At 46.2% G+C, this 71,585-nt stretch overlaps 2 protein-coding genes across 2 annotated transcripts; both read left to right on the top strand.

Moving 5' to 3' along the window:
- Positions 1–15,277: 15,277 nt before the first annotated feature.
- Positions 15,278–64,992, top strand: LOC108157125 (neuronal growth regulator 1). The gene is made up of 11 exons (XM_017289017.2): positions 15,278–15,570; positions 31,836–32,277; positions 56,431–56,583; positions 58,849–59,049; positions 59,109–59,230; positions 60,625–60,775; positions 61,006–61,103; positions 61,443–61,564; positions 62,178–62,358; positions 63,190–63,363; positions 63,516–64,992. Exons 2-11 carry the CDS (start codon positions 32,103–32,105, stop codon positions 63,738–63,740), a joined length of 1,602 nt encoding a protein of 533 aa, XP_017144506.1. The 5' UTR covers positions 15,278–15,570; positions 31,836–32,102; the 3' UTR covers positions 63,741–64,992.
- Positions 38,116–39,236, top strand: LOC108157126 (elongation of very long chain fatty acids protein F). Its single transcript, XM_017289018.2, has 2 exons — positions 38,116–38,598; positions 38,677–39,236. Exons 1-2 carry the CDS (start codon positions 38,200–38,202, stop codon positions 39,109–39,111), a joined length of 834 nt encoding a protein of 277 aa, XP_017144507.1. The 5' UTR covers positions 38,116–38,199; the 3' UTR covers positions 39,112–39,236.
- Positions 64,993–71,585: the final 6,593 nt, after the last annotated feature.

The raw sequence follows: 71,585 nt of genomic DNA, 5'->3' as shown, positions 1-71,585 counted from the left end.
GTCTACCCTAAAGAATGCCAGTCCCAGTCCCAGTCCCCAGTCCTGGCTGCTGGCTGCTGACGTCTAACGACTTGTGAAGCAATCGAGTTGAAAGCTGAGCTCACTCGGCAAATGCCTGGGTCCCCTCGGCCGACATGATTGCGTTGCCATTTCTGTTTATGCAACTCAATAAATCACTGCCCCATCCCCGGCCGCCAAAGTGGTCAAAAGTGTACCCAAAGCAAATGAAACGAAACAAAGACGGGGGGACCCCTCAGGGAGCAAAGAATAGCATTAACAAGGACAGAAAGAAAAAGAAACAGGATACTGAAACGGATTTCACGCCGTGCGAGTATCAATTTCAAATTTGCCAAGCCCACAACAGCCCCAGGAGCAGCAGGACCACGGAATCCCTGCCAGGAATCGGAGAACAAACAAGGTACACAGACACCGCCAGGGGAAAGGGTTGCTGTACTCGCCACGCGTCTAATGAAGTGCCCTGCAGTTGGTCGAGTGCTCTTCAAGAACTTCAGGGACTTCGCCTTGTGTTTGCCATAATTTGTTTGACCTTTCAATCGGATTCATTTAAGTGTTGCACTGTTGCACGGATGCCGGGGAGGAGGCCGCCTGCCTTTGTTATCTTAAGCGGCGTCCGTGGCGGGGTCGCGTGCCACGCACTAGATCCTTAAACCGATACATGCTCATAGCTTTTGGCACTATACCATTTTCATATTTGTGGATGGTCTCATTGTCTGGTTGTCGCCTCTGTCTGTTGGCAGAATAATCAGTTTCTCATAAACTCAAATCAGTTTGTGGCACATACAGACATTTATGCGAGTGCGAGTGCGAGTACGAGTACGCGTGTCTCCATCCCTCTCTATCGCTCTCTATTGTGTGCGAGATTTATGTGTCTGGAACGGAGAAGACTGAAATATGAACACATAATAATTTGGATTTTTACACACGGAGTACAGGGTATACGTATGGTTTTAGTGGAGGGATAGGCCACAGAGGGGTCTTCAAAGAAAATTTGAGCTGAAGCTAAAACACAATACTTTTTAGGCAACAAAGAATAAAATAATAAAATAAAATAAAAATCTTGAAATTTTAGTATTTATATATAGTTTATATATATATATATATATATATAGTTTATATATAGATAGTCGAAATTAAAAAAAAAAAATAATTTTATTTTTATTAAATTTTGATATTGAAATGGTATTATTTTATTTAAATATATTTCATATTTAAATGAACTTTGTTACATACATATTTGAAATAAATTGTATCCTATTTAGATTAAATTAAGTTAAAATTCATATATGTATATTTCATATTTAAATTAAATTTTTAATTAAAATTTAAATATTTCAAATTTAATTGTATTTTAAATCATATTTAAATTAATATTTATTAATATTTTATACTTAAATTCGAATACTTAAATATTCTCATAGTTGACTTAAATTTAAATTTAAATATTTCATATTTAAATTTAATATGTTTAATATTTAAACTAATTTTTCGTCTATTTAAATTAAATTTAAAATACTCTTATGGTTGAATTAAATTAAAGTTAAAATGAAATATTTCATATTAAAATAATTATATACTCGAACTTTTACTTAAAAATTAAATAAACTTCAAAATATGTAGGAATGTTAATTAATATAACTTTTGTTGGTATTCAGTGTAAGTTTTTAATACCTACGACTTTCGCGACGGACAACTGATGAGACGACGACTGACAACCGATCAAATGAGAGTCCTCTCTCGGGCGCTTGACGGCTCTCGCGCTCTCGTGATCTGCTCTCTCGCTTTCGGGATAGGCGACGCGAGCATAGCACCTTCTTACATGAGCTTTTGCCCTGTAAATTACAGGGTGTGCCCTAGTTCGTATGTCATATTTATTGGTTCTTTCTTGCCTTTGCTTCGATTGCACTTTTTGGCCCGTCAATATGGGCGGAGGAGCACCAGGCACTTGTGCAAGAAAGTTGCCAACTCAAAGACAAAGCCCAACCACGCACTTTTCCCCCACTTGAAAAGAGTGCCAGACCAGGACAGGCCAGGACCAGACCAGACCAGACTGTAGACTGGTGGCATCCCATCCCCAGATGCCTCTCACATGCAATCATAATCAGAGCCGAGCCCCCACCCCTTGCCGGTCCCCCCGATTTCTGCCTTACTGGCGTCTCTCCAAATTTAATTACACGGCATCGCTTTGAAGCGCCCAAAACGGGCAGAAAATTGATAAACAATGAAAATTGAATTGTGCGAAACTGAAAGGGAAAAGCCGCGACAAACGAGGGTTGCCCGGCCGATAGGGAAAGTAAAGGTTGCAAAGGGTTGGGCGGGCACACACACACACACACACACGTACAAGTTGTTAATAAAATAAACAAAGTTTTCTACCAGCAACCCCCAGGAACACCCACCCCCCCTCATGCCTGCCCCGTGTGGTGGCAAATACATTTGTCGCCCCTGCAAATCATATAATCGCCGCCGTTGCGCGACTTTCAATAATCAAATTTAAAATATTCCTTCTGCCATCCTTCCCCCCCCACCCCCCCCTCCCCCAGGCCATGCCTTTTGCTGACTGTTTGTTTTGGCCGTGCGGGGTCCTGGCCCGTTTTGTTGTGCGACTTTTATTGAGATTTATTGCAGTTCATTGGGAGGCGCCATGCAACCGACGACCAACCCCCCCGCTGTGTAGCTGTGGACTTTTGCTTATTTTATATGGTATACCAATACCCTTTCCTGCCAGTCCCGACTTTACTCTAATCCCCAAGTTCTGACATTCCAGAGGAGCCGAGCCAACAGTCTTGAAGTGCAGCTAAGACCCCAAGAGGATGTTCAGATGAAATTGCAGCTGCGGCCTCAAAGAGAGTATTTAGACATCAGCCTTGAGCCGTGAGGAATTCCTCTTGTTTTTTTTTTGCAAATACTTTATTCACTTTGTCTATGTTTGCGTATAATCTCTGGTTTATTGAACATGTGCCCGGGCAAAGGGAGATTTATGAACACTCGACACTCGCTCACCTTTAAACAGGCGCTTGTACGCGGCATCATCATCATCGCAAAAGAATCGCAGTCCGGGCTGTTATCGAGCTCTAATTAATTTCATTTGGACTTTAACAAGTCGCACCCGCCTCCCCCCCCCCACGAAAGGGTGGAGCGGACACGCAAAACCCCGACACGGGGTGGTTGTCCCCATATCGAATTCCAGTCGCGACTTGATTTGACTTCCTAACTGCCCTGTCATTAGGCCTTCGTTTTGTATCTGTATCTGAGCGCAGCTCATTTCATTACTGCGTTCATTAATTTGTGTTTCTGTCTGGGTCTGTCACGGGGTTACTTTTCCTTTTCCTTTTTTTTCTTTTTTTTATACACGGTACTCTTGGAATTCAAAGGGTATATGGACTCATGGATAGACAGGGCAGGCCATTAGGCCTCCAATCACATTTTTTATATTTTCAGCAAAAGGTAGTGTTCTTTTTTAGGGTATATCTAACTATTTCTAGTCTTGGTTCTATCTGATTATAAAAAAAAAAAATACAAAAAAACATTTTCTTATTCATTTTTTTTTTGTATTTTTATATTCTATTATATATTTTTGCTTATTATTTTTTAAAAATAATTTAGAGCATTTGGCAGCGTATAAAAAATATTGAAAAAAACAAACCAAAATTCAGCACACAGTTTTCTTTTCATGGATTTTATAAACATAGTTCGAATCGTAATAGTTTTTAATAGTTTTGTAGTATTTTTTAAAAATAATTTGGCAGCCTTAAAAAAAATAAAGAACAAAAAAAAATGCAATCTGGAATTCAGCATCCAGAATTTCTTTTCGTAGTCCTTATAACCATTATTTCGAATCGGAATAATTTTTAGTATTTTGTTACTATTTAAAAAAAAAAATGTTTGTGCATTTGGCAGCTTTAAAAACAAAATAATAAAAAAAAATCCAATCCAGAATTCAGTCTTATTTTTGCAACCCTCACAAGTAGATTATGATTCAGTATAATTTTTTATATTTTTGTATTATGTTAAAAAAATGTTTTAATGCATCAACACAATTTTTTTTTAGTTTAAAAGAAATACAAAAAAATTCCAGCAGGACCCGAAAAAAAGAGGTAATCGCAATGTCTTTTCACTATTTTTATTTGTTTTTTTTTTCAAACACCCCAAAAGTGTGTAGGCTCTCCAATGGAAAGTAACACCGCTTGCGGGGTATCTGGCGAGTCTGCACCATTACTGGCGGTGTGCCCGGCTGGCCGTGACGACAACGCACTTGCGTGTTTAAATGTTGAAATGCGAGTGGGAATCGAGCCGTGGCTGGGCGGCGGTGGGGGTCGAATGCACCATATTGCAGCAGTCGCACTCCTCAAAATGAGAGGGTGGATGTTGGAGGGAGGGGTGTGGGGCAGGGGTGGGGTGCCACCTTCGACTGGGTGGCTACATGCAACGGTAATTTGTTTTCATTTAGCTTAACGCTTGTATTTGGCATTTGGACATGCACCCGGACCCGGGGGTTGCTCCACTTTCACTCCCCTTTCCATCCCCTTTCACGGGGTTTTACTTTTCGCGGGTTCGCTTCATAAATGTCATATGAGTTGTACGTTTCAATTAATATTGTTTGTGGATTGTTTACTTTTTTGGGTTCTCGGGATACGCTGGGTTCTCTGGGTTCTCTGGGTTCTGTTTCCTGGAACTCGCGTGTCTCAAGTGATGAATGTGGCGTAACATTCGGCCTAAGTGATAGACATTTGTCCATAATCCCCTCCCTACCTACCCACCCAGAACTGTGACTCGTTTTTGGAGGTTTTCCTGGAATCCAATCTGGAGTTATGAAATTTTAATTCGCTTAGGGCTTGCGTCTGCGTCTGCGTCTGCGTCTGGGAAGTTTGATTCCCAATTGTCTCAAGTTTATTTTGCAGCAATTATCGGGGGGCACCCAGACAGCCGGGGAGACCGCCGTACTGGGGGGGGGGGGGGGGGGCGCCAATGAATGGCAAAAGTTGTCTGTTTTGGGGCCAGAATATTCTTGGTTCCGTTTTTGTTTTCTTAAGCGGAAGCCGGAAGTTGCTGTTGTAAAATATGGAGAAGAATATGCAGGAAATGCAAAGTTTTTGCATCCAAAAAAAAATATCCCCTCTGGAGCCAAAGTTAAGCCTGGAAGATGGAGCGGGTTTCATTAAAAAAAAGTTCAATGTCACAAAACAACACCAGGATCCTTGGTTCCTTGTTTTTCCTGCAACTTCCTAACGGGTTTTCCTTCTTTTTCGCACATAAAAACGCCAGGACTGCTGTCCGACTGTGTCCTAGTGCTGTGCATAATTTTCAAATTCACTTTTATGTGTGTGGGCCTTGCACCCCAAAGAAAATTGACTTCCTTTCAGGGGCTGAAGTCCGGGCTAATCATAACGAGATCGGCTGGCGAACCTGCCGCATCACCTGCCCCCCCCTCTGCACCTTGGGGGTGGGGGTTTGTGGCGGCAATAACACGTCTCTCTCTCCCTCTGCCAGAGTGCCTGCTGCTTGCCACACATTTGGGTTATGCCCAGTCCCCAGTGCCGTATTACCTTTTTTTTATGTTTATGTGGCACAAAAAAAGACGAGTGCCCCAATCCGATTCGAACCTCGTTGCTGCGCTCTTGGGCGGAAGTTTAAAATGTACACATATCTGACAAATATCCATTATCACGCCACGTACTTCGGAGTGGCTGTCGTGCCTCAATATTCGTAATTTATAGTTGATGATATTGCAGAAAATACATATATATACAGGGCCCCCCAGACCCCTGTTTCAGTGCCAGTCCCTGCACTCAGTCCTTTTGCCAATTCAGCTTTTAATTCGTCGTCAGTGCTGTTTAACAGCCGGCAAAGAAGTGAGGCCCACGTGTCGTCTGCCTTGCCGTGTCCTGCCCGTGTCCTGCCCGTATCCTGGCTGTCCCGGCTGCCATGACTGTCGATAGTACGATACGGGAACTGTAACGGACATTAAACCTGACAATGGCCAAAATGCTGGATAGACGAAGGGACGTCTGGCCCAAATACGGGAGTATTTGGAGGCGCGTACGTGTGGAACATTTGACGATTGGACGGAACGCCGTCCCGTGAGTTGCGTTTTTTGGCCCTGCCTTTAAATCTGGCCTGGGCTTGGATTTAAGCCCGGGTGATGAGCAGGCTAAAAAATGACGCGCAATTAGACCCCGGGCCAAGGCAAAAGGTAGGGCCTAGAATGGTGGGGGTCTCGGCTCTGATTGAGTGGCCTTCACTAAAGTGCGACTATCTTTCAAGGGGAGATGACTTCAACTTTGCCTAGAAATATCTTTGGAAATAGACAAGGTATCGATGGAGAACAACAATTGAGAGAAACTTCAAACAATTCTCTTTGGAAGACATACAATTTAGAGGATATCGACAGCGTTTTTTGAATTTTTAATAAATATTCTAAGCATCTAGGACAAGAAAAATAAGTATTTATGAGAATGAGATAGTTCCACTTTGGTTTGATTTATCTTGGGGATTAGCCAAGGTATCGTTGGAAAAAGAAATGTAAAGAAAGTTAAAACATTTTGGTTTTGAATCCATAAATTTTGTAGGATTTCAACGCAGCTTTCAAATTTTTAAAAAATATTCTAATAATTAATGAATGAGAATGCGATCGTTCCACTTTGGTTTAATTTTTCTTTAAGAATAGCCAAGGTATCTTTGGAGAAAAGAACTTTACGAAAATTCTAATATTTCTCTTTTGAATCCATAATACTAGAATATCTGCGTGGTTTTTAGATTTTTGTAAAAATATTTTAAGATTTATGACCAAAAAAAAAGAATTATTTATGAGAATGTGATAATTCCACTTTGGTTTGATTTTTCTTGGGGAATAGTAAAGGTAACGATGGAGAAAAAAAAATTCAAAGATAGTTTAAACAATTCTCTTTTCAAGGAATATAATTTGTAAAATATCAGCGCGGTTTAAAAATTTTGTAAAAATATTGTAGGCATTTATGCCCTAAGAATCTAAAAGTTTCGATCATTTTGTTTCGATTTTTCTTTAAGAATAGCCGATGATATCGATGGGCAACAAAAATTAAAAGAAATTTCAAACAATTCTGTTGTGAATCCATAACAAATCCATAAAATCCATAAAAAAATATAGAAAAAGAGAAAGTTCCACTTTGGTTTGATTTTTCTTTGCGAATAGCCAAGGTATCGTTGTAGAACAAAAATTTAAAGAAATTTCAAACAATTCTGTTTTGAATACATCACTTTTTTGAAATATTCCCGCAGTTTTAGAATTTTTTAAAAATATTCCAAGCCTCTAAGAACAAAAAAATATATATATTTCTATGAGAATGACAAAGTTCCACTTTGGTTTGATTTTTCTTTAAGAATAGCAAAGGTATAGTTGAAAAAAAAAATGTTTAACAAAGTTCATATAATTATCCTTTGAGTCCATAATATTTCTGAAATATCCACACGGTTTTTGAATTTTTAGAAAATATTTTGCGATGATGTTGCACTTTGTGTAAGCACTTAAGACCAACAAAAAGAAGTATTTATGATGCCTAATCCCCCCTTTGCCGAACATCAAAAAACCAACAAAAAAAGAAAGAAAGATATAACGATTTGCCATTAGATCATCCATCGAGCATCTGGCACTGGTGTGCATTGGAAACCACAAAGCTAATTAGCTCTCAGCGGCAATTTCCGCACGTTTTAATTTTGCAATTTCCTTTGTGATGATTGCTCCTCTGGTGGCTGCTGCTCGGCAGCTCGGCAAAAACTTCATGATTTCCATGCACCAGCACAGACCACCCTCCGTCCCCCAGACCGGGCGCATCTCCACGTTCGATTTGTATTTATCTAAGCACTCTGCAAACGACAGAACCGGTTTGGGGGAGAGGCTTTCACATCAATTAAACTTATCATCCAGACATTTGTGGGGGGGAATGAAGCGGGGGCTGGGGGGCTGCCTTGCCATGCGTAAACTTTTGCATTTCCCACATGGATTGCGTCCCAGCCATTAGGTAGGAGTATATTTATGTTTCATCCGGAACCGAAGAGACAGACAAACAGACAAACAAACAATTAGGCAAAGCATTGCCAGAGATCTCAATTGGAATTATTGCAAACGTTTTTTGGGCTCGTCCATATATAGAGATATTTGTTACAAATGTTTATGCTAATACCGGACCCCTAACGGAAGATCTAAGCATCGATTAAATGCGTTTGGGAAAATTGCTCAAATGAAACGAAAACAAATCGAAGACAGGCCGAAGATGGAGATTGCATCTGAGAGGTTTCTAATTGGATTTCTGTGGGCCCTCCACCCACCCCCATTGGGGGACCTTTGGGTGATGCCTGCACGTCGCCAGGACTCGACATGGCCTAATGTCTGGGACGTGAATTGCATAAAACTGACGGCACGGCGTCCAGACATCAATGTCGCCCTCGTGTCGCCATCGGAAATTGTCCCAAGTGCAGCCGGAAAAGCGTTTAATATTCGGTGGAAAAAGAAAGAAAAAGAGGAAGTCATGTTGAAGGTCCTTTTTATGCGAGTGACCAAATCGTTGTCTGCATAGCAAATTCTCACTGGCATATGGCCGGGGGGAGTCCTTGAGCGGTCGCTTAATTATTTTAAATCCATATTCAATAATCTCTCACGGCAATTGTTCATCTTATCCGCCCGTCGCCTCTGACATGTGTCAGCTGTCGGTGGAGAAACCGCAAAAAGCTTCCTCCTTCCTCCTTTACGGCGGAAAACAAAAAAATCAATGCCAACCCAAGTGAAAGGAAGCCCAGGAGGAGGCATTGGGGAAATCTCTTTTTCGAGATCAAAGTGCCATTGTGCAATACAACGCAGGATGGCAGACCGACAGACAGACAGACAGACAGAAGGAACACTCCGGGCCGGGATAATGGAAAAGCGTAATCGCGTAAAATTTGCCTTGTACATCGTTCGGTGATAAATGATTGTCATAAATAAAAGCGCAAAGGCGGTCAATGGCGGCGTACACGGTGTGCCAGTGGTTCCCAAAAAAAAAAAAGAAAAGTAAAAAAAGACCCGATGGATATTGATGCTTAAGAATTTTTATCGCACGATTTTGTACGGCTCGGCATTTGTTGGAGGACTCGCAAGTCATTAATCACAAATCGGCCCAGCAAAAAGCCAAAAAACGAAGCCATTTGTACAGTTCACTTTGTGGTGGGGCCGGGCCCGGGCCCCCGTCCGGAGGACTCAAGTTTTAATTGTGAAAACTTCAGCCAAGATTTGGCATTTGCCAAACTACAAACTGGCTTTGAGGATAAGGTTTGACGGCTATTAGGTGGGTGGTCAAGAAAACTGCAAAATTACACCCAGAGAAAAGTGCCATCAAGCAAGAAGCATGCGAAATAGAACGGAATAACGAAAATGTGCGTGTGAGCATGTCGCCAGTGCGTGGAATTCAAGCAGAAGGCACACAAGATGCAGGAAATCAGCAGCAACCTTTGGAAGGGAACCAGTGTGAAGGTAAGTGATGTATTTGAGGCTCACAGAGGAAGAGGCAGACAGCGCCAGTAAAGAGGATACCGCTACATTTCTTGGTCTTGCCAGCCAAATACTGAAAATTCCGCTCATCCGAAAGTGATGATTGCGGCTTTAGGCAAGGAATTCTTACATTGTGATGAGCTCAAATTGTAACAAGAGTCGGGAAAAGTGGAACTATCAGGGGTAGAATCTTTAGAATCATTGAATGGCTTGCTCATGGGCATGGATCCAAATGCAAAGCTGTTCTTAGGGTTCCTTCGTTCCTTCGGAGCAACATAAATATTTCTGTGTTACTTTATTCACCATGGCCCTTTTCTCCGAGTGTAGCAGTACGATAATGTAAAATGCTCGAATAGTTAAACTTTCCAGGCTTTTCCAGGAATTCCTTATGTTCCGAGTGTGTTTGACTTTTCCAGGAATTGGTTATGTGCCGAGTGTGTTTGATTCTGTTTTTCCTCAGTAGAGAGCTACCCAAAATGGCCACCACCTTTAAAAATGTCCCATAGGTGGGCTGAGTGCCTGCCTTTTCTTGGACTGTGCGCCTACATATGCACACACAGGCACGTACTCTCGCCGTGTGGGGGCCGGGCCGGGCCGGGACCGGCCATCTTCTTAATCTTAATTGCGGCACATTAGCACAATAAACCAAACGAATGGCCAAACATTATCATAAATAATAAGGCAGCTTTCGTATGGCTCAATGCGCGGCAGGACATCCGCTGGACCACCGCCTGCTGCTGGTCGTTCCCCCCCACTGAAATTGTTGACTAAAATATGAATAGTGTAATATTGGAATAATGTTGGAATGATGTTTGCCACGCCCAGCGGAAACGAGATTCCGGGCATTCGGAGGGGTGGGAGGAGTAAATTGATGGTAATGCATTTTTGCATGTCCTCCGAAGGCGGAAGAAGAAGCCGCTTTCGGAGTGATATTAACTATTGATTCTGCAATTAGTTTTGTTAATAATTCAGGGTGGGGGTGGCAGGCCTTTATTTGATTTTTGATGGGGCGTGGCGGCACATATGTGACTTTATTGGATCTGTATTTGATTGATGAGGCTTGTTATTGTTATTTTTTGGGGGTGAAGAAAACTTTAATTGAACTGCGAAAACCTCAAAACTAATCGCCATAACAGCACAAGAGCAAAGCAAATAAAAGTAGAGGGACCTAGAAGGGTCCTTTTTGCACACAAAACATCTACAAATCACAATTCTAAGCATATAAATTATTGCCTTTTAGCACCTTTTGCACCCCTATGCCCATTCCCTCCCTTGGGTTGGTTTTTTTTTTCTGTGGTGGTGGTTTGCTTTCGCCCCCTCCCCTCCCTGGCCGGGTAAAGAAGTCAGGGGGGTGGTTGCAACATGAAAAACTATTAGCACTTTTAACGTTTAAGCGGATTAAGTGCTGCAGGAGGCAGCAGGCTCAACGAAGGACGTTTAAGAGCACCAGACTGTCACTGTCCTTGTCGATGTTGGTCTTCCGGCTGCTGCTCCCACTGCTCTGCTGCTTCCCCTGCTGCCACTGCTGCCACTGTTGCATGTCGCATGTGGTCGAGGCTTATGCCAGAAAGTGTCAAACAAAAACTTTCACCGGCCTCCCCCCACCCCCGGCCCAAGGCCCAAATTCAACTAATTTGCCAGCAGCAGCAGCAGAGGCTCGAAAAAAAAAATATACTAAAGACAGCAAAAGTAACCAAAGTAAAGCAAATAGACAGAACAACAACAAAACAGCTGTGGGAGTTCTATGACGACTGAAAGGTACCCTGGTATAAAGCCTTTGATATTAAAAAAAAAAAAAAAAATAAATAAAATAAAGCAAATAAAAGAGGTTCTTTTAAGGCAGAAATTTTATCTGTAAAATGATGAACGATAGACAAAAATAAGGCTGTAGGCCTTGAGCAGATATAATACCCATATTAAACCCCGGTCGAGGTCTTGGGATTCTCTAACTATCTTTCAATAATTAAATGTTTAAAGAAATTCCCGATTTACTGGTGCGAAGGTATTAAAACTTGTTTAATTAAACCTGTATTCATTTAAATCATTTTTGAGCAGAGTGTTCATGGATTGGGCCGTCCTTTAGAGATCTTTTCTCTGGCGCTCCATTATGATCTCAGTCTCCATCAAAGTCTATCTCTTAGTTCTCCACTCACTGGCTCTTGGCTTCAATTTGCGTTACTTTTTGGGTGATAACCCCTCGACTTTTGACAGGCCTCGAAACAGGCAAAATATTTGGCCCCTTTGGCGAATTTATAGAATTTTTTCTCCGCCTCTATAGCGCCTAAAATCCCACAAATTTAAAGGCTTGAAAAAAAAGTTTTAGACCTTTTATATGATTTTCCTATACCCGAAGATAGATACATTTATGTACGTATAGATACATAAATATATAACACATCGGTCAATAAGTTCATCAAAATTCGAATTCATTCATCAATATAGTTTCCTTCTAAGGCATTTCCCAACGTTCCATTCCGGTTTTGTAGAACGGCCTCGAAACAGACAAAAAACAGGCAAAATATTTGGCCATTTTGTGACCACCAAAAAATTTAATGGCTTAAAAAAAAAAGTAAGATCTTTTATATGATTTTTAATGGCGTTCATTTAATATCTATATCCGAAGATAGATAGATACTTTTATGTACACAAAGATACAACCATATGTATCTACAGTCCCACAAGTCTGATCCATAAATGTATATGATAAAATATATTATTATTTATATTCCTATATTTTATATATAACATACATACATATGTATATCCTATTTTTACTAAGAATACAAAAAAATATGTATGTACAGTAGTGTGCAAAATACTAAGGATACTTGGCTGTTTCTACCTTGATGACTATTTCCAGTAATTTTGATGTCAATATAGAAACAACCAAGTGTCCTTAATATTTTGCACATCACTGTACGTACATATGGTTGTATCTATACGAGTATATCAAGGAAATGCTTAATGCTTTACACTAGTTTTTAGGTTCGTTTAACTTGTATTTAATACGGTAAGATCCTCTTTTAAGACTGTTTATCCTAAGAGCCTTTAATTCCCCACAAATCAAGCTAGAAATCAAGGAAAGTTTTCAATAAATAACAGAGATGTAAGGCAACCCAATATTAGCCCTTACCGATAACCCGATATTAACCCTGACCGAACCCGATAAGTCTGTACGATCGGCAAGAAAAAGGAACAGACGTAAAAATAAAGAAATTAATAAAAAAAAAACCAAAGCCAAGAACCGCGCCACAAATGTACGAATTTTTACAACCTGTTTTAGCAAATTTGTAATTTTTTTATATTTTTGTATTCAATAAATACCCCTGCACACTCGCCTTGCTGCTGGGCCAGGCCCCGGCCCACTCGCCTCGCTTGCTTGCGCAGATATGAGCAATAGAGAGAAACTCTCATTTGTATAGAAGTTTTACTCTCCATTCCTGGCGGCTTTCTTCTATTGCAGTCGCGTACACCCCATCTACGATTACAGGGTATACAGAACACGAAAAAAATAAAAAAAGGGATGCGAAACGGGAATGGAAAGGGAAAAGAATTGGAAATGTGAAAATATGTGCGAGTGTTTTTGGTCTCCTAGCCGAGGGGGTGGGGGTGTGGGTGGGGGTGGATGCGGGCAGCGGCTGTTTACATTGCAAAAAGCATTGAAGTGCAGTGAAAACAACACACGGAACAACAGCCACACCCACTGTGGCCGTTGCCAAGGGTAACCAGAGGAACATCTCTGAGAGGCACAGATTGGCCGGCTGCACGCATATCCTGGCTAGTGGCTGCTGGCTGCTGGCTGCGCCGAGGCATGCTTAATGCTATCAACACCATTACCGGTCGAGTGAGCGACCCTCCAGCAGCATGAGCACAGGGGGGTGGGGTGGGAGGGGGGGTGTGTACTGGCACCACCAGGCCCCTGGTGGTCTGTTGTTGTCAATTGAATTGAATTCAATTGTTTTGCCTTTTTGCGCTGCAAATGTGTTGCAATCACGACAAGCCGCTTGTTTATTTGTTTGTGCCCCCTCCACCCCCCCCCCCCCCCCCCCCCCCCCCCCCCCCCCCCCCCCCCCCCCCCCCTGTGGCACCCGCATGCTGACTTCCTGGCCAACACAAACGTAATCCGCTTGGCCGCAGGTGGACCCAACTTAATGTCCAACCATCTGAATCGAGGAATGTTGTAATAATTGTGGCAGGCCTTTCACCACGTGCCCCACGAAAGGAAGGTGCATGCGGCTCCTCCTTGGAATCTGTTTAATCAGCTTAGGGCCTATTATATATGCTTAGAATTAGCCAGCGGCTCCTTGGCCTAATGAACAATCAAAAATGGCAGATGGCTAATCAAAACGTTTGTGGAATCCATGTCTGACTTAGGCAATAATTCAATTATTGTTTAATGTTTGCTTTGGTTTTGAATTTATTCTTGGGAAATTATATTTTAAGAAGCCTTTTAGGCCAAAGGCTTTAATTGGGAAAATGTATAAGCTTTCACCCTCAAACCGAAGGCCCAGGCTCCCACCACTCTCCACCCCCTCCCCCCTGTTGAGAGCTGAATGTTCATATTTTCGAAAAAAAAATTTATTTTCAAGCTCGTCCAATAAATTGAGACTGACCTGCGCGCCGTCCATGGCCGCCTGTTGACCCTTGACGCCTAGGTTGTTTCAATTTCCGCCTCTAACGGGAAAATATGACGACCCCCCTCCACCACCCCCCCGCAGTCTGGAGTGCGGAACGGCGGGGATTATGTCTTTATGTGCATATTTTAAAATGTGCCAGGGCTGGACTTGTTTTTCACTTTTGATGCAAAATCTGCCGTTACTTCTAATGAAGTCGAAAGTCCTGCCGAAACAGAAACAAAGACAAAAGACCCCCGCACCCCCCCGCCGCACACCCCCCCTCCAAAACGGGGTCGGAAAAATATTCAAATTAATTTCTGTGTCCTGTTTTGGTCCTGTCGCCGGCTCCTTTGACCAGCGCGCCGTTTTTAATCCTGACTTATGGACTCCAGCGTATTCGGTTTCGTCATCGTCGTAATATCCTCCAATCCGACAGTTGCCTTTTGTTTCCTGGCCAAAAACCCGCTGACTGGCCTTTTTATGGACGAGTCGCATGAGGTTGTTTTTGGGGCCCATGTTGTTTAGTTTTAATTACACGCGAGTCTGCCTTGCCGCCAGGTTACGCATCGTTGGCATCGCGGAGGGGTGGGGGACCAACAAAATGTACCTCTACCATAGGCGTAAACATTTCGAAATGTTGCTGGCGACACTCGAAATGTTGCCAGCATATTTCCAGGCAGTTCTGCTACCCCTGCGTTTCGGAGTGGCTTGAGAGAGAGCCAGCGCGGCGAAGAGAGCAAGAGAGAGAGAGTTGCCGAGAGAGAGGAAGAGGTGAAGTGCAGAGAGATCTCTCAGAAGGATCAGCCTGAGAAATTATATAATACTGACTTTGTTTATAGAATGAAATGTCTGGGCCTTCTGGTGGGCCATAATGTATAAATGTAGAGCTGCCGTCGCAGCCACATTCCCCCCCCTCTCGTTTTATATCTCTACCGACAAGCACGGACTTGATTATTCGCCGTGGCACAGTTCGTCCGGCGGCGAACAGCACCAGGGAGAGCAGCCGACCCGACGAGCAACCACCCACTCGCACGCGCTCTCTCGCGCTTGGGCTCTTCGTGGCCAGAGCCCGAGCCAACAACGAGCACACCCGAAGCCGCCCACGAAGCCACGAGTCCAGAGCGCTGCCAATAACGGTAAAAACGGTTTCAGTTGCTTCGAAACAGTGACACGATTCGCGCGCGACTCGCTTCCTCCCCGCATCGACTGTGAGAACAGAACAGCTGTGTGCCAGAGCATAGGGATTTTCTTGCAGCAAGAGTGCAGAAATTTTCGCAGTGCTGTTCGTGCTAGTGCTCTTCGTATAACTGAATGAAACCAGTGCAAAAAAACTGTATGATACAGTGACAAAAATATAACCAAGAATTTTGTGTGTGGAGTGCTAGAACCCTTAAGGATCCGCCGACCCCCCCCCGCCAGCCCACCTCGAAGGATAAGGTAATATTCTTACATTTTGGTAGCAGTTTTGCAAATATTCAAATTGGCCAAGAGCCAGCCAGCCGCCTAATTCTGTCTGACTGTCGCTTAGAATTTAAGCGTGTACGTGCCACCGAAGACACGGTGCGGCGATACGGCGATACGGCGGGAGGTGCCTGCCAGTGTTTACATTTTGGATTTTATGCGATAATACTCAACACCCATCCGCAGGGAAAGCCGCCAAGAAAGACACGCTGCTGGCTGGTGGCTTCTTTTGCAGCTGCCAAATAAATACAGCAACAATAACAAGGCAGGCATTCAGGCAGGCAATAAAAAGCCACCGCCAAGGGCTTCCACCACACAGCCACAGCCGCAGCCGCAGCCACAGTCGCATCCGCAGAAGGAGTCTTAGCCGAAGAGCCTTCGAGGGCCTTCCGCCTCCTCCTAAGCAAAGCAACAAAACCAATTTTCATTGTTTTGCGGTTCGCGGGGTGGGTGGGGGTTACAAAATTTCCATCAGCCAGGACTGGAAAAAAAAGGAAAATATATATAAAAAAAATAAATTGTGCAAATGCCAACATGAAATGAAGTAGAATGTGGCATGTGGCGTCTTTGGGAGGGGGGGGAGGGCGGTGCAGGCGGAATGTTGCTGAAAATGAGAAATGAAATAAACACATGCGAAGGCGAAGGCGAAGGCGTTGCCGTTGGCCGAAGGAGCAAAAGTTTTGGTGGTGGAAAATCCCCAAGATCCCCCACAGATTTTGAGCAAATTTCGAAGAAGTTTTTGGAAATTTTTAACCCAGTTTTGATCGAGAAAATGCACAAATTTTGGGCGAAAAAATGCTAAAATGTTGGTGCAGAAAATATGTACTTTTGGGGGTAGAAAAAAACTATATTTTGGAGTTAAAAAATACACAATTTGTGGTGAAAAATCACACACATTTTTTTGAACAATTTATATAAATATTTTTGAAAAAATATACCATTTTTAGGGTCGAAAAAACAATATACTTTTGGGTTAAAAAATACATCAATTTTGGGGCAGAAAATATGTACTTTTGGGGGTAGAAAATATATATATTTTTGGGTTAAAAAGTATACCATTTTTGATGAAAAAATTAAATATATTTTGGTGAAAAAAACAAAATTTTTGGTGAAAAAAATAACACATATTTTGGGGTAGCAAATATATATATATATATTTGGAGGTAGAAAATATAGATATTTGTGATCAAGAAAAAACACATGTTTTTGGTGAAAAAAAATACACAAATTTTAGGACAGAAAATATGTACTTTTGGGGCTAGAAAATATATATATTTGGGGATAGAAAAGATAGTTTTTTTGGTGAAATAAATACACAAATTTTGTAGAATAAAATACAAAAATTTTTGGTGAAAAAAATACATAAATTTGGGGGATTATAATCCACATATTTGGTGAAAAAAATACACCAATTTTGGGTAGAAAAAAAATATTTTTTGAGTAAAAAATGTATATATTTTGGAGTTAAAAAATACATATATTTTGGAGTAGAGAATATAAATATTTTTGGGTTAAAAAATACACCAATTTTGGGGCAGAAAATATGTACTTTTGGGGGTAGAAAATGTATATTTTTTTGGGATAAAAAATACACAATTTTTGGTAAAAAAAAAACATAAATTTGGGGTACAAAATGCACAAATTTTTGGGTTAAAAAATACACCCATTTGGGGCTAGAAAACATATACTTTTCTCCACTAAAATTCCAGTACTTTTCGACAGAGGAGAAATCCTTAAGTTTTTCCTAGGAAAAACATCAGATTTATATACTTTTTGTATACCCTTTTTCTTGGGTTTTTCTTTGCTGGAAAAACTTTAACGTACGGAAAACTTGAAGAAGATTTATAAATTAAGGAAAGGACTATGAGGCAAGGATGTGCCGTGTGGTAAGCCCCACAATGAGCCCAATTCCCAGGCCCATTCCGGGTGGGAGTCGTGTGAGGCATAAATAAGTCGTTTGCAGCTGTTTTGGGTAGCACTTTTCGGCTGCGTGGCAATTGTTTGGGGCATGTATCGCAATTTTGTATGCTAAAATGTTTTGTGGCAAGGGCCCGTGGCACCCGAACTGACAGCTAGACACGCGCTAGCTGCCATTTAATGCAATTGATTTGTGTTGCCTAATTCGGTTAGACGCAGGCCTTATACTCAATGTGCCACTGCCACTCCAAGCTAGTCTTGCCCCAAGCCGCAGCAGCGAATCAAAGGGCAGGCGGCGGCGGCGTGGAGCCCGTTTTAATTCCATTATCAGCGTCGGGCCCACTAAAACCAAAGACCAAAGCAGCATCCAGCATACTTTGTGCTCTTACGGCAAGGACTTTTCGTCTCTGCTTCCCCCCTGGCGGGATTTGGGGCACATACACGCACAAAAGTTGATTGATATTCAATTGGTGGGCTTTTCTTTTGTGGTCACGCCACAAGTTGTTGCCCCCGCACCCCCGCTCCCCCCTTAAGCGCTTTAAGTAATTTATAAACGCCTTTTGACCAGGCCGAAACGAAAACGAAGCAATAACAAGTTTATTGGATTTGCTTTTCCTTCATGCACTTTGCTTTGGCTTTCGGGCATTCCGCTTTGTCTAGAGGGAGATAGAGAGCCACAGAGAGGGGGGGAGGGAGAGAGGGGGGGATAGGGAGAGGCTTTTCTTGTTGTGTGTTAATTGAATGCGATTAGACGTTCGGCAGCGGCTTTAAGGGCTCGGCAAATTGCTAAAGATAAAATGTATCCAAGCTGCGGCTAACGAGGCAGCCGTTGCTGCCCCAAAAGCGCGGGGGGGGGGGGGTTGCTGATTGGAAATTCAATGCGGTCGCGATATCAGGCAGGCAGGCAGCCCGTGACCAGGTTTTCAACATTTTAATTATGGTACAGAAGGAATCATATTCCCTAGATCACCCACCACCCCCCCTGTAAGCCTCTCAGCGACTACCTCAATTTCCCTGCCACTTGCCGTTGCGGGCACTCACTTTGCACAGTTTTTCCTGCCAATTTGCTCAATTTGTATTTCAAATCATGCCCAGAAAGAGGGGGCCTCCCCCTGGAAAACTATGCCACCGCCTACGGTTTTCTTTTTATGCCCGTCGAAGGCTCCACTCCGGCTCTCAAAGTGATATATATTACAAAGACGTGGTTTAAGTTCACGGCACAAAGTGGCTGGAATTTCATGAATTTCATTTGAATTCGTAATTGGCTTTTCCGTGAACGATGCCAGCTATCTGGCTTTATATTTATTTAAATTTCCCTGGAAAGAAATACACAAAAAATAGACCACTTCCAGGCAGAATTTAAGGAACTCCTAGAAGGCGCCCCAAAAATCGGAATTTAAGAGGGTCGACTCCAAGGGCAGGGGAGGGGGGCCCTGCATTATGTTGTAGTTGTTGGCCAAGTTTTTAATTAAATTTTATGTTGACTTTTGTGTGTCTTGTGTTGCCTGTAATATATGCCGTTTTCTGCACACATATCCTTCCGCCCCCCTCCATTGCAATCTTTGTGAATGTTGCACGACTCTGCACAAAATATTTGCGCACAAATTTGTTTATTGAAAGCAGCAGCTGGCAGCTGGAATGTTTGCCACCCAAAAATCTCGGCTTTGCCTCGATTCGGGGGAGCCATTAAAAAGTTGCACCCAACAGACAGCTCTCCCTCTCTCTCTCTCTTTCTCTCTGGCTTCCAATAACTTTCATTAATTTCCTTTTAGTTTTTACTCCGGGAAAGAACTGTGTGTGTGCCTGGCACACATTAAAACACTAATTATCTGCATTAGTAATGGCTTACGAGTGCGCTGTGAGCCAAAAGGGGAATGAGAACATGATCTGGATGGAGGGGAGGAGTCAGTAGAGGGAGCTGGGGGGAGGTAGGGGGAGGCAGGAGGAACCAGGAGCCGCCAGAAAGAGTCAGAGGCAGCTGGGAGCGATAGGAGGAGCTAGGAGTAACCAGGAGGTGCCAGGACGATTCAGAGGTAGCTAAGAGGAGCCAGGAACATCCAGAAGCAGGCAGAGGCAGCCAGGAGGTAGTCAGAGGCAGCCAGGAGGAGTTAGCAGGAACCAGGAGGAGTCAGAAGCAGGCAGGAGGAGCTACGAGGAGCGAGGAGGAGTCAGAGGCAGCCAGGAGCAGTCAGGAGCCGCCAGGAGGAGTCAGAGGCAGCCAGGAGCAGTCAGGGGGAACCAGGAGGATTCAGAGGCAGCCAGGAGGAACCAGGAGCAGGAAGGAGGTGCCAAGAGGAATCAGGAGCCGCCAGGAACAACCAGGAACAGCCAGAACCCTACCTCTTGGCAGGCTAATACCTCTCCGGGGAGCGGTGGGGAAACCTCTCCTGAGCTCTCCTGAAAAATGGCGCAACTTTAAAATGTTGAATCGGTCTACGGGCCATTTTCACGCCCAATTTCCAGTCATTTTTCATTGCCATGCCCCAAGTTTTCTTCTTTACTAATTACTTGGCAAGGGGGAAGGGGGGCTTGAAGGACGAGCCACCCTTTTGCTTGTCTCGCACAAACTTTGCTTTTAATTTGACAAATCATTGCGAGAGGGCGCCGCACATTTCACTCACTTTGACGGCCAAGAAAGGGTTCTTTTTGGCCCGAATGTTTGAGCCATTTTCCGCTGTTTGCATTTCAAAATGTTCCCAGAGTTTTTTCTAGAGTTTTTCTTTAATTTCGGGGGGTTTTTTCTTGTGTTCTTTGGTGCCTGAAAATAGTGGTTTAGCATTTAGATTATTGTTTTTCCTGTGATCCAATCTTCAGGCAAACGCTTGCCCCCACAAGTGGCAGGTTGCCACGCAGGACAGGTGGGGCAGTCCTCTCTCCAATCGAGGCAAAAAGATAATATTATCTTCGCTGGCAAAAAGGGTCTTTCGTCCATTGTGTGGAAGCCCACAAATTAATCAAAATATTAAAAATAGACCGCCGAAAGGCGGTGGCAAAAATATTTATGAATGGCTGCAATGGCTGACCTTTCACCCTACCAGAAGAAAAGGTCTGCCGGAAAACCTCAATCACGCAGAAACAATTTCTTGGGGGCAGGCGGTCAAAAGAAAGAGAAGAAGTGAAGAAAAACCCCGAAAACAACAACGGAAGAAGGGGTTGAAGGGCAAGGCCAGCCAGCCATTCCTCCAGCTTGCCAGGCAGCCATTGTCCCAGTTCGATGTGGCAGTGGCAAGGTCTTCCTGGTGGTCTTTCGTCCTGGTTTGAGGGTTACTCCTCCCTTTTTGCTTGGGAGGCGTTGGAGCGCACTTTGGAGCTGTCTTTGGCTCTGGCCCGCGGCCCAGTACATGACTTTGACATGCGCTTTGAAATTGTATAAATTTCGGTGCTTTTTGGAGTTAAATTTAACTATTTATGGGCTCAATTCTTTGCCCCTGCCCCAGTCCTAGTCCTGGGTTTTTAGCTAATTAATGGACCATCATTGAAAAGCCCTCGCAGTGGAGGAAGCAGGCACTCGCTCTGGCATTTGCATACCAACCGGTAATTACTACAGAAACCCCCCGCACCACCCCCCCCCTCCCCCTCCCCCCGTGTTAACCTGCCCCAAACAGGGTACTTGACTGCCAGCTCCTGTGCTCGGTGCTTATGTGTTTTGTGTTGCGAAATAATTGATATTATAATTTAGTAGCGAGGCGACTTTTATGTCTGTTGCCCCATTCAGCGGCTACGTGCCTCAAAGAGACACCAGGAAGGGGGGGGGGTGTGAGACGCCAGGATGGGGGGGGGGGGGATGTGTGTGTGTCGTCGGGACATGTGCGAGTGGAATTGAAATTAATTTCAACTACTTAAATGGCAGGAAGCCACCGCGCAGCTCCAGCACTCGACTACAGCCAGCCAGGACTATTTTATTTATTGCCACTGTGTGTGGGTGTGTGTGTGTGTGTGTGTGTGCCTCCTGTGGCAGATCCTTTAGCTACCGTTTCAAGGCTCCACGTTATTAATATGCAAAATTAGCGCTTTACGTTTTTCTTTAATTAAAATTCTGTCAACGGGCTTGACTTTATAAGCATTCATTAGTTTATTGAGTTGCTGTCTGCCATGTGTGTCGGTCCCCCTTCCACCCCCCCTGCGACATGCCATTAGCACAATTTGTGGCAAGAGTTGATTGCCAGGCGATGCGGCTTTCATCGATTCGATGGCCCAACTTTCACCCAAAACAAAATCAAAAGCAATCTAAACACCAAAACACAGTTAGTGAAAATAATTTGTACGCACTCAGACATCATTAAAGCCAGCAGCAGGTCACAAAGAGAGGCCCCCAAAAAACTTTTCCCATAGGCCAGCACCACCGCAAAACGGCCAGGACACGCATCGAAAACTGGAATAGAGGAATGGTTTGGCGAAAGAAAAGAAAACTTATAATTGAATATTAAGACACTTTGGCGTTTAATGTGGTAATTAGAGTTAATAACCGGCCAAAGCAGAAGGCCAACGGCTTGGAAGAACGTATCACTAAGTCGCCTTTGCGCCCCGCGCACACAAAAGGCTGGGACGGGGCCGGGACGGGGATGAGGCGTTGGGGGAAACGAATTTCAAAAGAAAAACTTTCCGCAGTGGCAGAAAAGGCATTCAGAGAGCCCCTTCGGCCATGGGCCTGGGTTCTGGGCCTAAGCGGAAAAGCAAGCAACAGCTTTTGTGGCACCAACACTCACTTACACACACACACACATACACACACAGTTTCTTAGAGCAACACGCATATTCATAAAGCAAATGAAAACTAGAAGAAAAACCTAAGAAAGTCAAAAGAATCTTCAGGAGACGGACCAGAAAATACCCATTATTAAGGGAAAACACTACAAAGATTGTATATTTTATATTTTGTTAATTAAAACAAAAATATATATTATTTTAAAAGTTTTGTCAAAAATAATAAAACAATTATATTTGATGTATGTATGTATATTTAAACAATTATTATTAAATTAAATTTTATGCATTAATTTTTTTTATACTGAAAAAATTTAATTTGAATTCTTTTTTTATATTTTCAAAACTAGAATTAAATTTCATTTGAAGCTTTAAATTTTTCTTATTACTTTTAAAAATTATACTTAAATTAAATTTGATGCATTAGTTTTTGTATGCCATGTAAAAAATTAGAACTAAATTAAATTAAAAGCATTATTTGTTTTAGACTTCAAAAATTTTAATAAAAATAAGTTTAATACATTAATTTTTTTATTATTTAAAAAAAATTTAAATTATGATTAAATACAATTTATGCTTTTTTTTTCATTATATATAAATTATTATATAATATACTATAATAATAATAATAAAATTACATAAAATGCATTAATTTTTTTTATATTTCAAAAGTTGTAATTAAATAAAATTTAAAGCATTCATTTTTTTATATTTTTTAAAAATTATAATAAAAAGGATAAATTTTAATATTTTTAAAATATTGCTTTTCAATTCAATTTAATGCATTATTTTTTGTTGTATTACATTAAAAAAAATATTATTAAATTAAATTTATGAGTAAAAATCTTAATCTTAATCTTAAAAATTGGAAGAAAATTAAATTTTATTATGTTTAAATTTATAATTAAATTACATTTGATGCATTGGTTTTTTTATTATTTTTAAAAATTATAATAAATTTAAATTTGATGCACTAATTTTTTTATATTTAAAAAATTAATCAAAACTGTAAATACATAAAATTCCATGATTTACGTTATTTTTATAATTTTTAATAAGCTAAATTGTGGGTATTTTGCTCCACTGTGCCCTGGCTCGGCGACCAAACGTGTCGCGCGTTATGCAGCAGTGCCCCTCGGCGATAAGATTGTACCCCTGCCATCTAAGATCTGCCAGGGTATGCATAAACTAGCAAAAAGAAAAGAAAACTGGTAAAGCAACGGCAGCTGGCGACGAATGAAAATTGCCGCCCAGGAAACCCCTCGTGCGCAGGCCGGAGGGAGGGGAGGAGCAGGAGCAGGCGAATGAGGAGGGTTTAGCATTCACGGAATGCCGGAGAACTATGGAAGGTTGCTGCAGGCCAGACACTGACGCCGGTTACAGTTGAAATTTCAAGACAGCAAATTTTTAATTGCCTGGGCGGAGTCCTAGTCCTCCGTCGGTCCTGTTCTCCCATGAAGGTCGTTGTCATTTATGGGGGCCCATTCACAGAGCCCCCTGTCAGCGTATCTGGTGCTGCCCCCCCGGGGCATGGGCATGGGCATGGGCACGGGCACGGGCACGGCAAACAATTAAAGAGCACAAACAGTAAATTAGATGTTTACTCTCTGCCGGACGGAAGAAGGCGCGTGAAATGGATCCGTAACAGAGGAGGAGGAGGAGGAGGAGACACGGAAAACGTGTCACTAAGCCAATATGCCTAAGCTTTTTGGCCCAAAACGAATTTCCTTTTTGCCATCTTTTTCAGCCACTTGCACTTCCATTTACATAAACAATTTGTCAAACTGTCAGTATTTTGTGTGCTTTTTTTTCCACACCAGACAACCTGTCAAGCCCCTCCCCATCACCCCCCCGCGCGACTGGCGCTTCTTCCGCGGGTCAATTTACGTTGTCAACTGTGATGGAGCCCGCGGTCAGTAACCTCCTTCCAACTGTTTGGGCACCTGTCTGTAGTCCGTATTTAACGCCTTTCTGCGGGAAATTGCAGACGAAATGAACTTGTTCTCCCGACGGCCAGGGGCTGTCGCTGAAATTAATGAGCATGTCACTGGGAGGGGGGGCAGACAGAGGGCCAGACAGAGGGCTAGACCTGGAGTCAGGGACAGAGGGCGCGGGCGGGTGTGCGGGGTCCATCAGGAGGTCGTCTTCGTCGTCAACATGCGTTGACATTCTAATGACACTTACTTGACATGCTGTTTGTTAATGGTAATCAATAAATTATCTCTGGGCCGTGTCCGTGTGCCTGTGTGCCTGTGTGCCTGCGCCTGTGTGCGTGTTGTTAGAGGCCATGTTTTTGTGTGCTTCGACTATAATTGATTTAGGCTGAAAGAAGACTGACTGCAGGACTACTGCTGGGTGGTGGATAAGCCAGTGATTTATTGAGTAGCGACTTGGCCAAAAAGGTATTTCAATTTGTTTATTAATCACAGCTGGGGCCAAGTGCTGGGGGCTGGGGGGCTGGAACTGGGGGTCTTGACTTGCCTTTTGTGTTGACAGAATCGTTGCATGTCATCGGCTCGGCAAATATCCGGAATAAAGTCAGAAACCTGCCGCATCATGTGCGTCTCGAGTGTTTGTTTGCCACAGCCCCCCTTTCCCCTTCCCCCTGTTGGAATCCCATAATGCCCAGAAAACCCGAAAGTCATTTGGGCGTAAAACAAAGAACACCTGCTGCTGCTCGCGAGCGTCCCACCACCCCCCACCCCCCGTCATATGCCGTCATGCCACGAGCAAAGCCAAAATCCTAGCACGCGTCGGCCAACCATCAAAAGGAGTGAGAGAGAGGGGGTGTACCCCCTTTAATACAGGCAATCAATATATTCCCAATAACGTATTATTATTGCCATTCTCGGGAACGGGCCATGGCTTTCTGGTGCTTGGGTTACGGCAGGATCCACCACAGCTGACGCAATGACAGCTGACACATGGATACAGGAACGACAGACAGTGGGGACAGGGAAATACAACTAATACGTTGTGGAATCCTTTTCTTTGGCTTAGATTCCTTTCCATTTTGTGCATTTTTCGGTCTGTTTTCTTACATGTTGCGTATTATTCGTTATGTCATGCGAGGATTTTCATTCAATCTCGTTGTGTTTTACATTACGGCGTCTGTTGCTGTTGCTTTTGCTTGTTGTTGTGCTTTCTGCTGGCTGCTGCTTTTGCTATCTGCTGCTGCGCTGCTGCTGCTGCTGCTTCTGCCGGCTGCTGCTTTTGCTTACTGCTGGCTGCTGCTTCTGCTGTTGCTGTTTGTGTTTTTGTCCGCCCCTCCCCGCTTTATGGCACAGTCAACAATTTTATTTGTTACACATATGAACCGTTGTCGTGACCAGCCTCCCGATCCGCCTTAGCTCAACCATTTCTATGTTGCGTCATTTTCGTTGTGTGTTTGCTTTTCTGTCTACGCTTGTAGAGGGTATTATTCTTATTAGCAGAGCTTTGAGCAGCACAAAAGGTGACGCCAGCAGCAGCAGAGCTTGCAAAGCCGCGCCTGAGATCGAGAACGAACACCCGATAACCTTTTCCACCTGCGTTTCGTGTGCTTGGCTTCGTGCCTTCGCTTGAGCACGATTGATCAGGTCTTACAGGAACAAAAACAAGACGCATTCGGTGAGAGAGGGTTAGCCACACAGCAAAAGCAAAAGGCTGGCTTTGGCAGGCTTCGATCAAAAAGTCCGTCGGCGCAAAACAGAAAAAAAAGAACACGCGACGCAATAAAACGTGTGATGGGATTTTTTTTTGTTTTGTTTTTTTCTTGAGGGCTAGAAACAGTAAACCTCCTCGGAAAGTGTATCCACCGCTTCGTTTGATTCCCAAAACCAGACTTCCTTTCATGTTTCATGTTTTTGGGTTTTTTTTTTGTGCTGTGTTTTTGGGTTTGTTTACTCGGATGCTGTTTCCATTATTTACTTGGCCATTTATTTATTTGTAGGTGTCGAAAGGTTAACGTTTCCCTGCATATCCCCCATTGTACGTGTATTGTTCTATTATTCTATTATTATTATTATTGTGTTGCTTTTGTTTTGTGGGCTAAACTGTGGCTCTAACTGCTGATTGCCATTCAAATGCGGTTACGGTTTTTATTTCCAGCTCTAACTTTCGCCAAAAATGCCGATTTTTCCAGCTCCCGGAGTAATGGCTGGAAAGCCTGCCCTGCGGTTACTTTTTTATGTTTGGCAATTTTTCATGCTGTCATTTTATTGATTTGATTTATGGATTTTGTGTGCAACACAAAAAAAAATTCGCAACAAATGTCGCCGTGCGGCTGCCCCGAAATGGTGGACAGGACAATGCGCTTGAATATTTGCATTTAAACTGCCCGGGAAGGCCCCCATTCAATTTCAAATTCAATTTCCAATGCTTATTTTGTTTAATTTAATTGTGTGCATCGCATCGAACATATTTATGCAGAGCTTCTGGTGGCTGCTAGGAAAATTCTATTTAAATGGGAAAATGTAGCAGGTTTTCCTGCCTGTCACTGGATTAGAAGCCATGCGGGAGTGCATAGGCCTTGCCGCAGAGTCCGTGCGCCGACGTGCCTCGCCATGCATGTTGGAGGATACAACAAAAGGCAGTCCTGAACACAGGGAGAGAGTGAGAGGAGGGGAGGGGAAAAAATGTTGACGGCACAAAATAGCAGCACAAGCAGAAATTGCATCCCAGGGCACTAAAAGGGATAATCCATTTCGGCATAATAAATAAAGCAGTAATTGCCAAGTGAATACGGCACCGAGGCAGGCAGCTCCAGAGCTCCATGAACTCCAGAGCTAGAGCCAAAGCCAGACCCAGAGATGGATATGCATGTGCGAGAGAGAGAGAGGGTGGGGTGGGGGGTTTCCGTGTCCTGTGGCAGACTGCCTGCCACCCTGCATAATAGACGAATTATGTTTGCTTCAGCAAAAATTCCTAAGTATCAGGCGGCAGAGGTCCCTGGCGCTGCACCAGAGATAGGTCCTGGGCCTGGACCCCGGTTTGGGGCTGCATATTAAAGCAGACGTCTAACGCCTTAATATATGCAGAGATTACTTTCATATTTCATGTACGAGCACCGGCGACTCGTAGGTATTCATGGGCCCGGGCATTGTCCAGTGGCCCCGAAAGTTGAACAGAATTCAATTTTCACCCCCCCGCCAACCCCGCCACCCCCACACACCGTTAAAGCTGCCCGGACTTTGGCACAAAGATAAGCCCAAAAAGTTAAAGCTTCGGCCTCGGGCGACGGGATTTTGCATTCCACTCGAGTGCTAGATGGGTGCTTGACTTTTCTGCTGGAAAATGTCTGTCAACTTTGTAGACCCGCGCTCTCGCACACACACACACACACACAGACAGGCACACACGCACACGGGAGTCAAGGAGTGTGTGATGCTGGAGATAACCTTTTGAACCTTTGACAAACTGCTGTAGCGCAACTTTTGCCATTCGTTTGGAAAATTTTAATAATCTTTTATCGAGCTGTATGTAGATCCCCCCCTCCACCCCCCACATCACTTGCCACATCTTCGTGCTTCTTCGTTTTTCATTAAAACTTGTTCAACTGCATAGAAGGTGGGAGCTCTGTGCGTGTGTCAGCCATCTTGCCACATTGTTGCCGTGTCAATTCCCGGTACCAGGCCCAGGCCTGTGGCCGTGGCAAGTGCTCCAGCTTGAACTTTGCACGCAGCCAGCCAGCCTTTGTGTGTGACTGAAGGACTTGCCGCACACATACATCCATTTTTTTTTTTTTCTTTTTTGCGGCCTTTGAGCTGGAAGTTGGCTTGTTAATCATTTCGATGACAATATGGTGCCCCACCGACAGGACTTTGTCGTTGCAAATAATTCACCGCCAGTGGCCGACAGAAATGGGGGCGGCGGGTTCCACGTCTACAAGTTTTGCGTGGATGATCCTATGCCTTTGCCGCTAACCGTGTCTTTCCGTTTTTGTTAATTTTAATGAGGCACACTTGATAGTTGGCAAAGTGGCATTCAAGAACCCAGGGAAAACTACAACTGAGAAGAAAACTAAGAACTAAGAAACAAAGGGAACAATCTGGAGCATTGGCAAACTATGCTCTTGGCTCTCTTAGAGCAGAGCAGAGCTTAAAGGCTTGAAAAAACAAATATCAGTCATCGGCTGGCTGAGAACACATACAAGAGAGCGCTCAAAGTCCAGCTACGGCAACGCGCTCTCTTATTGGTACAACAGCAAACTTCGTTCTTGTCTCTCTCATCAAAGATGTCGCTAAAGCGCACTCAGTGCTGCAGAGCATAACGCAAGATCCGCAAGAGAGTCGGACTCATACCATAAAGCGCACTCTTCTAGGCTGTCAACAAAAGCTCAAAGTCCAGCTCCCGCAAAGCACTCTTTTTTCTTCGCTCTACTCTTTCTCATCAACCATGGCATCAATGCGCTCTCAGTTGTAAGATCCGACAGAGAGTCGGACTCATACCAGCGAGCGCTCTCTTGTGGATTATCAATAACATTTAAAGAGAAACAAAAAAAGGTCTGCTCTCTACAGTGCCATGCAATAGCAGATTTTTCTCTAAAGCAAAGCCAAAGCTCAAATCGAAACCGCTGCAGGAGGGCAGCTCTTGTTGTCTTGCTGCCTGCCCCTTGAGCCGCGCTGTGCTGTGCTGTGCCACTTGTTTGGCATTTGTTCGTTTAGTTTACAATGCAATTAACCCATTTTAAAGTTCCGCTAGTCGACCGCAGCGACGGGGTGCTCGAGAGCCTGACAGAAGACGAAGCTTTTTCTTTTTTCGCTGGGATTTAGTTTCACCCGGGCAAAGCGCAGCGCTCTCCCCTCAGCCAAATGAAAATCAGTTTCACAGCGAAACCAGCAAAAACTAATTACGACTTTGCTCCAAGGAAAACTTGCCCAGCGAGTAGCTGTGGAAATTGTACCGCAAAAGTGCAATTTGGTTGGAAAAGTCGAGGCGTGTGAACTGGCAAAAGTCGAGACTCAAGTTACGATGCGATGCGATGCGATGCGACGGCGACGGCGATGGCGAAATGGAGCGGCATAAAAATTAAAAACATCCGAGCGTCGGAACGTGAAATGTTGTATCTTTTTTTGTTTTGTTTAAATAATTAAAACCGCTTTATTAGAATATTAAAGTTTTATGGCGACCGCAAACAGCGGCAAGGGTCTATCGTTACCGATGAAACGTTTAGCCAGAGCCGTCTCGGAGATCAGATGGCAGGAAAAACGGGAAACGAGAGAGGAGAAACGAGACAAGAGAAATTTGTAGCCGTGTGTGTCGGTGGGTGCCCCTCCCCCCCCCCCCCACGCACAGCGTGTAGCATAAAAATCTGTAGGCCCAAAGCCCATAAAACTGATGATAACCTTGGCCACCGTCTCCAGGTTCCGATGACAACGACGTCCCTGCATCTTTTGTTGCCGTTTTATGTGCCCGCCGGCTGTTTATTTACGGCTATTTACCGCCTACATGATAAAAGCCTTTTCCTTTTGGGGCACGGGGCACCGACTTTTTGAGTAATTATACGAGTGCGGGCGACTCCTACGATAGATACAAAATATTTTATTGCTCCTCCAGGATATGAGCCCGAGCCTGAGCCTGAGGTAATAATGAAAACGATAGATAATTATGCCCCCTACCCCCTCTCTAGCCCCCCTCTCTATCCCCGTGTCTATCCTTCGATCTGCTGGCATTTCGTGCGACTTTTAATGGACTTTTTCAAGCGTCCCAGTCGGCCAGTGAAAGTGGGTCCTGCTGCACGGGTTAATCTAAATTTATAACTTAATTTTTTTTTGTTCCTGAAGAGTCCAGTCGCCAGTCCTTGTCCACTTTTCGCTGTTGGTTTTTATGGCTGTGGCCGAGACGATGTACTCGATGTAGTTTTTTTGTGGGGGGGGGGGGGGGAGGGAGGTCCTGCACGGAAGTGATAATGAAATAATTTGAATTTTTTTCAGGCCACTCGCATGGCCCAGGATAAAGCTGGCAAACTCGTAAAATTATGCAAAACTTTGTCATTAAAAATGGCACAAGTGGTGGAGGAGGGAGGGGGATGGGGAGGAGGGTATGGGGAAAGACTGAGGTTCCTTGGCCCCAGGAACAATTTGTTATTTGGCTTTGGACTTTGCTCTTGAAGTGTTGTTTACCCATGGCCCATAGGAGTTTATTCTCCCAAGCAGCGGCATGTGTGTGTGTGTGTGTGTGGCAGGACTCAGGCAGGACTCAGGCAGGACTCAGGCAGGACTCAGGCAGGACCCAGGCAAAAGGTTAAAAAACGGAACTTTTATAATTTAACTTGTGTGCTAATTGCACTTTGTGGGGTAATTTTGCGTGTCAGTGAAGTTTTCGCTCTGCAGACGCATTTCGGTGCGCCCCCCCGCCCCCCGTGTGTGTGTGTGCATAGATGGATCCCTGTATGGGTTCATGGGGCGCATGTGAACTCTTTAAAGCCCGCTTTGAGCCACAGCCAAAAAAAAAACAAAACCCTTCCCGAGAGCTGCACTTGAAAGTTGGGCGCTTGGCGGCGGGAAGCTACCCCCAAAACGTCAAGGACTACAGGATACCAGCTATTCGGACTAGTACTGATACCATACACAGAGCGAAATAGGCTACCATTTGGGTGGAAAAATGTATTACAAGTGATTTTCCCGGCGAGTGGAAATCGTATAAAAGAAAGTGTTTTTCATTTACATGAAATATGGAAAAAATTATTTTAAAAATATTTATTTCATTTAATTAAAATATAAAAAAAAAGTCTATTGAAATTAAATCTTTTAAATTTGTAATATTCTAAATATTAAATTGTAAGATAAAAATTCATATTCTAAATAAATATATTTTCTATTTAAAGTATATATTTTCATATTTTAATTTTTATTATTTAGCTTTATAATTAAGATTTTATTTTTATTTTTGTATAAAAAAAATATCACTCATACAAATTAAATGAAATTAACTGATGAAAATATAATCCTAATTATAATAAAAAAAAAGTAACAGCGAACAACATAAATGTATCTGTGATAATATTTTATATTTACATCTTTCATATTTGAAAACAAAATTGTATTTAATTATTTTCATATTTGAAGTAACAAATTAAAAATATTTTGTTTTTAAAGTTAAAACTTTTTAATTAAAAAAAAAATTAACTTTTTAAATTAAATTTGTATTTAATATATCAAAAGAAATAAATATATAATTAAGTTAAATATCAAATAAAATACATATATTTCTTAAATAAAAAAATGCAATATTAAAAATATAAGCTTCTCGTCGTCGTCTGCAGGGTGTTCAGCCCCCTAGTAATTTTATATAAATATATAAAAATAAATAAAAAAAATAATAAATAATAATAATAATAAAATAATACAAAATAAATAAATAAATATATTTAATATCGAAAATAAATTATATTTATTTAACATTTAATTTATGTTTCAATCAAAGTGAATTCTTTCAAATTTCACTTTATTTGCATTTAAAAATGATTGTCTATATTTTCTGCCAGTGTATATTGGTAGATCTATATGAATATGAGGGGCATGGAGTGGTTTGTGGTGCAAATTATTGCTGGAAGTGCACAAACTCCCATTCAAACTTGCACCATACGAAAGGCCCTTTTGAGTCTGCAACTGAAACAAATATTTATTTATTTATTGCAGATACAGAAACAGATACAGATACAGTCGGACTCCGACAGGACTACTGTGGCAATTGGAGGACATGCAATGATAATTAGCTATTTGTTGGACTCTCTCTGGCGCAATAAAAATTAATTAGAAATTTGTCAAGGATAAAAAAACTGCCACAGCGACTATGCAAAACTATGTTCAGGCTCAACTGAAATGAAAACTTAAAGCGGCAAAAACCCCAAGGGAAACTCCAGGAAATTTCAACACAAAAAGCGAACAAAAATCGGTGGCAAAACAATGAAAATAATTTCGCGTGGCATACGTTCGGGCGCCGGTAAGGAAGACGACTCTGCCGCTTGCAGGAGGCGCCGCACGGCGCTCAAAATGAATTGCCCCATTCTGATTGTAATTAGCCTTGGATGGCTGCTGCACAGCCACGGCGGGGCAGCCGAGGCAGCCATTTCAAATCGAGGTAAGTGATTCGTGGCAGTGCCACCGCCGTGCCACCATGTTGCACATCTAATTTGGCCAGAGCCAGAGGGGCTCTGCCATTTTCCATTCTCCATTCAGCGGCACTCAACGCAAGTTGCATTTATGTAAAAGAGAGCGAGGCCAAAGAATACAATATATATATATATATAATAAAATATGAGCAGGGAGTGCTCGGTGGCCGTGGGGCCCCGCGTAATCCCCTTTTTGCTATTTTAATGCCAGTGTAACGCTGCATAAATCCAGGCGCCGTGGTCCTCGAGCACGTTGTGGTGTTTAATGTTTAAAGCCGCCAGGGAAATGGCGGAAAAAAAAACCCCAGTTGGGGCGTGGTCACTAATCCCGCCCCCCCCTCTCCCACCACCGCCCACAATTAATAACTCGTTATGGGTCCTGAAGGCATTAGGCAGGCTACCCAGGACTCTCTCAATTGAAAAGTTTTTTGTAGACCCGCACAAATAGTTGGCTTATCTTTTGGGGCAAGTTTTTCAGGTGGTGGCCTGGGGGGCGGGGGTGCTGGGCCAACCAATCGATAAATTTAAGAGCACAACATTTGTCTCCATTATCGCAAACGAAAAAACTGCGAAGCGCATAAAAGAGCCATCGATGCGTGGCGCAGACGGCGAGGGGGGGGCTTTGCAGCGAAAGGGCGTGCTCAATAAAACAGAACAAACCAAAGGAAGACCCACCACCGCCCTTATCCCGCCCCCCCCCCCCACAGGATCTCTGTGGCGCCACCAGAGTGGAAAAAGGTGCAAAAAGCAAAAGCAAAAGCAGTAAAGGTATATCAAAGGTGAGAATGTGCTTTTGTCACTGATCATAAATTTCTTCGTTTGCCGGTATCCACAACAGGATGTGTGTGTGTGTGTGTATCTTGTATCTGGGTATCCGTGCAGGGCAATAAAACGTAACAATTGACAACGGAACGCAGCGAAAGGGGGGCAGAGCGGGTCCTGACAAATGTTTATTGAGTAACACGAGCCATAAACTGCAAGTCAGCTGCCCCCCAAAAACTTTCTTTTGACCCATTTCCCAGGAGCTGCAGCAGTGGCAAGCGGAGGAGCAGTGGGTGGAGCAGGCGAAGGAGCAGTGGGTGGAGCAGTGGAAGCTTCAGTTGTCTGCTTGCAGCACGTGATGTACTTGCCGCATCACCATTTTATAAACTGACAACAATTTTTCATAAGTTTTCCAGCAGCTAACACAAACAACAGCTGTTTTTCCGCCTCGAGGGTTTAGCCAACCCCCCAAAAACCCCCCCCACCCCCACTGGATTTTTGCATATCTTGCCGTTTTGTTTGCCATTTTTAGTGATTTCACTTAAATTTTCATAACAAAATATGCACAGTGCGTGCTTGCAACAGCAGCAGCAGCAGTCGGGTGTGGCAGCAACATGTTCTGGCTGTCATATATTTTTTCAACAGATTTTTTTTTTTTCGCCTCTCTCAACGGCTAAAACCGCATTTGGTGTGTTCATGGGTTTAGTGGGGGGCGTGGCATTGGGAGGAGGGTCCCCCACCCCCACCGCTTTTGGGGATGTACTAGTCTGATATTTGCGAATCCCTTTGGGTATGTAGCCGGCAATAAATTTCCATCAGTCGTCGTCGTGCCTTGCCCCAAGCCGAGTGTGGCCCCCTTCTGGCCCCCCACTGTGCCCCCCCCTTCTGGCTGCCACTGCCGTGGAAACGGCAAATCTGTGTGGCTCAGCTGCTGGGGGCCCTGTGTTGCGGTTTGTACCGTTTGTTCCTCATATTTCCCTGCATACAATTCATTTTCTATATTGGTCGGGAAAAGCAAAGCCTCTTTGCGGCTTCGGCCCTGCTGCTCGTCTACGGCTCAATTACGTGACCAGAACTCACCCGGATAGCTCTTCTCCGGCTGGTAGTTGACAAACCGAAAAAAAATGATTGAATGATTCCTCTAGAGAGGGGGGGTGGGAGCCAGGGCCATAACTTAAAACAAATACAAAAAAAAAAAGGGAACGAGCGAAATGGAAATTGAAAATATCCTATTACCAGGGGATTGGCGCCGACAGCAACACCAAAATGTAATTGAGGGGGGAGGGGGCGATACCCCAGGCGATTGTCATGTGATAATTATACGAGGAGGAGCCAGACCGAACCCCAACAAAAAGCTAGAAATCCCCAAGAAATTTATTAATTAGCGGCTGCCACATTCGTCTCTCTCTCTCTCTCTCTCTGTGGCATGTTTTGTGGCAAACATTTTCACCAATTAAAGCCAATTTTCCAATGTTTCCCCGGCATTCAAATGGGGTGGGGTGGGGGAGGCTCCCGTGGGTGGTTCGCTGGTTCGGAATGGGTCCGTAGCATCCACTAATCGCATTATTAACGCGCCGTTAACATTTTGCGACATTGACTTGAACTTTGGAAGTGACTTTCAAGGCAGAGGGGGGATGGCAGGGGGGGTGCGTGGGGCGGCTAAGGATTTGCTTGGCATTCAAAATATGCTTAGAAGTCTTGGCCAGGGCCAACATTTATATAATACCCTTGAAGTTTTTCGGGGCCTTTTGCCAAATTCCGCCTGAATGAACGCCAACGAATATGGCATGTCCCTGGGCAGTCCTCAGTGTCTTCCCCCACCCCCCCACTCCCACAGTCGTAATCATAATAATTAATACCCATTTATACCTTCTGCCAAACTGGAATCAAGTCATTATCGCCCCATCCACTTGCCGGAGTGATAATTACGGGGGCTCCGGAGTGCTCCAAGTGCACAGATTGTCGGTCCCCGAAAAGTATGCACTACTAATGGCAGTCCTCGAGTATGCAATCCCTCTGTGCGGGGGGGGTTTGGGGGTGGGTATATGTTGTGCATAATGAGTGCACATAAAGTTTTATTGCTCTGACTGGTCGATGGGGATGGTGGGGGGGATAGTGGAATGGCAGGGAAACACCTGTGAAAGCCATTAAGTTCCTTTGGCCAGCCATAGATATCGTGCGTGCCAGGGCCACAAGCCATTGACAGTCAACGGGAAAAAAATTGTGTGGATTTTTATGGCCCATGAAAGAAGAGTATCATGATTTTGACCACAGGTTTGTGGACTGTGGAAATAACACAAAATACAAACGGCCTGAGAGCACGAAAAGACTCTTTCTTGGGCTAGGCGCAACTCTTAAATCGGAGGCTTTAAGAGCGTTTCGGACAAGCAACAACAACAAAAAACAGAAACAGAATCCAAGCACAGCCGAGCGCGCTGATCTCTCACTGAACCGAATGCCTACCAGCGCTTTCGGGTGCTTTGCCTTCGTGGCTTCGTCTCGCAATAGCAACAACAACAAAGAGGCATATTTCGGTCGCTTGGCGGCGGGCGAGAGAGAGCGGCAGAAAAAGCAGCGATCTGCCAAGGCAGACGGAAAAAAAGCTGGCGGACAAAACAGGAGCACGCTGGAACACGTCTGTCTCGCAATAGCAACAACAACAAGAGGCGCATTTCATGATCTAAGCGGTGGGTGAGAGAGAGCGGGAGAACAAGCACCGATCTGTTTATAAAGCTTGCCAAGGCAGACGGAAAAAAGCTGGAGGGCAAAAAGGAAGCAAGATGGAACACGCAACAACAGCAAGAGGCACATTTCGTGCGCTAGGCGGTGGGTGAAAAAGCACCGATCTGTTTGTGAAGCTTGCCCAGGCAGACGGAAAAAAGCTGGAGGGCAAAAACTACCAATCTCTCTGCAAAGCTTTCACAGGTAGGCGAAAAAAAGCTTGAGGGCAAAGTCTTATCTTTTTATTTTGTCATTGGCTGCCAGTGCTCGACTAAAGTGTTCGCGGATTAAAAAAAAGGCGAAACACACAAAATTGTGCATAAAATAATACAAATATGTTTGTTTAGTATTATTCTCTCTCTTTTTGAGCTCTGGTTTCTCCGAAGCTCAGTAGAGTATTTTAAGCTTCGGCTGGCTTTCATCGTTTTTTTCATTAAAAAATATAAATTTTTTCCAACATTTTGAAATAATATACGATCGAAAGGGAAGGCGGTTGGAGTGGTTGGAACAAATAGCGGACCAAATGACTGTAATTTGCATTGGTAACCCACCCACGCCCACACCCACAGCCACACCCACTCACAGTGAAACACAAAGAGAGAGTGGAGAGTGGGGAGTGGGGAGTGGAGAGCGGAGAGCGGGTGCGTAGTTTAACACCTGCATGAGTGCTGGACAGCTTCTGTTTGTGTTGGACCTTTCAATTTAAATACAAATACACACACACACACACACTACAGAGAGAGAGAGCTTCGCCGAGTGTGTGTTTGCACACGGACTGTTTGCGGCACGTCACAAAAGTTTCCTGCTGAATTTCCCTTCATTTCCTGCCCGAAAGAGATTATTATTTTCATTTAATGCCATAGCCAAACGACACAGAAAGTGGGGGAGAAGCCAGGGGCCAGGGGCGGGGGGAGGGGACTCACGACAGGACACGACAGAAGCAGAGGTTCATTTTCGTATTTATGCTGTCGCCCCGCAAACTGTTTACTTACTCGTGTACCGCCGCCCTTCATTAACGCTTCATTCGCGGCAAACTTTTAATTTTGGCCGCGACCTGTTAAGGCCATGGCTTTGTCGGGTCCGCATCCTTGACGAACAGGAGAGCCTTGTCCCCGTCGTCTGTGGTTCGTTCCATGTCGTATATTTGCATACTTCCGGTGCGCGGCAAAATGATGATCATTATTATTTCTGTTGTTTGCTGCTGTCGTTACTGTGGCCATTACCGTTATTGCAACAGCACTTACCCGTCGAGGCCCCACCCTAGAGCCAGCACGCTCACCGGCTCTCCGGCTCTCTTCCGCTCTCTCCGGCTCCGGCTCTCTGCCGCTTGGAGTTCTTTTCCGAAAATGGCCGCCATGCGGTTATGGCTTATTTGTGCAAATGAGCCGCCGTCCGTTTCATTGTCCTTTGGGGTGGCGGCATGCAAATGATTGTTTTGTCGGTGGCTGGCCTGGCTGGCCCCACAAGGTCACGACATGCAGGCCTCAAGGACATGCGTACACGTACGAACGCATCAATTGCGGCTTAAGGACTCCAGTAAGGGCCTTCCACAGCCCTTCCCCTCTCTCCACCAAATTGGTGGCCACTCAATTGATTGATTCCCGAGGCGTGCAAGTGCTGCATTTACTTAAAACCCTGCAGAGCCCCGGGCTCCTGGTCTCACTCTTTAAACTTTCGACCACAAAATGGCTGCCAAACAAATTGCACCTGCTGCCCGCCTCCCCCCCCCAGCTCGTAAAACAGGGTCCTTCCACTCCCTGGGTGGTACAGCCCCTTCAAAGGGTATCCCTGTTGTTGCTTTTAAGAGCCATTTGTCCAATGCCCGCGGCTATTTACAGCCATTGTAAGGACTTGCCCTGGCAGTGGGTCACAGCAGATGCTCGCTCTCCCTCGCTCTCTCCCTCTCTCCTCTTTCTTCTTGGCTTAATTTCAAAACAGTTGCGCTTCTATTGGCAGTTATGCTGCAAAATTTATAGCCATACTCTCCGAAACTGGGTTAGATGCATATACCATCCCCGGATGGCTGCGGGGCCAACGATTAGCGTTGAGTAACATCATTTTTTACCACTCTCTGCTATCGAGGAAGTTTTCCCCCCATTGTCAAATAATGGGAAAATCTTGTCGGCGTAAAAACTTTGTGTCTGGCAACGGCAAATCGAAGAAGAAACCATGTGTTTCATATAGTAGTCGTTTTCCCTTTCTTCTGGGCAGAGGCTTCTGGTGTCTCGGGTTCAATGCGGAATGCGTGCTGTTTCTCATTTGCCGGTCATTACCATAGCCTCGACGCTTTGGATTCGGTTTGGGGGCCGTACTCTGGTCTATTTCAGAAGACTGAAGACCTTCGTGGGGCTGAGACCTGGCGCTGCGTGTGTTTCAAGCGACAAGGCAAGGACAAAACTAACGTCAGGATGCGGCACAACGTGGTGGCTTACTTGTATTGCCTTTTGAGGGATCTGTATGCCGAGCATAGCGATCCACGGGTGGCCCACCTGCCTTTGGTCGGCAATCTGTGGATTGTCCTGGCCTTCGTGGCCCTCTATCTGGCCTTTGTGCTCCACTACGGGCCCAAGTGGATGGCGCACCGTCGGCCATACGAACTGAAGACCGTCATGCAGGTGTACAATGTCGTCCAGGTGGTGGCCAACACGGTCGTCTTTCTGTTCGGCCTCTCGAACACCTACCTGCGGCCGGGCTTCAGCTGGTCCTGCCAGCCCGTCGACCACACGGACACCACGCCGCGGATGATGAATGTCCTGTATGCCTCCTACGGCTACTATATGCTCAAGTACTTGGATCTGCTGGACACGGTCGGTAGACTTCGGTCCATTGAGGGGAGTATTTCGGAGTAACCGCCTCTCTGTCCTCTCTGTCCTCTCTGTCCGCAGGTGTTCATTGTCCTGCGCAAGAAGAACGAGCAGGTGAGCTTCCTGCATGTGTACCATCACGCCGGCATGGTGTTCGGCGTATCCGTGTACATGACCTTCCTCGGCGGCTCCCACTGCACGATGCTGGGCATCATCAATCTGCTGGTGCACAGCGTCATGTACGCCTACTACTATGCCTCCTCGGTGGGCGCCCTGCGGCACCTGCTCTGGTGGAAGCGTCGCATCACCCAGCTGCAGCTTCTACAATTCGGCTACCTCACGTGCCACTTTCTGCTGGTGATCGTACGGAATCCGTGCCACTTTCCCGTGTTTATCGCCTTCATCGGTTTCATCCAGAACATCTTTATGTTCTCCATGTTCTTGGACTTTTACTACAAGGCCTATATAAGGAAGCACCCAAAACGGAGGCCAGAGTCCGGTCTAGAGCTCAGCTGAGCCTACCCCTGTCCCCCCTTCCCACCGCCAAGTAGATGTTTAAATGCCGCGTGTGTCAGTCGCTTATGCAAATTATTGCCGCGTTATAAATAAACATTCGAATTGCTACCTCTTTGCATCGTAAATTGTTTTGCTTTGGTAATCAATAGCCTCGGGGGGGGGGGGAGAGGGGGGCACTTATGAGGCAAGTTCTGGCTTCAAAAGGGTCAAATGAAATATCAATGAAGTCGAAACAAAGTCGCACGAGGCCCGGGGCAGCCTTTTAACTTTTTGGCCAAGGCAAACATAGACCTGCCCCACCCTCCTATCCCCCCCCCCCCCCCCCTGCCTTGTTAAACACATTTGCCTGGAAGGACCAAGTTTAACATCTGGTTTTCTCTCTTTAAAAATGCTTGTAAGCGGGCCGCAGGGCCACGTTTGTGCCTCGTTTAGGCCCGCACAATATTTTTTCATTTATGTAAATTTTTTTTGGAGCGTAGGACCCTTCCGATGGCAAATTAAAAGCCAACAAACCGAAGGTCACACAGGCTTTATGTTTTTTTTTGTGGCAGGCGCCAAATGGAGCTTATTAAGTGGCACAGACAGTGGCCTCAGAGTCCGCCCCCCCCCCCCCCCCCCCCCCCCCCCCCCCCCCCCCCCCCCCCCCCCCCCAAAGGAAATGCATGTCGGGGCCTCTGCTTGGTCGTGCGTTTGCCCAAAGACATTAAAACTTTTCTAATAACAAAACTTGTGTCGCTGAAGCCGAGCGTAAACAGACTCGACTCTGGCACGGAAACAGGACGGATGTGGCCACAATGTTGCCCAGCCACGGAGGCTGTAGTCAGGGTTGAACGAACCCTGGAGCCATCAATCAGGCAAATGCAGTGTATCTCGTGTATATCGTGCCCCATTTATGACTCCGCACTTGCAGCATTTAAGTGCGGCCCGTAAACGAGTGTGGCATACTTTATGGCCAATCGGCAGCCCCCATGTATCGAATGTAAGTAATAAGGAGGACTTTTACGACGCCTCCCACGTCCTGCTGCCAATCAATATCTTGGGTGCCCCCTCAACAATTTTCTATTGATGTTCGGGCCGTGGCCCTAATCGCTTGAAGCTCTTTATAATCCCATGAAAATGAACACCAAAATCTGGCCAGCGAGAATCTCTTTCATGTGTGTCCCTCAACCAGAGCCCACCTGAAGCCCGTTTTGAGGCTCCTTTCACCTGTTGCGGCCCACGCGTCGTATGCGTAATGAAGAAATTCAAATTCCATTAAGTTTATGCCCCCCCTCCCCCTCTCTGAGTTCGGTTCAGTGCTCAATGACCTTTTCCACCTGGCCAAAGGACCCTCCCTGGCTGGATCACATTTGCCTAATGGAGATTAGCCGGCATTTGGTTTTTATTTGAATTTATTGCCGATGCCTATCGATTTTTTTTTTCGTGTCGCACTTGAGCACTTTTTGTCTGCTTTTATCGGTGTAACAAAACAATAAATCCTTGCTTGTGTGTGTCCTGCCAAATGAGTGGAAATTTGTAATAAATCCAAGGGCTAGAGGGGTGGTGGGGGGGTGGGCTTATCTGGGTGGGCGATTTGGTTAATTTGAAAGTACCCGCTGCACGCATGTGTATAAATCAAAGTAATTAACTGGCTGGCCATGCAACAGGTCACAGGGGGGGGGGTCAAGGAAGCGCCCCAAAAAAACCAATCAATCAACTCAATTAATATCGAAGGACTGTTGGGTAATGCACTGGCTAATATCCTAGCCAGTCGCAGGAGTGTGGAAACTTTTGTCGTATTTGACTTTGGCCAAGTTTCTGGCAGGACTCTCCAAAAGGAGAGCACAGAGTGCAGTGCAGGACTCTCCAAGGGGAGAGCACAGAGTGCAGTGCAGCACTGACCGAGAACTTATGACTTGTCAACCAGCGCGTATACTTCATTGAACTTTGAGCAGGGACCACAGCCAGGACCAAGTTTCCACCACCTTGACGGTGGGTGGGGTGTGGTGGGGGGGGGTCTCTCCGCCACTTGCTGCCATAAATCAATACATTTCAATTCCTTCGCCTCCATGCGAATGCATTCGAGTGCTTCTCTTGCCGAGTAAATAACCAACAAGGACTTTGCTCAGCACTTGAGCAATATCTCGGCATAAGTAGGGGGGGAAGGGGGGGGGGGGCTCTACTGTCGATAATGAAGCATCCCAGGAAAGACACAGCAGCGGGTTAAATGAGCTGGAAGTCCTCTCTCACTCTCTCGCTTTGTGTGTGCTCTGGCGTCGTCCTGCCAAATGGCTGCCAAGAGCGGGCTAACATAAATGCTGTAATAATATGCTTTATAGCCAAGAATTTTATTTAGCCAGGCGCTGGCCTGTTCTCCACCTCAAGACGAGAGTCGATTGTCCTTGGACAAACAGATTGGGGAGAACAAAACACAGCCCCAACCGCAGCAGCTGCTGGACAGGAGGGGGGGGCCCCAGTTTTGGCCCCAAAATGCAGTAAACATAAACTGCAACAGCAGAGACCACACCCACAGCCAGAACGAACGCCCAGCGGAGCGTTTTCCTAGCCTTCTTTTTTTGCTGGTTTCAAAACTTTTCAGGCCCCCCCCATTGGTCATGCCGCTCACGTAGCCAACCAAAAAACTAAAACAAAACAAAGTAAAACCAAAAAAAAGGAAAAACCAGCCACCAAGAAGTTTGCCTTCGAAAGGAGGAAAAGGTGCCTGGCGGCCCCGGCACTGGCACTGGCATTGCCAATTGTGCTATTTAATTAAAACTACATTTTTGGTTAGCAGACAGGGTTGCCACCCTGTACAGGGTGTCCAGGACTTCTGTGAGACACTTGATGCGCCCGAAAGAGTGTCAGAATCGTAAAAAAAAACCCCAAGGGAAATGGCATGGAATTTTTGCCCTTTTCACATAATTTACTTTTTCAATAATTCACACAGCTCCAACGGTGGCCAGAGGCGGGGGGGGTGGGCATGGCCAAAACATGGCCAAGAAATTAAAAATACAACAGGAAAGGGTAGGGTGGGGTGGGGTGGGGTGGGGTTTGGGGGCCGGAAAAGGATTGCTCTGACAGCCATACTAATTGGTTTGTTTTACTCGTGACTCTAATTAAAAAAATTTACTTTACGACTTTTGCCAAGGCCAGGGAGGACCTAATGACGGTACGCGAAGAACCGGAGAAAACTGGAGACAAGATGCGGGAACCCCGGAAGTGGTTGACGGAGAAAAACCCTCAATAATGGCAGCGAAAATTGGCAAAGCCATCCTGAAATCAGATGTTTTTCGCGAGCATGTGCCAAAAAAGGTCAAAGGCGGGGGGGCGGGGAGAAAGGAAAATGGGCGAAAGCATAATTTAGATGGAGATGGAGATTATCAAGAGGCGAGAAAAAAAAGGGATGCCTGTATTTTAATTAGGGACTCGCCAGGGACCAAAAATATGTTTAGCCGGACGGAGTCCAGGACAGGACGGAGTCCGAGATGTACTAAATCGAGTTAAATGCAATCAAAGCCAAGATAAACCCCCCCTCCGACCACCCCACCCCCCCCCCCCCCCCCCGACCCCGGCTGTCCGTGCCGTGCACTGCACTCCACGCAATTATCGACTGGGGGGCCCGGACCCCAAAGAGAGCTAATTTATCGACAGACCATCGGAGGATAGTTCTTCTTTCCTTTTTTTTTCCTTCTCTTTTTTTTCGTGTAACAAGTTCGTTCAAGTTTGTTAAAGCCGGGCAGCGTCATGGGCCCGGATGGAGGCGGCAAAAACAAGGTTGAAAAAAGGCGAAAGAGGCGAAAGAAGCGAAAGAAACGAAAGGATAATTCTGTTCAATGATTGCAATTTCAGGCAGCGCGTACTCTCGAGAAATCAGGCAAACATTTCGAGTATTTCGGTTCGATTAGTTTTTCCGGCTGTGGCTGGAGAGCGCGGCGGGTGGGGGGGGAGGGAGGCAGGTGTGGATGTCCGTGCAGGTGCATTTGCTGTTTGCCTACGTCTACATCTATATTGGGGTCCGAGTGGGAGACCATGTCCATGTCCATGTCCTTGTCCGTGTCCGTGTCTACGTCTATGTTTATCTTCCGTTTTCGTGCACAAATTGGAAAAGTTCCACGCGGTGCGGCTCACAAAACAAATCCAACAAAGCAAAAAGTTCATTTCCTATTTATATTAATTTTCAGCTCGATTTTTCCTGCCTTGCCTCGAAAGCTTCTTTAATTTCGCTTAAATTAGTCGTCAATTTGTCAGAGCAAACAGTTTTCCAGCAAAGGGAAGCCAGCCGGGGGAAAAGCGGCTTTTAAAATCAATAATTGTATGGGGCCCCGTGTGGGTGTACGTGTGCTGTTTGGGACATAATGTGCGCCATAATCATCTCAAAGGACACACAGGATTTGCATATTAAATACATTTCCCCTCCGGTCCCCCCTCACCACATTTCTTTTTCGGCTTCTGCACGTGGGCTGCTGGTGGAGGAGGCACCCCCCAAGGAGACAATTTCACTTTTGTGTCCTTTAAACAGACAGTTTTGTACGAAAATCAAGCACAAAGTTGTGGGCGTGCCCACATATGTATGTATGCCTTCCTCCCACACAACACACCTACACTCGCAGAACACACACATATCTTGTAGCTGTATGATTAACTGTGGAGTGTATTACTCGTCGCTTGTTAAGCCCCAACCACCGCAGAGATTCTGTAATTTTAAGCAACAAGAAAGACAAGAGAGAACAGATTTGTTTGGCTTGGATGATGATTAGAACAAGAGATAGCAAATTGAAGGGCAATTTACGAAACGCAAATAACCCACGGCACACTTTTTCCACTGCAGGAAGCACAGTCGATCTTTTTTCGCTCTCACTGACCCGAGCACCTTTTCTACCTGCGCTTTCGGGTGCTCTGCTTCGTGCTTTCGGTAGAGCCAACAACAACAACCACCAGATTAGGCGACGCATTTCGGTGAGACAGAGAGAGAGAGAGAGAGCGGCAAGGCACCGCTCTCTTTGCAAAGCCTATCGCGGCAGCGCAAGCAAAGTCCGGCTGTGGCAACCAGCGATCGCTCAAAAGCGAGACGAAAGCAGAAAATCAGGTTTCTTTTTGTACACTTTTTGCGCATTGTGTTTATTGAAAAAACTGCTTATTTTGGAAGCCCAGAAACTCTTGCGTTTTATTCCCCTCTCTTTAGGGTATCTATTACTTCGGCATTTGGTTCTTTCTGCTTAAGCTCCCCTTATTAAAATCTGAACTTAGCTGAAATTCATTTACGTATTGACGTAATGCGGCATTGCATACTTCTGCTCCCGATAAGACTGTGACAGTGGCTGGGGGATGGGGGGCGCTCGTATATCCCCGGCAAAACAAGAAAAAAATCAAAGCTGGAAGTTGTCACACCCCTGGGACTTGGCAGGGATTCTGTCAAGGGGCGGTGGTACTTTTATTATCGGCCCGAGATGGCAACAACAGTCAACCGACCAAAAACCGAATTGAGATGCTAAGCACTGCGCTGAGATTCCGGTTGGGTCCCCGGGAATGCCACCGAACACCCCAGAGCACCCAGAACGGGTGACATCGAGCCCGAGCCCGCGCCAGAGACAAGAGCGGTGGATAAATTACGAGCAGAGCAGAGCAGCAACAATGGACCCCATGCCACCCCCCACCCGGTAGCAGGGAATGAATGACTCCGGGAAGATGAAGTTTCGAGTGAGTTCTGCTACCCATTTCTTGGCCCTGTCTCCACCGCAAACCGACGAAAAGAAATAATGAAGAATCCACCCACCACCCAACAGACCATTCCAGGGGGTGGGGGTGCGCGCAGGTGAGAGCGGAAGGCTGCTGCTGCTGCTGGCAAGATTGAGATAACACGCGAATTTGTCGCGCTGGCAGATTTGAAACAGCGACATTGATAAGCCAGCGATTGGAGACCAGAGTTCGTTCGCAGAAGAGTGACAAGTCTCCCAGGAAACGGAAACAGTGGAATCGCAATCCATGATGATGGGCAGGAGGCAAGAGACACAGAGTAAGAGACAGAGTAAAGTCTCCAGATGACAACAGCCAGTGCCAATCACAACGACAACGAGAGGTCCCAACAAGGCCGCTGGGACAGATTCTCGTTGGCTACAACAAATTCCGGGGCGATAAGTCAGACTAATGTCTTGTGGATGTGCTAAGGAGCAGTCCCTGGCCCCATTGCTGGCATTTGCCATTGTGCCTGTGCTTTGCATACTAAGAGCCAACACGTCCTGGCCAAATGAGAAACGAAACGTCAACTGTGAGAGGGCTTATTGATTTAAGCGCTTTTAATTGCAGACAACGGGGCGGACATCCCACGCACTGGATGTTCGAAATTGAATTGAAGTCCGGAGCTGGATCTGGACCTGGAGCTTGTGAGCCTTTGAATATGCAAAAGCATAAATTTGAATTTTAAATTAAGTTCTTTTGGGCCCAAGGGAACGAAATTATAGAAGCTTATGTTTTCAATTAAGCAGTTTTTGCACATCAGGTGCGTTTAATGCCACTCAGACGGTCAGACAGCAGACAAAGCCGGTGGAGAAAAGAACCCATAAATGACAAGCGGACAACTAAGCAGAGGGGGGGAGGGGCATCGTTAAGCTTTTTAATGTACAAATTTTGTCGCCAGACGACGGCATCGTCAGCTGTTGTCAGCGAAGACAATTCGAGAAGCTTTCAGCAGAAAGACAGAGAGCGGTAGAGCGGGAGAGCAAACCGAGAGATATATATTAAAAGCGACAGCCGACAAGTGCCGAAAATTGAAATGAGTGGAATCGGGTCGCCCACACGCTCGTCGGAGGCAGCAGCAGGTGCGGGTGCCGCCATTGATGCTTGCCCATAAATGCTGGCAACTTGTTGGACGGGACGGAGGCCCCGGGTGAAGCTGTCACCCAGCATCATCAAGTGCAAACAATGAGCGCTTCAAGTGGCTGGAGAGGACAGGACCGGCAGGAGAGGCTTGTTTAATGAAAGGACAGAGTATCAAGCGAAAGCAAAACATATGAGCAAAGGACTGTTTAATGAATAGCCCCGGGTTAATATTTGCCTTGATTTCTTTCTAGCTCGCTTTTTGCTCTCTCGCACTCGCTCCCTGTTTGTTTCTGGGCAGAAGGGACAATATTGAAGTTTCTCGTTAGGAGCAGAAGCAGAAGCAGCAAAAGAAAAAACCCAGGGAACCCAAACAGAGTCCGGGATGTGCCCGGGCTCTGACTCTGGGTCTGGCCTACCAGTCAGGCCTACCGAAGGTTGACAAACAAAGCGGCTTTTGTTTTCAACAGCCAAGAGGGCAGACGGTGGGGCTATGGACCAAAGATGCCGCAGGTGTAAACTTCAAAAGGAGCACTCGGCAAGGGACGACTGCTCGGAGATGGCTGAGTGGTTGGATGGGTGGTTGTAATGAGGAAAGCGGTTCACGGGTGGTAGGACATCCCTAATACGATTTTGTGTCCATAACGATAGACACATAATACATAAATCACTTATCGGGTGGAGATCTACTAGTCCCCACCCCTGGGGCGGGTCATTTAGCTTAGCCGTCGGCTTATCATATACATAGCTCCTACATTCTGGAGCTAATTTCGAGTCCCCTTCTGAAAGGAGCAGATGCGGAAAGATGTCACTGGGTGGAAGTGAAAAGAAAAACAAATATCTGCCGAGAAATAGCAAGTTAATAGCAAAATGCTGTCACAACACATCCCCAGACAGACAGACAGAGACAGAGACAGAGAGAGACACTCATTGGCAGCATCATTCATCTGTGCATACGGACGGTCTGTAAATACGGGACGGACGGAGAACGAGATGAAGGATAGACGGATAAACGGGAATGTGAGATATCCAGGACACGTTGGACGGAAAGTAGACACTTGTTTTTGCCTTGGCAGCGTCTCGATGGCAGCTTGTTAATATGCAACTGTTTTTGTTGCGCTCCCCAGAAATGCTGCTGTTGCATGTTCATTTCCATACACACACGTGGGGTGAGGGGGAGAGGGGAGACGGAATCCATCCGTCAAATGGAAATTGAATGGATTTTGATTTCATATTTTTTGCCCTTGGCATATTTTAAAATTTGATTTACTTGCCACATGCTGGGGCGGACAGCAAGGAAAAATCAAAAAACAAAATGTAAATCTCATGTCAGACATGTCTTAAAGGGAATCTATGGCTGTGGTTGTGGTTTCTTTAAAGTTGCATTCAAATAAATTGTTAAATGGAAAATATAGATTGTATTTTATGCAATTCTTGAGGTTTTTCTTTGGTCTGAAAGGGAGCCCAGAGTCCTTCCCCGAGCGCCGCTTATCCATAATCGGTCGACTGTTTTGCATAATCGTCGACTGTGACATGGCCTTTTAATGTACAGCACACGCAGCGGCATTCCATCCACACCCTCCGACCGGCAGGCCCTTCGCCCGGAGCCTTGTACAGTTTTATTAATCGACGCGTGTCACTTATTAGCCGCAGGATTTTTCATATGCTGCGCACGCACATGGTGCGGGGCGTGCCTCAACCCTTTGACGGGCAAAACAAGAGCAGAGAGCATTTTGTGCTTTGATAAATGACGTACACACACACACACAAACACAAACACACACACGCATTAGCCCGCAGTCGGTGCGCAGTTGGGAAAATGGAGAAAAACTAACAATCGCATAGAGAAATCAACAGAGAAGCCGGCAAACAGCCACAGCCACAATTAATTATAATTTTTCCTTTCTCCAAATTAGATGTGCATGTTTGCCGCTCATATTTTATCAGATAAGCCACCAAAAGAGGCAGCAAACCAGGTGGTACAACGGGGGGGCGCCAACGGGGCAGGTGGCTGTGTTCTGGGCATTCAAAAGATATAAATAAAAACCTAAATAATTCAGACAAAGAAATGGCCATGAACTAAATTTAATTGCAAGTTATTTGTATATTTTTAATGGATGAAGAATGTTTTAATTACTTCTAAAATGCACAATGCACAAAAACTGAACAAAAAGAAACCTTCTTTTCTGCTTTCGTCTCCCTTTTAAGCGATCCCTCGCTGCCAGAGCTGGACTTTGCTTGCGCTGCCGCGATAAGCTTTGCAAAGAGAGCGGTGCTTTGTCGCTCTCTCACCGAAATGCGTCGCCTAATCTGGTGGTTGTTGTTATTGCGAGACAGACGCGTTCAATCGTGCTCTATCGAAAGCACGAAGCGCAGGTAAAAAAGGTGTCAGCTCGGGTCAGTGAGAGAGAAAAAAGATCGGCTGTGCTTTCTGCAGTGAAAAAAAGGTGCCGTGGGTTATTTGCGTTTCAATTGGGTATCTTTTGTTCTAAACATTATCCAAGCGCAACAAATTTGTTGTTAAATATATTCTAGTCTTGTTCAAGAAAAATCGAAATAATTGCATGAAAATTCATACAAAGAAATGCCAAGAAATTGGTATTCTTTAAATATTTGTAATATAAGAGCATACATATGTATATTGTTTGTTGGCTGGAAAATATCATTGAACATATTATTAATTACTTACAAAAGTCAACATTCATTCTCTGATGCCTTTTGTGGTTTTATTTATTTGCAGGTAAGTCCGGGCTGTAAAAGGAGCAAAAAGAGGCGTTTATTGTTTGAAAATGGAGGGAAAATAAAATTATTTAAACAGAGGGAAACGCCTCAAACAAGCTTCCTATTAAAAATGCAATAAATTCCAACAGAAACACACACACACACATAATATATATATGTACGTGTCTGGCTGGATTCGGTGTGTTTGACAGGCAATCCATAAAAAATGCAACGCCCCCGACGGCAGGCGGTAGGCGGCAGGCAGGATGGAGTCTGGAAAATGTTTTCAAACTAATTCCTGGCCAAATGCATGAGAAACTAATCACGAATGCAGCCACAGATACATCCATAGAGAAAGGAAGATTGGCAGTTCTGATTCAATTATAATTGCCAGCCCCAGCCCCAGCCTCAGCCCCATTCCAGAGGCCATATTAAAGGCACTAAAGCGAAAATCAATAAAAATTTATTCCATGTCACTCGTGTCTCGAGTCTGCAGGATCCTGCGGTCTGGCACAGTTTTCAATTTCATTTTCTATCCAGGAGGCGACGTGGAGGCTCCTTCCTTCCTTCCTTCTGCTGCCGGATTATACCCGGCCGTTTCTTTTTATTTTCCGCTCGGATTTTGCTGCAACGACTTGCAGCGGCCTCCACTCGTGTGCACAGCTTTTTTCCGTTTCCGGGGCAGACAACATTTTCTTGGCCTCCCCCTACGACCTCCTTTCCATTGATTTTGGGTCTCCTTTTTTTTGTGTGTGGGTTTCGAAATTAAAATAATTAGAAAGAGGATTGTCGAAGGACCCTGCTCGCACTGTCACTTTGGGGGGGGGATTAAGGACTCCCCAGACGATACATTGACACATATCACAGATCCAAAGTCCTGCCTGGTCCTTGCATAATTGATTTGCAAATATGCTCAAGGAGACAAGGACAAAAAAGTACTGCCCAAAAAGGAAATATATTCATGCATACATAAGCAGAGAATTTGATTTTCCAGGGGGGGGGGGGTCCTGGCCGGCTCTGTCGGCCTGTGCTCTGGGGACAGGGCCATTAAATTTGGCTTAAATATGAAATAACACAGACAGAGCACCCAGCCCACCCCTGGCCACCCCCGCCCACTCCTGCCTGCCGCCCAGAGTCTGTCAAGTGTTTATCTTTCAAATTGAAGCAGACCTAAGACCCGGACCCGAGAAATTTCTGCTTGATTTATGCCCAGAAAATGAAACCACAAGCAACCCTGCCCCGTTGTCCTTGCAGGATGTTGAAAAATTGTTGCCCAATTTGTCCTGGCTGCGTGTGGATGCACTTCCACATGCCTCCACACATTTGCTGCCACTTAAACAAGCCTGGTCCGGACAATTTACGGCTCTCTCCTCCGGCCGGACATTGCAGCCAGCCTCTGTTTGTCCCCCCCCCCTAATCCTGGGAGCGACTGCCAACCAAACTCATTAACATTTTCCCAACAAACGAACCACAAATTATCCTGTTTAATTTATTTTCAAACTAAAAAAAAAAAGAGAGACGGACGGATAGACGAAGAGACAGCGAAAACATGGCCAAATAAATGGGCAGAAATAAGCGCCAGGCAAAAGTAAAAGGCAAACATTAGTTAGCTGAAAATTGGCCAGAACCGCTGCACTACGGTGGAGTCTCTGTCGCTGTCCCTCTCCCTGTCAAGGCCCCTAACCATGGCCCTAACCATGGCCATAACCATGGCCCTAACCATGGCCCTAACCATGGCCATAACCATGGCCCTAACCATGGCCCTAACCCTGCCCCAGTCCCAGGCCCAGTCCTTCTCCTGGTCACTGTGCCTCTCCCTGTCACTGTCCCTCTCCCTGTCACTGTCCCTCTCCCTGTCTCTGCCCCTATCTCTGGCCCTAACCCTGCCCCAGTCCCAGGCCCAACTCCTGCCCCAGTCCCTGTCCCTCTCCCTGTCCCTCTTTCCGTCCCCAGTCCCTGTCCCTGGTCACCGCCCTCTCCCCCCCTCTAGGGACGTGTACCTACCACATTCCCGGTTTTTTTTTGATTAAATGCACGTAATTATCCAAACGCCCGTAATCGGGCTAATAGTGAAAATGCGGCCAAAACGATTCGAAACGAGTGCTCTTTAAAGCCTTTTTACAAAGTTCTTTGGGTATTTATTTATTCGTATCTATCAAAATGTGTGGGAGTGCCTCAGTGGGCGGGGCAGGGGGCGGAGACGGTCCTTTGTTTGCTTTTCGGCTGACCCTCATAATAAAATAATAAGACTTGCGACGGGGGGCGGGCAAACATTTGCATTTTGGCCTCAGAAGGCACAGCCGTTAACACAAATATGAGATGGCCAATAAGGCGTGAAGGGAGGGGCCCGTGCACTTTAGGCCTTTTTCTGTGAAAATTTCGAGTGCATTTTCGATTTCTAGACCCCCGAAGGCCAGCCTGGACCATAATTAGGCGGGAGGGGCCAAATGGAGTGTCCTAAACCCGCCTTAAAGCCAGTGCCATAATGTTGCCATTTAATTTGTCAGTCGGTTAAACAGGGCCGGAAGCCCAAATCTGATACATGAAATTCGTAGATATCGCCAGGAAATAAAACAAAACGATCGCAGTAGCGAAAATCAAATTGAAATTCTCTTCTCTTGGCGTCCAGGAAGCAGCGTCCGACCAGCAAAGGGCCCCATAAAACGTGGCCAAGAGCCAACAGCCAACAGCCAAGAGCCTAGGGCCCGGACAGGAACTGGACATGCGGCGCGGAAATGTCTTGTACAAAAAGTACAAATGCTCCACGACAGTCCAGAAAAGTTCAAAGACGACAAAGGACGCGAGGAAGTGGCAGAAGAGAGAGAGGAAAAAAAAGAAAATGAAAATTGAATGGCCACGCTCGGTTGGGTTCTCTCCCTCGCTCTCTCTTTGGGCCAGGAAGATGGCCATTATACTTTATGCAAATCTTGTGGCAGCTTTAACAAGCCAGGACCGGGCCCAGAACGCTGGTTGCCCCCAAAAGCCGCAGCAAGCAGCCGCAGCTCTACGCATTTTAATTTAATTAATTTAAATTCTTAATGTGATATCTTATGCCCTGCACAGGGCCTCTAACTATGTGGCCCCGCACTATGTATTTTTCTATTTTTTTCTCGACTTTTCTGCTGGCACTGCAATTGCTTAATGTTTTGTGAAACCATTTTGAGGCCTTGCAGGAGGCTTTTTTCCAAGCAATTGACACTGGAATGGTCTAACAATTTAAATGGGCACAAAAGGGGGGAAAGGCGGGGATTTTTCTGTAAATTATTAGTCGAAAATCCTGTCAATAGGCGCCCTCTCAAGAGTTTGATTTAAGGCCTGTAAGGGCTGTATCCTAAGCCACTATTTCCGGTCTTTCGCCATTTCTGGCCTGGCTTTTTCGGGCATTTACGAAAACATAAACTCCCGATCAAGGGGGCTCGTCACGTTTGCCGTTTTAATATTTTTATTGGGGGGTTCTCTTTAAGCCACTGTTTACCCTCGATGGCCCGCAAGGGTGCGAAAGGGTTGAACCACCCCGCTTTTTTGCCGCCTCAGCGATTTGGGGAGTATTGTTTTTTATGATTTAATTTAAAGGGTTTTGTCGTGCCTGAAATATAAATAACCAAGGAGCTGCCAGGACAAGGCAATAAAACAATTTACGAGTCGCATCCCGGCATCAAATAGGGGCACGGGGCACGGGGCACGGGGCACGAGCTCACACGCTTATTACGCATACGCCGAGTGCACCGTCAACAAGCGTAAATCAAACGTGGCTCTCACGGCTCGAACTGCGAATGCAAATTGAGAAACTGTCAGCAAACAGGAGCAACCAACAGACAGGCAGTAAGGATGCAGGATGCAGGATGCAGGTTGGAGGTTGGTGAGGGGGCAAAGTGCAGCGCCTGCTAAGTGCAAACGTAAACGAAAAATAGCTCGAAAAAATAGCATTTCGCTTGTGGATTTATTTGGCATTTCAAAATTTAATGCGCTGGGTGTGGCACAAAAGGGGGGGGCACACACTGGTTCCAATAATGTTATGCAAATGATATGTGCATAAAAGTCAAGCCGGATTCTGACAGCAAGAGGCCACGCCCAGCAATGCAAATGGGCGATGGGACGATGGGACGGTGGGGGGGGTGGGGCGTTGGAGCGGATGAGCGGATTTGCGGTGGCTCCGAGTCACTGTCGTTGGAGAATGTGTGGCAGCTTTCACATGTGAAACCAGTTAGAAAGATGAATAGATTGACTATCGACAAGCGCAAGGGATTGACAGGTTTACGCCCAGCGCGAGGCAACAAGAGGAGGAGGAGGAGGAGCAGGAGGAGTAACAGAAGGAGGAGGAGGAGGAGCAGGAGCAGACCGTGGAGGAGCAAGAGGAGAAGGTGGACGAGGAGGTGCAGGAGGAGGAGGAGCAGACCGTGGAGGAGCAGACTGTGGAGGAGCAGTAGGACTAGAAGGAGGAGCACAACGAGCAGCAGTAGTACCTGCCAAAGGACCACCATGAAGTACAGCTAGATGATGCTGGCATTTGCATATTTCGGGTGTCAAATGGTGGGGTGGCGGTGCGGGGTGGGGTCCGGGGACAGGTGGGTAAATGCCATTCGCTGCTTGAATGACATTTCACTCGCACTCGCGTTTTTTTTTTTGTCCCACCATGGAAATTGCTCGGGAATTGCCATGCCGATGCAGCACAAAGCGGCACGTCCTTCACACGTTCCACCTTTCGCTGGAGAGGACTCTGATAAATGCACTTGCCACCGCGGGAGTCAAGCGGGTTACATCCCGCCAGCTGCATCTAATGTGCGTCTTCGGGTGCGCTCAAATTGCAGGCAATCAAAATGAATTGGCCACAGAGAGAGAGAAAGCAGAGCTTTAAGCCAACACTGGGTGGGGTAGGGGGGTGGCGGGTGGTGCCTCTGGCTAACACTCGACACCCGTAAATAATTTGCATGCATTAAATATGCAACAAAGCAAAAGCAAAAGCAAAAGCAAAAGAGCACAAAATGCAATATGCTGGCGAGCATGCGGATGCCGTTGCAGGTGTGGCAATGAGGCCCGCGGCAGCCCCGCCATATGGAAATGGGAATCTCGGCTAACAAGAAGCCACCGCCGTAGCCGAAACACGAAAGGAAAAGCGAGAGCACAAAATGTAATGAACAATCCCGCAGAAAACTAAACTTTCTTTTGGGGTTTTTGTTGGCTGTCTCTATGCATATTTTAAAATGCATTGAAATGCAGATAGCACACGTGTGGTGCACCCCCACCCCCCCTGCCCCCCAGTAAACACTAAACAAAGCATCTCCCGGGGATACCCTTTGCCCATCCGATGGTCCTTCTGGGCCAGAGGACCCCACACTTGCGACACGTGGCAGAAGTTTTAATGAAACAAACTGCGGTGGCTGCCACACGAGCGAATGCTGCCACCACGCAACGGAAATGAGAAATGTGCGGGCGAGTGCAACAAATTCAGAGCCCCCCAAATGGAGCACATTCTAGCATATTTCAGTCGTTCAGGCGACAAGTGCCACCGAAACTGATTCCGAATGCCTCAAATCTAGTGCATCGAAATCGAATCGAGGCCTCCCCCACAGAACTGAGGCCGGCGCTTGTCAGGGGGGCAGATACTTGAGAGCCTGTGTTTGTGCAACATTGTTGACGGTCCCCGCAACGCATTGTCGCTGCCAGCAAGAACATGCCCCAACCGCCTCATGGAGTGGCAGTGGCGGCGTGTGTTTGTGCAGCAGATAAATTATTTAAGCAACAAACTGCGCTTTTCGCACCACTTGCCATTCGATCAGGTGCAGGGGGATGTGTGCCACAATCGAGGCAGCTGCAGATGGAAATCAATCAGCATTAAAACGAGCTAGAGTCCCGTGTACCCTGGGTATCAGCAGAATAACGAAGATGTGCGTGTGAGCAGTCTGGCCAGGGTATCCCAACGTTCGACCCTCAAATGCCTTGCTGTTCAAATTGAGTTTATTGTGTGGCAGCGGGGCAGCGGGGCAGCGGGGCAGCCGGTTGCGGTAAGCAGACGATGCACTCACTCACTGGCAGTTACTCACACAACCGCAGAGCTGTATGCTATATGCATTTTTGATGTAAGTGCTCCTCTACGGCTGTGTGTGTGTTGTGTGTGTGTGTGCTGGCGGCTCATGTGACACAGTTTCGCGACAGTGCAGTGCGAGGACACCGAAACCATTCGCGCTCATTTTTCATCGCCGACAGAGAGAAAGTGTTCGGCGCGGAAGTGGCGAAAGTTTTTGCCATGCCACACGACTAGCTCTCAACGTGAGAGTGTATATGTGCGTGTGTGTGTGTGTGCACGAGTGTGGTGTGGCATTTAAGAACACTTCGCGTTGAGCTCTCGCGCCTTTAAGTATGCAACATTATTGCGCGTTGGTCGAGAGACAACGAATAAAGTTCGTCGTTCCATCGAAGCCCGCACGCAGTTTTAATGCAATTTTGTGCATACTTTGAAACCAGTTTGAAATTGTTTAATGCGCCCACAACCCCCCCAGACCCCCACAAAACCAAGGCTTACGCACACACGAACACCTCTTCCTTCGAGGACGAAGTGGTTTGCATGTTAAATGCATTTCAAGCCAGCAATTTAAGGCCAACTGCAGTTTTTGGCCATTCGAGAAATATGTGCCAGCGCCTCGGACATGTGCCACTTGGGGCACACAATTTTTGCATAAAATTCATGTGCAAAACTCTAATTTCGGAACCCGGACCCAGGCCGGACCCAGGCCGGACCCTGGCCGGAGTGCATATCGCGCCAGAGTCCCCAAAAAACCTACGAAATATTTATGCATGGTGAGATATTAACGCCGGGGGGCAGCCACCCAGCCAGCCAGCCCGGCTCGTATTTCGACAGCCAGTCCGGGGCATAAAAGAGATTTAAAATGGCCTGCCAGGCACTCGGCAGGACACTTTTTACGGCCCCTACTGTGTGTGTGTGTGTGCGCAGGACTGGACTCTGAGGCAGGGATTGGGGTTGAGATTGGGACCCCAGCTCTAAAACTTAAAGTTCATTTAGCTGCGAAATTTCCACAATTTTACACAAGCCTGCACTCTGGCCCCAAACTCTCAGAGAGAGCGAGGGAGAGGGAGAGAGAGGGAGAGAGTGGACCAGCATTAAAGTCGCACCAATTTGGCGCTGCTTCCTTTGTTGTAGTCCTGGGCGCTTGCACCATAAAATGATGATCTGCGAAAATGTCCTTTTATGTCTGTTGGACGCTAAGGACCTGTAAAAGTGTCTCTTAAGAATGTAGCTGCCAGGAGGCCAGGAGGGTGGAGAGAGGGTGGACACAGCCCACCTGCTGGTGGCGTGGCACGTAGTGCGGAGGGGGCGGGCGCTGCGTCTGGTTGCCATAAAAGATAAAACGAAAGTGCAGCCAGCAGCCAGCAGGGCGACCTTTGGCCTGTTTGCTGATGCTGCCGTTTACCAGCTTTTGGGGCAGCAGCTCCTTGGGGGCGTTTGGGGCACAACAAGCTGCAGACCAAATTTGTTACGCTGCTCTTGCTCGAGACACCAGCGTTTTCGGGGGGCATGCCCCTTGCAGGCATTTGCCATGCTTCGCTGCGCTCATTTGTCGCCAAAAGCCAACAATGGCCAACGATGCCCCAAGGACACCACCGACAGTGCGTTGCCACCACAGGCACCCCCCTAACGCCTGGGAGCCCTGAACCGCCACCGTATAGGCGTTAAGGACAACATTTTTATGCTAATTGAAAGCCATCGATATCGGGAGGGGCGTCTAAGGATACCATAAACATAACTCAAGCTCATGTTTCTCTCTCTCTCTTTCTCTCTCTTTCTTACAGGCAGCAACAGCCGCTCGATGAGCAACGTGCAACAATCGGCGGCCGCCCCCTCATCGCTGACCGCCTCGCTGCCGCGCTTCCTCTCACGCGGCCACACCTACCGCGCCGTTGTGGGCGACACACTCGTCCTGCCCTGCCAGGTGGAGAATCTGGGTGAGTCCTGCCGATGGTTTAGTATAATTAATCCCGCCAGCTAAATTTGATCCAAAGCCGACAAAAATAATAATATCAGCAGCAGGCAGCCCCCAAAAATTATGCAAAATACATGCAAATATGTTTAGCCAGAATGTCATTTCACATAAATTTAATTTACAACAGCCAGGGGGAGGAGGGGGGGGGCGAGGGGCCAGAAACAGCTGTCAGCAGATTGTCGCAAAAATATGCAACCTCACACATGTGCGTATTGGCAGCAAATAAATTAGCCTGATTAAGGCCAGGGGGGGAGGGGAATCCAATGGACCATTCTGGCGAAAATGGGGTATTTCCCCCAACGATTTGAAGGAGGAGAAGCAGGCCAGTGCAAGGCCAGCCTTGGCTCTTCCTGGAGTCCTTGGACAACTGGCAAACAGCTCACCTGTCAAGGAGCTGAGACTTCAATCAATTAAAGGCCACAATATTTGCTCCGTCTAAACACAGCCCCTAATGGTGGGCCGCCTTCTGGGTGGGGCTGTGTTCGACCCACTTTCAGGGGGCTGCAGAGGCAACTGCTGTTGACATGCCAATAAATAAAATGCAATTAACCGTTCGCTGCAGCCAAATGAAAATAAATTGCACATCGATGGCAGTGCGACGACAGTGGCAGATTGACAGCAGTCAAAGGTCACAGATAGCAGCGCCGTACACGGCGAAAAAAAAACATACAAAGAAAGCCCCACAAACAGCAATTCCTGGCCACAATCGAGTGCTGTTTTGCGCGCCGTGTAGCTTGTTTTTCCGAGTCAAAAGTATTTTTCAATTAATTGGAACGACATTAAACTGCAATGATTTCCCATTAACGCCTGATGTTGCCTGTCGCTGATTTTCAATCCCTGCCAAAAACACATCCATTTCTGGGGGCTTAAAGCCCGCCGAAGCCTCATCAATGGCGGCATTTGCTGGCCCCCCGATTGCACTCTGCTCTGGTTTTATTTCTGGCTTTCAGCGAGGTCAAGCAGTAGGTGGAAAAGCCCTTAATCCAATAAAAGAAATTAAGTATCAAATGGTCTACGAACACTGACGAATACGTATACGCCGTGGTGTCGCTTAAGGTTTTAAATTGGCTTTTCATTGGTCCAAGGTATTGACTTACCAAATAGGGGAAAAGGGGTTGAAAGGGTTAAGTAATGCCCCCCGTATCTGTGCTGGGGGCAGCCCTGTGTTGGCCAATACAAATTCATACATTGACGAGCTATAAAATGAAATTTTTATTGCTGCCAGTCCGACCGCTATTAGACCCCCCCCACCCACACACACACAGACAATCATCATGCCACAAAATGCCCCGGCAATTGCTGTGTAAGACTCCAGCCGATTCAATAATAATCGAACCCAATAAAACGATGATTGCGTGTGGGTTGGTTTCGTTTTGTGGGCAGGATACGAGTGGTTTACTTTAACTTTTGGGGGGGGTGCCTACGGGGGCTTATGGTATTTGCATTTGGCGTGGCAGTGGGCTCTGTTTTCCTTTTGTTCTGTTAATAACCGGAAGGAAATCGGCACACACGGCACACGGCCCACTGAGCACACTCTCATTTCTCATTACGAGTGCGGCATCCATAATGCAACGCGCTTTAAGCTGTGATTATTTAATGGCCGGCTTGTCAGCTGCCGCCCGACCCCCCCGGGCCAAAAGGTTGCAGAAATGAAAACATTTCATTAAAATTGTATATTCGAATGCCACCCCCACCGCCCCCTCTGGCCGTCATCGTCCTTGTGTCGTGTGTTTACACAGCTCTGATTTTGGTTTAACGGCACGTATACGTAATATGACCATGCGGCGCTTTTCCACGTATTCGTTGTGTTTTTTTTAACATTTCCATAATAAATACAAGTTCATAAATTTGTTCAAGAGAACAGCCATCAAATAAATAAACATATTATACGCCACTTAATCGCATTGTGCCGTTTTTCTTTCCTTTTCTTTACTTTTATTATTATTTTTTTTGTGGGCTAAGAAAAGAATAAAATATGCAAAGAATAATGCCCGTAACATCTGCAAAATTATGTCATTTATATGAGCAAACATACTAAAAAATAGATGAAAACAGAAGCCCCAGCCACAGGGACACAGGGAGGGTCCTGGAGGGTCCTGGAGATGGATAGAAAGATACACATGTATCTGTGTGTGTGTTTTTGTGTAGAGAAAACTATTTCCAGGCCCTGGAAAGCAGACACATCTTGCCTCACTTTCTCCCTCTCTCTCTCTCTCTCTTTCCTCAGGCAACTTTGTGCTGTTGTGGCGACGTGGAACAAATGTGCTCACTGCCTCCAACATAATGGTCACCCGGGATGAGCGCGTAAGACTGATAGATGGCTATAATTTAGAGATATCCGATTTGGAGCCGCAAGATGCCGGGGATTATGTTTGTCAAATCAGTGACAAAATAAATCGTGATCAAGTGCATACTGTGGAGATATTGGGTGAGTACACAGCCCCCCCCCCTTGCGTATTTATTAATAACCCCCATTCCACCCTCCAGTGCCGCCCAGCGTTCGAGCCATACCCACATCCGGCCAGCTGCAGGCCCGCAAGGGCGGACCCATCACCCTGGAGTGCAAGGGATCTGGCAATCCGGTGCCCACCATCTACTGGACCAAAAAGGTGGGTTGTACTACTTTCACCTTTCACTTTCAATGGTATTTTTAAGGGCTTTAATCGCCCCCCAGACTGTGTTTAAACAGCGACTTCTTGGACTGAGAAAATGCCTTTTTCTAGGAAGAAAATCGGGGAGTGAAAGTATGATGCCACATCTCTGAAACATTCCATTCCCAGGGCGGCACAAAGTGAAATGATAAATTGTTTGGCAGCATGTGGCATGCGGCCGTAATGGGAGGCAATTATGAATTCAACAAACACATAATTTTACGCATGAGCCCACAAAGGGATCACATATTTGCCAGCCATTCAAAGTGGGTCAAAATGGTTGCAGGAGGGAGTCCGGGGGGGGACTTGTATGACTTGCAAATGCCAATGCGAGCTGGCAATTAGTTTTCGCTGCTAATTTTCGAGGAGTCCATCAACACAGGGCAACAGGGTCTGATTCTGGCATTCATTCGGAATCATTTGGGTGCCAACATGAGGGATACACACTAAATCACTGTCAATGCCACACAGTATGCAAACAAGCCGGGACCAGACCGAATACTCGACTCGAACCTGCAGTCAAATTGTAATTAATGCGATTTATAGACCCAGAGACAGAGGCAGGGACAGAGACAGAGCCAGAGACAGGACCAGAGACAGGGCCAGAGACAGAGACAGAGGCAGGACCAGGACCAGGACCAGAGACAGAGACAGAGCCAGAGCCAGGACCAGTCGCAGGACCCAGTTCCCAGGCCACTGGCAAACAGAAAGTGACCCAGTGTCCCTGTCAGTGTCACTTCAACAGATCGAACCTTTGCGGAAACCGAAACGGAGGGCAGGTCAAACTTTCAATAAAGCAAGTGTCGTAGCAGGCACTCCACATGGGAGAGGGGGGGGAGTCGGAGTCGTATCTTCATTTCGGTAAGAGTTCCGTTTGCATTACTGCACTTTGGCGCATTTGACATTTCCGTTCGATTTGTTTGTCTGCATGCAGGCAGGGGATTCCCCGCCCCAAAGACACTGCCAAGTTGTATGTCATTTCATTTTCCATTCCGTTCCGTTTCAATCTATCCTCGAGTTCTGGCGCTTCCGCTGCTGCTGTCAGAGCCCGAGCGTGTGTTCAGGTTGACACGTGCCACCCTTGGGGGCACAGCAAGTCGGTTGCCAAAGAAAAGACGCTCTGCTATTGGGACACAGTCCCCTCCCCTCCTCGATGGCTGTGTTTACAACCAGTTTTGCATGCTCCACATCCAATATTTGAGCGCAACTTGACTTTTGGCTACACAGCACCGCCCTTCCACCTCTGCCCTTTGCCCCTGCCACCGCCCTGTGCATTGGGGGAGCGTCCTTTTTCTCTTCTCTTACTTGTTGTGACTAAATCTTTTCTACTCTCTCTCCGCCTCCTTTTCCAGAGCGGCGCTAACAAGTCGACGGCCCGTATCGGCGACGGCCCCATCCTGACGCTGGAGAAGCTGGAGCGCCAGCAGGCGGGCGTCTATCAGTGCACCGCCGACAACGGCGTGGGCGATCCAGTCACCGTCGACATGCGTCTGGATGTGCTCTGTAAGTATCCTGCCACCCATCAATCATGGCGGAAGGTCCCTTATGTCTCGTAAATCAGTGGCAGCAAAAGGCACAGCTACCGAGATGCATGCCACACAAAGCAGCGAGTCTTAGCGACTGTATATAAATTGATTTTTGACTGTAATCAGATTGCCGCTTTCATGTGCTAAATTCTTTTCTCTCTTTCTCTCTCTGCCTCTCCGACGGATGCCTTTGTCTGTGCCGCACAGATCCACCGGATATACAAGTGGAAAAGTCCTGGATACACTCGGGCGAGGGCTTCGAGGCGAAACTCGTTTGCATTGTCTACGCTGATCCAGTCGCAACGGTTTGTTGGCTCTTTGAATGCATTCCATTCCGTTCCCATTGTATCCAGCAGATAGTTTTTGTTATTTTCGTGGATTTTTAGATTATTACGATTACCCCCCCCAGTCCCCCACTGTAGCCCCACCCTTGCCCGTTTTATGCAAGAACTTTGTTTTCAGGTCACCTTTTTTTTCTGGCGTTTTTTTTCGTTATCCTTTCTCGTATCCCATCCCGTTCTGTTCTGTTTCTGTCATGTTTTGTGCTGGGCTTTCTTTTTGCTGTGGCAAATTAATGCCATTTTTCGTTTCTTGTGGGTCGAATTTGGAGCTAAATTTATTAGTTGTCCTTCGTACTGCTGCAGGTATCCTGGTACCAGAACTCATTTCCGATACAAACGACCGATAGACGAATCATGAACACCAGAGGCAATCGACACACACTCACCATACGCCACATCCAGCAGGAGGACTTTGGCAACTACAGGTGAGTGCCACTCAAGGAAAGAGAGGGAGTAGAGGGGCGTGCCCACACACAGAGCCTGAGCCAGAGCGTTGATTTAGTCAATTTGGTAACTTTTGCTACAACTTATTTCACTTTCTGGCAGCCACCGAGAGCCACTGAGCGGTTCAAAGTTCCCTCCGTTGACTGGAATCAGTCCGTTGCTTTATTTGCTATATGCTTCACAGACCCACGTCCAGCCAAGGGGGAATTGTCCCCCCCCCCTCTGTCACTCCCTGGGTCTGGGCGTCCATTTTGCGGACAAACAAGTTTTCCACATCAATGTCAATCTGTCTGAAACATATTAAAGAAGCGGAAGTTTCGCCATGTTGACACAACATTTCATGCACAAAGTTTTAGTGGGGGGTTGCCCCCCCCTGCCACCCCCTCCACCTGGGCCCACCCACAGTGAGTGGCTTTTGTGCACACGACGTGTCGACGTGTTGGGATTAGTTGAGTCGACTTGCCGCACAGCCCCACAGATCGATGTTCCACAGGGCGTATGGGTAATGCAGAATTAAAAGGAAATTAGTTTTTTTTTTTTTTACTCACTACTGGTACTCCTCCTAACTCGAATTCCCGTTCCTCCCCCTTTCAGCTGCGTGGCCGACAACTCTTTGGGACGTTCCCGCAAGTACATGGAGCTGTCGGGCCGCCCCGGACCCGCCGAGTTCTACTCGCCCAAGTGGGGCCGCTCGCCGGACAGCTACAATCTGACATGGAAAATCGATAGCTACCCGCCGCTGGAGGAGGTGCGTCTGCTCTACCGTCGTGTGCTGGTAAGTGCGGATACAATATCAATTAATTAACCGTGAAATATGCACAAAAATCCAAGCCCGTCTCACATCTAGACAATGCCGCAGATGTGGCAGGGAGGGGCGGGACGGGGCGGGGCAGGTAACCTGATGCCCTGCCACATGGTTGCGGTGCACTAATGAAGCACGTGATTAAAATAATATTCTGTGCGATGAAATGTCTCGGGAACCCATGGAAATAGAAGCAAATGGCGGCAATTATGAGGGAAATAAAGAAAAAGGGAGGCGGGGGCGGGGACAGAGTCGAAGGCAGAGTCGAAGGCACAGTCGGAGGCACATTCAAAAGCAGCATCTGCCTTTGGGTGGCGGCCCACAGACAAAAGTGATTTTTAATATCAACGAAAAATGTCGCTTAATTGCAACTTGTGGCTACAACGGTAGCAATGGAGCTGGGGGCGGAGGGGAGGTGGCTTCATGAGCCGCAACAAATTTAATGAGATTTTTCACTTACGCGCTCTTGGCGATGAATGTCATCCACCGGCCCCGCCCCGCCCCACCCCGCCCCGCCCTCGTACTCTTGCTCGGCAGCCCTGAAGTGCAATTATGGCTGGATATTGGAGTGGAGGGCGTGGCAGGTCGATGCTTAATTGATGATGTCCCTGTCATAACTGCAAGGAGCAACGAGATGGGTCATTGGTTCGCCAGGCAGGGGCAGGGGGGGGAAGCCTGTAGTCGGGTTTCTGCGGCAGGACATGAAATTAATTAAGGAATCAAAGGAAAACTGTCGAATGGTAGAGTCTGACACTTAATTTGCTTCTCTCCTTGTCTCCTTCTCTCGTTTTCCATCCCGTATAGATGAACGATACCTTCCAGCAGCCGGGCAGGTGGCACGACTTTATACTCACACCCGAACACCGGCCGGCCTCGGAACCCCTGACACACATCATGTCCTACACCATTAAGAATCTGTATCCTGGGGCTTACTACGAGGCGATTGTGCAGGCCAAGAACCGCTACGGCTGGAACGAGGTGAGTCCCAAACGCCCACACGCCCACACCCCGGACACAGTTCGACACTCTGTCTAAATTGGACGCCACGGGGCGGCTACTTAATCTTGATTTTGTGTACTGAACGACTGACGACGCTTTTCTTGCACTTTGACCCCCCCCATCCATTGCAGGTCAGCGATATATTTCAATTTATCGTGGCCAGCAACAGCCTGGACATTGCCCCCGAGGACGCCGAGGTGGTGGCCAGCTCCAAGTCGCGCAGCAACAGCGGAGCCATCAGCAGCCTACAAGGCCCACTGCCCCAGTGCCTGCTCCTGCACATGGCCCTGCTGCTGGCCCTGGCCTTGAGTAATTGTCAGTACGATAGGCGTCGACTGGGCCTGGGCCTGGGCTAAGCGACCGCAGAGCAAAATAGCAACGCAATGCCACAAACGGGGCAGAGGCCAGAGAATGACTTGATTTTGGTTGGAATTTGTACATCTTTTTGGATTGACTAACCCGCTAATGGTATTCCCCTCCCCGCCCCCACAACAACTACAGCAAGCTAACCAAAGAGCAAGAACCCAAAGAAAAGGAAACCAAAAATAAACCCACATGTAAATACTATTTTGAAAAGAGTTTTGTCCACGATTTAATTAGCACACATACTCGTACATTATATGGCAAAGGAAAATGGGAAATGGAGCAAAGGAAAATGCGAGTCAAGAAGGCAAAAAGCCCCCCCATGATAGCCATTATAGCCACGTAAGCCAATCGAAAATAGGTCATGTAAATATTAAGAGCATTAGATATCTGAATGTGAATGAACTACATTTTACTCTGCATAAAGAAACGTGTATGTAAAGTTAAGCAAAACATTATATAGTGATATTATTTAAAGCATAAATAATAAATATCGGAATACTCACTCGAACACATGGCCCCCCCCGCCCCCACAAGTCCTGTGTTTGTTGTTCATTTTTGCCTGTATTTTAGCCTGTAAGTGCACCAGTAAGCCAGCAAAACACACAGAAGATTGGCAACAAATAGAGTGTTTTTTCGATGTAAACTAGAACTTAAGCAAACAAAAAACCCAAAAAGAAAAATACAATGTTGTACCACCAAAACTAAAAAACTAGGCTAATACTTTGCTCCCCCGTAAATACAATAGAATTTACCATAGAATACTCGTATTTGAATGTGAATTTTTGGAATATTTGTGACTCGTGACAGCAGAGCAGGCCCTGTAAATACATGAGGAATACTTATTGAGCAAGCATTTTATCAGCTTATGCACCTGTACATTCTAGCCTGCCACCCCCCAACACCCACCCCCCCAAAAAAAAAACCAAAGCGTTACAATTTATCTACATAAATGTGTATGTGTGTGTGTACCTAAACATAGCCAGAAGAAAGGATTAACCATTACCATTACCACAGATACAATGTACGAGTCCCACACTCACATAGATACACAGACAAGAGCAAAGATTTAGAGAGCAAGAACAGGGCGCCTTCTGGGGAGCCTGTTCCTTAACGGAGAGTTCATTAATTACTAACTACTTAGTACTACAACTACAACTACGATGCTAATTGTATGATTAAAGCGCATAAGAAAACCCTCAAATATTCAACAAATTAAAATAAAGCATTAGATGTAAAACTAAACTCGGCTCCAAATTGGTTTCATTTCCACTCCACATTCGACGGGGTCCCAAGTAGGGGGGGGGTAAATGTTGCAATTGCCGGACCGGGAAACTTTCTCAACAATTTACCAGAGAGAACGTTTTTAATATATAATCGTCAATGGCACTCGCGTCCAGGCCCAAGGACCTGCCCAGGACCTGCTCAGGACCTGCTTAGGACCTGCTCAGGGACGTTTTTCCAATATTTTTTCATCGTTCGAACTAAGGACATTACCTCGAGCACTTCTAAGCTCTTCTTGCCAGCTGACCAGTGGACCAGGGACACAGAGGACTCGCAGGACTCGCAGGACATTGGGACAGGCGGCATACGTGCCCGGCTTAAATTATTAAAACTTTTGCATTTCGTAAAAGTTTATGCATGAAATTTCATGGGGCGCACAAAACTCCTTGAGCTGCGTTTTTATACAGCGTCGAGTGGCATCAACGTTGGGGGCGGCGGCGGAGGCGGAGACGGAAGCCAGGCAAAAATTTTCTACCAATGCAAGTTGCATTTAGAACGGAACGGAACGGAACGAAGCGGATGCCCCCGGATGCCGTTGCCAGTTACAAGTTGCCACTGCCGCTCCTGATGGTATTTGCATGTTGCAAGAAAGCAATGCGTCGTGTGGGAGTGGCAGGCACAAACTTAGTGACCATTATGCATGCAAGTCTCAATATATTTCACATGAATTTTAATGAAATTTGTGTCGTTGAACTGGCCTGCCCCAAGGAGCACTCCTGTGGTGGGTCCTGCCCTGTCCTGCCCCGTCCACTGGAAATTTTGTGCAAATCATATCGCATAATTGGAAAGCCACAAGCGACTATTGCCAGCTATTTGCATTACGGAGAGGGAAGCTCGGTGGGGGCCCTGGGACAAGTTTTTGGCGCATATTAATTAGCTCGTTTATCATCTGAACACTTTTCCGACAGCCAGGCCAGGCCAGGCCAGGCCAGCCCCGTGCTCGAACTCCTACTCGAAGCAATGTAAAATTAATTAAGTTGCGCCACAAGGAAACTTTTCCGGCGCCTCTGTTGCACATGGAACCGAATGCAATTGGTATTCATTTCAAATGGATCCGGCATCAGTTGAGGCAGAAGCAATAAAAAAACTGCTGCCAAAAGAAACTGTTAACTAACGAAAATGAAATCATAATTAATATTGGTGGAATCGGCAAAGTGCAGAGCTGCCCCACCCTGCCAATCCTTCGCAGACAGGACGAGTCAGTCAGGCAAGCAGGCGTCAAGGCGAGCAAGATTCAAACTTTTATAATTAAAATTTTGCAGCTCCAGTATTTTCAGTGATTTTTTTCCAGGCAAATCATAAAGCTACATGGAGCCAAGAAGGTGGGCGGTGAGGGGGCAGTGGGGGCGTGGCGAAACTTTGCCGTTCGAGTGCGAATTAAATTAATTTTCAACTGATTTGATTTCTCGCAAAAGCTATTGCTAAAATGTAAGTTTCTGGCCATTGCCAATGGAAAAGTTGTCCCCGTCCGATACCATTTTTGTGTGGAGAATGCGAGCGAATTAAATTAACAAAGACAGAGACAAAAGGGAAGGAATTTCATATGTTGTGCGGACAAAACAAAAGGCAAAGGCAAAGGGCACCGCAAGAGAGGAGCCAGCCAGGATGCGTTGCCTGGCCAACGCACAATAACTCAATGAAATGGGGCCCAGAGACGGGAGACGGGTGACGGGGGCTGTGACCAAACAAATTTACATAATTCCTGAGTCGCCCTGCTTTAAGGGGGGGGCGGGGCTGGTCGTCTGATATTTATGGAGGGCAGCTTAATGGCGGTTTAAAACGGAAAAATCGCTCTCGAACCACTCGGAGATACACGGATACACAGCGCCATAGCACACACTCGCACACGAGCATTATGCTAAAACAAATCTACATAATTTAGGAGTAGGCCGCCGCCAACAACAACAAAAAATAGCAACAGCCGTAGCTGTGGGGCCTCCACGCCTGTCATTGCCGCACAAATCAAAAGGCAGGCGGGCGGCCAGGCAGGCAGGATCTCCTTTGGAGAAAATTATTTGCGGATGCTAAGAAAAATTTGTACATCAATCGATTTTGTTTGATTTTTTTTTTTCTCTGGCTGTGGCTGCCACTTCCATTTCTCTGTTGAGTTGGCCACAAGAGATTTGCATAATTCATGGCGCTGATGGCTGGTGAGGATTCCAGGATGGGCCTCTTCGCCGAGTGCTGGGTGGAGCTGGGGGTGGCTGAGTTGTTCGATGGAGCGGGCATGTGTCTGCCTGATTGCTTTGAGTGGCTCATTTCGCACAGCCTGCCCTGCCCCACCGAGTGCTGCTGCTGCTGCTGTGCGGTGCGAGGGGTAAATTGGAAAAGTATGTCTAAGGCCGACACCCTCCGCCCCCAACGACGAATCCTGTTCTGTTGTGGCATCCGAGCCGTATAATTTTCGCCTTGGCCTGCGTGTGGCACGTGAGTGGAGCATGTAGTTTTTTAATCAACTTGCAACATGCAAAACCAATGACAGTTCCAGTGGCTGTCGACTGACGACTGCGTGCCGGGGACCTCCGTTAGCCCAAAAAGAAAAACCATCCAAAAGCAAACAAGTTATGCCGTCAATTTCAATTTATATTCTAATGACATATTGTTCCAGCCATTGTCAATTTTTGTTGCGCGTGTCACCGAAACGGAAACCGAAGTCGTGGCAGTGGAGATGGAAATGGAGACGGCGATGACGATGGCGAAATTTAAAAACAATTTTCAAAACTTGCCCCAGAGAGAGATTCGTATTATGTTTAACTCATTTTCATAAAGCACTGTGCTGGGGTGGGAGGGGGCCGGGGCGCGGGCGCGGGCAGGCTGAAATTATAATGCGAAAACAGCAACAGCGGCGACACCAAAGCGCGACAAAGTTCAGGCAGAACAAAAGTTTATCTCGTACTTTGTTTGCATACACAAAGCCCGAACGAAGAAGAAGCTCTGCTCCGCTCTGCTCTCCGCGGTTCTGCTCTGCTCTGTCCCGCTCTGCTGTGCTCTGCTCTGCTTCGCTCTGCCCTGCTCTGTCCCGCTCTGCTCTGCTCTGCTCTCCTCTGCTCTGCTCTGTCCCGTTCTGGTGTGCCCTGCTGTGCTTCGCTCTGCTCTGTCCCGCTCTGCTCTGCTCTGCTCGGTTCAGCTTCGCTCTCCTCTGCTTCCGCTCTGCCCTGCTCTGTTCTGTTCTGGCAATCGTTGCATGAAATTCAGCGCAGGAATATGCCACGGAAACACTGCTTTGCGGTGGCTGGCTGCCATCCATCCCGTCTCTGGGATAGAAACAATGACGCCCCCCAGGGCTGAGCGTCGAGTGCTGAATGCCGTGTGCCGTCTGCCGTCTGCCGTGTGCCGTGTGCCGGGCGTTGAGCGATTTCTTTTCATAAAGATAAATGCCAGAAAGTTGAGGCTGGCTGCAGCAGTGTGGAAGTCGTACTGCAATCTGCCGCCGCTACAGGAGCTTCTGGACGAACCTCTGCTCCCCCCCTCCCCCCGTTAAAGTAAAGCTTAGTTCGTCTGCCTCGGGCTTTGTTAAAGCTTCTCTCTGTCGCCGTCGCCGTCGCCGTCTCTCTCGCTACTGCACGGCATTAACTCGGCCATGTAAAATAATTTACGGCGCTGCATTGCAAATGACATTGACTTTATACTTTTGCAGCTTTTGTACCCTGTACTTGTACGAGAGAAGGAAGGCTTCGACTGTTGAGAGCTCTACATTTTCTACAAACTGGCTGTGGGTATCTTATAGTCGGTAGGTCCCCTTCAGGGCTCTCTCTAGTTCATATTTCATGTGGGCAGAGTTCGGCTTTCCCTCGCGCTGCGTCACGCTCGCTTCCGCGGCATCGCCTGTGTGGTGCACATTTCGTCGTATGTTGCATGCCGTCCAGCCTGCTGCTGCCGAGAGCTGGGCCAATTGACCAATGGCTGCTTATCAGGCGAGAACATGGTTCTATGGAATTTCATTAGGCTTCACCTCCCCCTTACCACCGCCACTCACCCACGCCGGCGTACCCCCTCCGCCGCTGTTCTACTGCCTGGTTAATGGTCGGTTGTTGGCCTTTTTTATTACCGCATTGTTCGTTGTCGTTGTCGTTGTCGCAACAGCCCGCGTTGGCTAATGGCGTTAGTTCGTTAGCCAAGCGATAAGATTGCCAGCCGAAAGGGGGTCCGGTTCACAGAACAGGGAGGGAAAGGCATCCCCATCTCCCAATCTGGCGGCAAGAAGCTCTTTAATTATGAGCAGTTGTTAAGCAGTCCTTTAGAACATGAGTACCCTAACCCTAACCCTCACCCAAGCCCATCCCGTAGTCCCCTTAACGATACCCCGATACGATATCTTCCCTCAACCGATACTCTAGTCAGTGACCCATGTGACCTGTAATTGTAAGTTATGAAAATCTACTTGATTCTTGGACAGTTAAAACCATTTGTAGAACCAATTCAAAGAAAATGTAACAGGAACGAAGGACGCACGTAAAGCCTATTACTCTGTTGATTCACGCCCACGGGAAATAATTCCAGCAGGCCCCCCTGGAGCAAATATCCTTGATCCTTGGTCCCTGGTAAGAAATGCATTAGATCAAGGAAGCTATTCTGAACACAGGAAGCCATCGCACGCCTAGATCGGGCGCTTATTTTTGTTGTTGTACAACAATATGCCTCAAAATCGATTGGCAGGACTCTCCCAATCACGGAGAGATATGCCACGTCCAGATCGGCTTCCGTATAGCAGAGCTATAACATACAGAAGAAACCAGTATTTTAATTACTCGCAAATCCCAATCTTTGGAAGGCTACATCTCAGACAAATAGGGCCAGATCGGTGAAGGACCTAGTCTCCCAGGACCGCGAGGATCCAGACTGTCGAACGGCATCAAAATCTCGACTTCGAAAATCAGGCCGATTTTTGGCAAATTTAATGATGTAACCATCATGATTTTTTGCGAAAATCGTGAGAAAATTTATGTCCTTTCTTCTGGCGGCAGTCGACTGGCAGGACTCTCCCGATCACGGAAAGGCATGCCACGCCCAGATCGGTCCATAAATAGTCGAGATACAGCCAAAAATAATGAGTGAAAATCGGTCATTTTGGTTGCAAGTTGAGGATTGTTGTTGCACAACAACAAAAATCGATGGAGAAAATTGGGTTTTTCTAATTTTAGATGTAGAACAATAAAAAACAGCAACAGACTACAACAAGCCAGTTTTGCTTGATTGTTTTCTCCGCTATTTCTGGCCAGATCAGTGTGATGGCTTCCTGTGATCGACCCGACCTAACGGAGCTCCTATCAAGGATCCAAAATATTTTTCCCAATCAAACATTTCAGTATTAATATATTTCTTTTATTATTCGACAAAGGAATTAAAATAATCCTTAACTAACTTATTTATATCTTAAATAATAATAAAAAAAAAAACAAAAAATTACAAAATCATATATGAAATAGCTGGTCCGGTGGAGATCAACCACAAAGGGTGCATGGGTCCTTAGGCTCCTTGCAGGCGTACTCAAGCCAATCCTACTAATCAGGTCGGTGCAATCGCTGTTGTCCAGTAAGAATTTATAGATAAAGATCTGAGCAGCAAGAGTCCTTCCATCCTAGAGGGAGGAGAGATGCACGAGGCGAAACCTGCGGACTTTCTGGATGCCAGGATGGGCTACAGCTTAAAAACGCGTAAGTAAATCAGTATATAATTTTGGACATATTTTAAAATATATCTTCCTTCACAGAGGACTTATGTAAGCCACGCTTTACCTCAAACCGAGTCGTATCCGATTTGACCCCGCCACACGGAGTCCTATCCAAGCATTAGCGAGGCGCATTCGGGTCAGACCGAGTCCTAACCCAGCCAGACATAAGCATATCCCAGCAGGACAGAAGCGCACCCCAAGCAATATCGAAACCTAACAAGCCATCGTCATCCTTCGACCTGGCCATCGACAACAAGGGTTCTGTCTATGGCATCCAAAGGAGGCGCTACGCGGACTACTAGACTCTAAATAGATCTCGTTGTTGTTAGATTTAAGGATATACAAATAAGGATGTAGATAGTAGATACAAATGCTTTCCACGTGTTCATTTATTTACACTATGCTAAGTTGCGATGAATAAAACGATTGAAAAATAATCCTTGCTGTGTCCTGTATGGGGGTAGCTATCCTGCTTACAAAAAGGGGTGGCAGGTTCAGATCGGTTCACTAATAGCGGAGAAAAATAAATATTTTTGATTGGGGAAAATGTCCTTGATCCTTGATAAGGACTCCAATAAATCAAGGACATTTTTCGATCACAGGAAGACGTCGGACTCCTAGATCGGCCCACAAATAGCCGAGAAAACTGCATATCTGCGTTTAGGGTTGTTGGGGAGTCCTTACCCAAGGATTAAGGACATTTTTCTTATCACGGCGGGCCATGGCGCGTCCCGATCGGGCCACAAATAATAGAGAAAACAAGATATATATGTCCGGAGAAAATATCCTCGATCCTGGGTCCTTGAAAAGGACTGTATTAGAACAAGGAAGCTATTACGAGCACAGGAAGCCGTCGCGCGTTCCGATCGCATAACAAATGGTG

The sequence above is a fragment of the Drosophila miranda genome, chromosome 2 (genome assembly GCF_003369915.1).
Source record: "Drosophila miranda strain MSH22 chromosome 2, D.miranda_PacBio2.1, whole genome shotgun sequence".
Classification (NCBI taxonomy): Eukaryota; Metazoa; Arthropoda; class Insecta; order Diptera; family Drosophilidae; genus Drosophila; species Drosophila miranda.
This window is presented reverse-complemented; position numbering and strand designations above follow the sequence as displayed.

Excerpts from the sequence above, each read along its gene's own strand:
- LOC108157126 (XM_017289018.2), top strand. The coding sequence starts at position 38,200 with ATGCGGCACAACGTGGTGGCTTACTTGTATTGCCTTTTGAGGGATCTG. Across the intron at positions 38,599-38,676 it reads ACTTGGATCTGCTGGACACG|GTGTTCATTGTCCTGCGCAA; the intron begins GTCGGTAGACTT and ends CTCTGTCCGCAG.
- LOC108157125 (XM_017289017.2), top strand. The coding sequence starts at position 32,103 with ATGAAAATAATTTCGCGTGGCATACGTTCGGGCGCCGGTAAGGAAGAC. Across the intron at positions 32,278-56,430 it reads GGCAGCCATTTCAAATCGAG|GCAGCAACAGCCGCTCGATG; the intron begins GTAAGTGATTCG and ends TCTTTCTTACAG. Across the intron at positions 61,104-61,442 it reads ACGCTGATCCAGTCGCAACG|GTATCCTGGTACCAGAACTC; the intron begins GTTTGTTGGCTC and ends GTACTGCTGCAG.